General features: G+C 37.0%; 2 protein-coding genes across 3 annotated transcripts; one reads left to right on the forward strand and one right to left on the reverse strand.

Moving 5' to 3' along the window:
- Positions 1–3712: 3712 nt before the first annotated feature.
- Positions 3713–31291, reverse strand: Tfpi2 (tissue factor pathway inhibitor 2). 2 transcript variants are annotated; one of them, XM_048436780.3, is made up of 6 exons: positions 31096–31291; positions 30705–30887; positions 28378–28557; positions 26554–26724; positions 26079–26189; positions 3713–7736 (listed from the first exon to the last, which is right to left on the reverse strand). In XM_048436780.3, exons 1-6 carry the CDS (start codon positions 31181–31183, stop codon positions 7621–7623), a joined length of 849 nt encoding a protein of 282 aa, XP_048292737.2. In that variant the 5' UTR covers positions 31184–31291; the 3' UTR covers positions 3713–7620. The 2 variants fall into 2 exon arrangements, with proteins under 2 accessions (XP_048292737.2, XP_085539744.1); XM_085683618.2 differs by lacking the exon at positions 3713–7736 and adding an exon at positions 10746–10811.
- A 32873-nt stretch (positions 31292–64164) lies between these two features.
- Positions 64165–66800, forward strand: Gngt1 (G protein subunit gamma transducin 1). The gene is made up of 2 exons (XM_048437238.2): positions 64165–64278; positions 66672–66800. Exons 1-2 carry the CDS (start codon positions 64183–64185, stop codon positions 66798–66800), a joined length of 225 nt encoding a protein of 74 aa, XP_048293195.1. The 5' UTR covers positions 64165–64182.
- Positions 66801–72089: the final 5289 nt, after the last annotated feature.

Consider the following 72089-nt stretch of genomic DNA (forward strand, 5'->3'; position numbering starts at 1 on the left):
CCTGGTCTCTGTCATTTTTAATAGATTTGAAAACTATTTGGTCTGTAATCAGATATACTTTATTTATCCTTCTGAGCTCTCTGGTAGTATTAATGGCTAGGGCAATTGTAATGTCAATTTAATAGCAAAAGGTATCCAGATTCTTCCACAAAGTTATAGCCAACTTGCTAGCTAGGACTCAAAGGACATCTGCTATCTGCTCTTTTTTAAATTTTAGGTTCTGTTCCTAGTTTAAACTTATCTCAATAGGCTTCCACTTGGCTGACAGATACATCTAAGCATCAGTTGCTGACTACAACCTGCTCTGAATGGTGGTGAGTCCTGAACTTTCTGAAAGCTGATGTGAACCAGTCCAGTTGATATGAATGCTCTCAGTCCCTTCAATAAAGTCTGATGAGTGCCCCATTGCCTGAATTCTCCCCTTACCTTTGGCTAGCCTTTCAACTTGCTTGGGCCCAGATAATAAATGCCCCAATGTCAGTTTGAAGTAGCTGTGGAAAGGAACACGTCTTCCTATGCCTCTGGCCCAACAGAGGTTGAAAGGCTGAGACAAAGGGAAACTCCTTGCACGGGGGACAAGATAACTACCTATAGTACCTGTTGATATAATTGAGAGTTGTCAATTAATGTATTTATTAGTTTACATAGTTCCATACCTCCTTAAAACCAGGGGCAAGCAGAACCCAAGATTGGGTTCTGTCATCGGTGCTGTGAAGGGGGAAATGTAGGAGCCATGATAAGCCAAATATAAACGGATCATCCAAAGGAAGTTATTAACTTCCAACCATTACCACCTCCAGAGGAAAACTTAGCCATCCATAAATTTAAGAGGCCTGAGTCTCAGTAGTTTACCCTGAAGCATTACCTGGTTGCAGAAAGAACCACAACCTGAAATTACCTGAGCACCACCCAAGAACAGACCATCCAAAGAAAATGCCTAAGGTTCCAACTGCTGTAGATAGGACCACCTGCCAGCGCATGCTCACCAGGACACCCCTAGAAAAATGTCAGCCAATCAGGGGTCCTGAACCGGTGAAACCCCTCACTCCCACCTATACTACTATAAAACCCTATTCTAACTGAGCTCAGGGCTTTTCGTTTATTTCAATATGTTGGGCATGCGGAAAGACTGAGTTTACAAACTTGCATAAAATAAAGGCTCTTTGTTTTTACATACGGGACTCGGTCTCCTTGTTGGCTTTGGGGACTTTGTGGATTTGGTCACAACAATAAGCACCACAGTTACTGACGTTTTTACATAGTTTCCATCTTCTTCTTGCCCACTATGCCCTAAAGTATTTCTCTTTCCTTCATAATTTTTGTTCTCAAATCAGATAAAAAGCTGAAAATAGAGAAATAATTTTCTTCTTCCGGGAGATAATAATTTCCGAGAGAGAGAGAGAGAGAGAGAGAGAGAGAGAGAGAGAGAGAGAGAGAGAGAGAGAAGAAAGGAAGGAAGGAAGGAAGGAAGGAAGGAAGGAAGGAAGGAAAGAGAGATAAAAGACCACTATTCCTATTCCCAGGATATGTGGTGCTAATCAAGTACAGAAATTATGTTTTCATATTAAACATGAGGTTTCAAAGCAAACAACTGGCCAGTTTTTAAGGACGAGGAACTAATTAAATGAGAGATGTACTTGAAAGTAAAGAGCAGAGGTAGCAAGTGGCTTGTTTACGTGCTGCAGCCCATTCTTCTTACTCTCAGAGAGAAACAGTTGGCTGGCACCCACATCTCTTGCTCTGGAGATTATTATCCAGAGAGTAAGCCATCTTATTTTCCTCTGCTTTGCCAAATAAATATAATCAGAATTTTATGTGACCATAGAAAGAATTTGAGAATTAGACATTTTTCAAGGATCCTCAAAATAAAAAAAATACTAAGAAGAAAACAAAATAAGTTTCCATCACTTCAAATTTGCTATCTCTTCAAATTAAGTAATAGACAAATGATTGACTTGTAGTAGGTCAGGTGATAAATATCTCAGGTGTTAAATATTTTTCCAGTTTTACTTTTTAAAAAAGTTAAAATTAAGGTATTAGGTGCATTTCAAAGAAAAGGTTAGCATAATACTAAAGGACGAATTAATTTCATGATGTCTCATAATTTTCGAATATATCAAAGACTTCTTATGGACTCATTCAGAAAAATCCAAGGTTATTATTAAGCATAATAGCTCATCATCATATGTCTCTCCAAATTCTATAACATTTCCAAATGTACATATTTTTCTAGCTGTTAAAAGCTTGATTGTTTTAGCAACTGAAAACATATACCTATGGCATATTAGCTTTGAAGAAAAATAGTTTCTCCTTTTACATTTCTTTCTTCCTAGTCAAATTAAATCAGCAGCTGAAATTAATTAAACTAGATCAAAATATTTAGCTATTAACCAAGTAATAAAAGAAGAAAAATTAGTACAAATAATGATGGCACTATAATTGCCTAGGAAAACATTTTAAAGATTACTAATAAATATGGATTTTTTTAATTAATAGAAAATTGCTAATTTGAAATGAGTGGATATGCTGTGGCACTGCTCTGGTGACATGGTTTGTAGGACAGGGACATCATTTAATAACTGCACTCCTTGCCTGTTCTGAAGCTATGTCCTCTGGCTGTGATGTCTAACAGTTTGGACCAACACATTCTGTCCTCTGTTATATAATATCTATTTAGATATTACCTCTCTCATTCAGCATATACATATGTATTTAGCTTAGCTTATTTGATATGCAGATGTGCTATAAGGAAATCATGCAGCCAGTAGCCTTTAAGTTAACCACCCACTGGGGTGTGGCCTCTTATACTATATATGCCAGTGTAAAGCATGCATCTGGCCTCTTTTTCCAGCTGCGGGATATGGTTTCTATTCTCTGTTCCAGCAGAAGATACTGATTTGTGAGTTTACCCCTAAATAAATAACCACCTATTATTCTCAATTCTGAGCTAGTATGGGATTTCTGTTAAGCGTCCATATTCATAAGGCGCCCACGTGGTTTCGGACTCTACGCCTACCAGGGGGACAGTTTAAAAGCCTAGCCGGTCCACAGCCCAGACAGTCTCCCAACCCTGACCACTTGGCTTGCTTTTACCTATGTGTTTTTTTGTAGAACCCCTGCCACAGCAGCGCTTACTGCATAGGGCAGCTTGGAAATTTCCCAAGAGCATGCACGACTACAGGATTCCCCGGTGCGGTTCCCTGGCAGGGTTCCTTCCCACGTGGTGACTTGTGCAGCTTCCGGTTTCTGCTCCCTGCCCATGAGTTCTGGGTTTCTTGCTCTGTGTATGGAATTGATTTAATTGCTTTAATTTGTCAAGCAAAGCATATTTCTAAGTATTTAATCAGTACTAAGGCAGAAAGTTAAAGCGCTCAGGACCGTTCCTGTCACCACCGTGACTCTGCAACCACAATATCTGCTGGAAAATAAAGACTACATTTTACCAGATCACATAACAGGTAAATAAATCAATATGGCAGATTTATATTAATATGGCAGATTATATTAATATTGAAACTTTTTTTGCTAATACTCTGGATTGTATTATGCTAAGCTTATATGATTATGGTGATACTTCATTTTATTGAGTAATGGGGTCATTTTTTATATTCTTTCATTAAGAAAGAATATGGCACTTGTAGGAATGATACAATTTTTACAGATTAATAATGAACAGCTAGTTGGCAGGATTAATACCATCAAAAATCCAAAATAGATTACATAATGCTTTATTAACCTTGAATTTGCTTCATGCTAATAAGAAAGGGACAACAATAGCAGAGAGACATTGGATAATAGAAAGTCTTCTGAATTAAATCAGCCAGTTTATTTCAAGGATGTGCTGACTTCACAATAGAAGCCAGGAGATATACTGCATTGGGGAAAGGGTTTTGATTTTGATTCCACAAGAGAAGAATAACTATGTATACCATCACAGGTGGTAAGGAAAGCACATAGGGTGGGAGCAGGGTTCTGTTCTTGTCTTTGCAGGAAAATACACATCTTCAAAAATTCAAGAGATCCTGGATGTTTGGATGCTGACAGAAGGAAAAATAACTATGCAGTTAGGATCATCAAGAAAAAGGAATATGACTTGCAAGGACAGGTGATACACACAAACACCCCCCCCCCCACACACACACACATATGAATATATAGAAAGAGTTGGACACTGACTCTGTCCCTCTCTGAATCCAAGCATTGTTAAAACAAAAATTCAGAGTTTCTTTCTCATGTCAGGAGTCATGATATGGGACAGAAAGAATAAAGAATTTAGAAAAAGATTTATTTTTCTTCATACCTATTTTTATCTTTATCATACCTTTCATTGAATATATATATTCTGTATAAATAATGTTTAAGTTTTTCACAATTAACAATGAATTTTGCTGCAGTAATCTTTGATGTTTTCAGGACGAAGATGGGGCCCCACAACAGCAACTCCACTTGGTTGATATGGCATCATGATGGTGATAGCTCTACTACAAAATCTGTGTTGGGTACCAGCTGCTCAAGATGGTTCCAACTTGGTTAGCTGAAGTGGTGCACTTTTTTTTATTTTACAACATTCTGGCCAGATCTCCAAATAGCAACCTAAGAATAACTCTACCAAATACTCAGAGACTATTTGCAAGTATACCAGACAGTAACCTTTGAACTTAACCATCATTTTACTTTCACGGGATCCCATAGAAAGAACATCACCCCAATGACAGCTGGAAGTAATTCTAGAAGACAATGTCCACTTTCCCAACAAAGTTTGTCCTCAGGATTAGGGACATCATTTAGGGGTTGATTATAATTAATATAGGGCTGGGAGTTTGGAGGGAAATTTTGTAGTTTCAGAAATCTCTTTGATAAATAAGAAAAATTGGATGGGATAATAGATTAGCGTGAGCTTACGCACACTAATAATAATAGTGAGTAACAGAGAGAGTACTTGTGAGCTATTATTTATAGGCAATTTATATTGGTAATAAGAACAAATATATTTAATAATTATCCTATTACAATGAGTTTAAGTCTAGTATAATTAATAACTTGGCCAAATCGTAAGAGGAAAGTAACAACTATCTAGTCTTCAACCCCATCAAAGATCCAAGAAGGGAAACAATATTACTTGAGAAGGGGAAATGCAATCAAGCAACTTCCAAAATGTGCAACAAATAACTGAGACAACTGGCTACCTGGCAATCACCCAAAATCTCATTTGCAACGTTGAAGCAACCAACTTTGGCTAAGGTCTAGAGTAACTGACAGACCATTTTTCAGGGGGAGGAAATTTTTCACAACTGTCTTACCCTATCTTGGCAAGATTTGAGAGTTCTGCTTATCCATTTCCGGATACCATATACCTTGTTAGTGACTGAAGTATGGGCAGTTTTTTGCATAAGACCACTTTTGCCAAGAAGAAAACAAGTTCCGAGTGGACTGTCTTCAGTGCTTAAAATTCTCTCGGGAATACATTGGTGATACCAGGAGCAATCATGTTACAAAAATGTTTTAAGCACAGGTAGAAGCATGCATGTATATAGAACTCTCTTATTTAAACAAAAGGGGGAAGTGCTGTAGGAAATCATACAGACACTAGCCTTTAAGTTAACCGCCCATTGTGGTGTGGCCTCTTAAACTATATATGCCAATGTAAAGCATGTATCTGTCCTCTTTTTCCAGCTGCAGAATTCAGTTTTTGTTCTCCATTCCAGCAAAGGATTCTGATTTGTGAGTCTACCCCTAAACATATAACTGTCTATTATTCTCAATTCTGAGCTAGAATGGGATTTCTTTTAAGTGTCCATCTTCATATATGTACCATGCACTGTATTTGTGTATATATGTGTGTATTTGTAACTATTCTCTTCAAATTGAAACAACTTCTGGATGGAGGAGGCATGAGTGTTAAGATTCAGAAAGTAACAGAATCTGGTTAGTTTCCCATATCTCAGCTTGACTGACAAGATAGTCACTCCCTAAGGTTACCCTAGTAGTAGTGCTTGCTGAGAATAAGGGTCTTTGAGCAGCTGAGTTACCTTCAAGCCATTCAAGGAGCTGGAGGAATGCAGCTTTTATGAGTTTTACCAATGCAGAGGTGGCCTTCATGCTAGTAAGGCTGCTTTGAAGTCATCTACATTCCTGTAAGTAGCTTCTCACCCATACTCCTGTAAGTTACCCCCAATAAACTCATTCACCAAGATGAGCTTGTTTTGAACTCTTTAGTCTACTGTCAGAAGGATGAATGTTTGCTTCTATCTCACCAGAAAATTCATACAACAGGCAAGAAGAACATGATAGGAAAATCTGGAAACCTCAGGTACATTGTGGAAATGGAAGAAAGGCATAAAGATATAAACTTCATGGTTCCGTTAAATGTTGGCAGAGTGTAAGGGCAATATTGTAACTAAGCAAACTAGGAGAGTGTCTGTTCAGAGTGACATCTGCAGCTTTACACAGGAAGGAAGATTTCACACTAGGTCAAAGAAATCTGAAACAATTGACTTCATTGAAAGGAAATGCTAGAGAAAATAATAATGTTGAGAATAATTATTTGCTGTTCTCTGGGATTTTCCTTTACCTTCTTTATCTCGTCAAAGATCAGAAAAATCAAGACCAAATAGATGTCACTAAACAAAAATTATTGGTTCATTTTTCATGACACCAACAGAACCTATTGTCCCTATTAGTGGAGCCTTTCTTAAAACCTGGTTTCATTTAAACAACGTCTTACGCATACTTCTAGTGATAATGGGTGCTGCTGTTAAGGAGGGTTTACATTCTACACTTTTCACCCACTGTATCCCTTGGGAAGGCCCTGCACCTTTGACTCACTCAGCAAAATTTATGTTTTTTGTGCTAGTAAGTTATTTCCTGCAACTTCAATGACTCAGCAAAATCTTCTATATTTGATTGTTCAAGACATTATCAAGTCACTCCCTAGTACCTATAAGTTTTGCTATACAGAAAATCTCTTAGAACACAAGTCTTTAGGAAGAAGTGATGGGAAAATATTGGATAGAGTAGAAAATTTAGGGAAAAGAGAATTATTTGTTATTTAAAATTTGTATTGATAAACCAATATCAACAGCTTGATAACTCAGCTCTAAAGAAGAGATGATTGATGTCTATTTGTGTTTAAGATATTTGGCAATTATATACTTGTTTGTCAAGAGAGAGGGGGAATTTTGACTAAATTTTCAACTCAGGCACTTGTTTCTAAGAAATCATGGACTAAAACAATTTAAATTCCTTTAAAGCCAATGGAATGTTATGTTTGATAAAGAAAATGTGCTAACTGAACATTTAGTCAGTCTTATTCCACAAATTCACATACAGAAACAAAATAACATAGGGGTGTATATGAAAAGATACACCATAGTGTTCTGAAAGGTCATAAATTATGGAGACCTAAATACAAAATGTTTATTATCTCAGTCTCCTTCTTGTTCTAAGGTTGTTACCTTAGTAGCAACTAAGGTAAGGAGATATCAGAATAAAGACATTATTAGCACTGTCAGTAAAAGCAGCTGTCTTTACACAAAAATTAGCCTTTCATTATACATAAAGGATAATAGAAGATTCACTGACCAAGAATTGATTATTCAGTGCTGTGTATTAAGCCCATACTCAAGAATAACCATTTGCTCCAGGCTTGACTTTGAAGGGGAGCTGGTGGTAGTGGTTTCCTGTGCTGTGGATCAGTTGCTGCTGCTGGGTGAAGATGAACTGAGAGCTTTGGCGACCTGGAGAATGACAACATGACAACAAAAAATAATTTTAAAAACATGGTTCCCAACACTGGGACTGGGCTGTAAGTGCAACCTGGCAGGAGGGAGTTCCTGTGTTTCAATAGCCTACCTGTGGAAAAGTAGGCCCTGTGTCAGCTCAATGAGACTCCTGGCCAGCAAGGGGCACTGATCCTCTAGCAGAAGATCCATCAGAGGGGTGAGTTTGCTCCTGACCCGTGGCAGTAGCCTGGCAAGGAGGAGCTCAGACATTCCCTGACCGCATTGACTCCCTGGTCACTCTGCAGGGGCTAAGCCCTCTCGCCTCCTATCCCATCCCAGCTTTCACCCAGGAACCCCTTCCTTTATTCCTCCCTTCCTCCTGGGGTCATAAAATCCCCCAGCTCAGCAGCCTTGCATGCTGGGACTGGGCTGTAAGTACAACCCAGCAGGAGGGAATTCCTGTGTTTCAATAGCATGCCTGCAGAAAGGTAGGCCTACTGTCAGTGAGGTCCTTGGCCAACAAGGAAACCTGACCCGGTACCAGAAGATTCATTAGAGAGCATTTGAAGGAAGTGATGGGCAGACGCCAAGGCAGGAATTTCTCCAACAATCTGAAAAACAACATGAAAACACCAGATCCCAGCAACTCTACAACAGAAGGACTTGAACACCCTAAGCCTGAAGAAGTGGAAAAAAGTACCATTATGAAAGCAATAGAGTCCCTTAAACAGGATATGAATAACTCCCTTAAAGAAATGGATGAGAAAAAGTTTGAAGAAATGAGTAATGAAATGGAAGAGAAGTATAACAAAAACTTTGAAGAAATGAGTAAATCTGTAAATCATACCCTGGGAAACCAAGAAAAAACAATCAAACAGGTAATGTAAACAGTTCAAGAATTGAAAACTGAAATAGAGACAATGAAGAAAACACAAACCAAGGGCTGACTGGATACGGAAAATCTAGGTAAATGAACAGAGACTACAGAAACAAGCATAACCAATAGAATACAAGAGAGAGAAGAACAAATCTCAGATTCTGAAGTAGCCATAGAGAAAATAAATACTCTGATCAATGAAAACAGCAAATCCAACAAATCCTCATCACAAAACATTCAAGAAATCTGGGACATAATAAAAAGACCAAACCTAAGAATAATAGAAGTAGAAAAAGGAGAAGAATTGTGGATCAAAGGCCCAGAGAATATATTCAACAAAATTATAGAAGAAAACCTTCCCAACCTAAAGAACAATATTCCTATTAAGGTTCAAGAAGCATACAGAACAACAAATAGACTGGATCAAAAAAAAAATCCCCTCACCATATAATAACCAAAACACAAAACGTACAGATTAAAGAAAGAATATTAAGAGCTACAAAGGAAAAATGTCAAGTAACTTATAAAGGTAAACCTTTCAGGCTTACACCGGACTTAACTATGGAAACCATGAAAGCCAGAAGGTCCTGGACAGAGGTACTGCAGAAACTAAGAGACCATGGATGCAAGCCCAGACTACTATACCCAGCCAAGCTATCATTCACTATCAATGGAGATAACAAAATATTCCAGGATAAAAACAAATTTAAACAATACGTAGCCCCAAATCCAGCTTTACAGAAAGTAATAGAAGGAAAATCGCAACCCAAGGAATCTAACATTGCCAATACTGCCTACAATAACTCAGACATTTAGCGACCCTTCACAAGAACAACTCAAAGAAGGGAAATACACAAACTCTACTACCCCCCACAAAAAATAACCGGAGTCAACAACCACTGGTCATTAATATCACTTAATATTAATTGACTCAACTCACCTATAAAAAGGCACAGACTAAGAGATTGGATATGAAAACAGGATCCAGCATTCTGCTGTTTACAAGAAACACACCTCAACCACAAAGAATCAGAGTAAAGGGTTGAGAAAAGGTTTTTCAAGCAAACGGACCTAAGAAACAAGTGGGTGTGGCCATTCTAATTTCCAACAAAATTGACTTCAAACCAAAATCAATCAGAAGAGATGGAGATGGACATTTCATACTCATAACAGGAACAATTCATCAGGAGGAAGTCTCAGTCCTGAATATCTATGCCCCTAATATAAAAGCACCCACTTATATAAAATAAAAACTTTTAGAACTCAAGGCAGTCATCAAACCACACACACTAATAGTAGGAGACTTCAACACACATCTCTCACTAATGGACAGGTCAATCAGATAGAAACCCAACAGAGAAATAAGAGAATTAATAGAGGTAATGAATCAGATGGACTTAACAGATATCTATAGAACATTCCACCCAAATAGGAAAGAATATACCTTCTTCTCTGCAGCTCATGGAACCTTCTCGAAAATTGATCTGCAAAATATACAAAGAACTCAAGAAACTAGACACTAAAACTCTAATTAATCCAATTTAAAAATGGGGTACTGAACTGAACAGAGAGTTCTCAACAGAAGAACTTCGAATGGCCAAAAGACACTTAAGGTCATGTTCAACCTCCTTAGCCATCAGGGAAATGCAAATCAAAACAACTTTGAGATACCATCTTACACCTGTCAGAATAGCTAAACTCAAAAACACCAATGATAGCCTATTCTTGAGAGGATGTGGAGTGACGGGAACACTCATCCATTGTTGGTGGGAAAGCAAACTTGTGCAGCCACTGTGGAAATCAGTGTGGCGGTTTCTCAGAAAACTGGGAGTCAACCTCCCTCAGGACTCAGCAATTCCACTCTTGGGAATATACGCAAGAGATGCCCTAACATACTACAAAAGCATTTGTTCAACTATGTTCATAGCAGCACTATCTGTAATAGCCAGAACCTGGAAACAACCTAGGTGCCCTTCAATAGTAGAATGGTTTAAAAAGGTGTGGAACATATGCACATTAGAGTTTTACTCAGTGGTAAAACAAAAACAATGACATCTTGAATTTTGCATGCAAATGGATGGACATAGAAAACGCTTTATTGAGTGAGGTAACCCAGACCCAAAAAGAGGAATATGGTATGTACTTACTCATAAGTGGATTCTAGCCATAAATAAAGGACATTGAGCCTAGAGAAGCTGAATAAGAAGGTGAACCTGAAAAAAATCATATAGTTATCCTCCTGGATATTGGAAGTAGACAAGATTGCCAGGCAAAACTTGGGTGCATGGCGGGGGGTATAAGGGGAGATGGGGAGAGAGAAGGGAGAAGGGGAGGATGGGGGATAACTTCGGGGAATCGGATGGGGGGGAGGGAGGAAGGATGAATATGGGAGCAGGGAAGTATATATCTCAACTAAGGGAGCCATTTTAGGTTTTGCAAGAGACTTGATTCTTTAGGGGTTCCCAGGCCCAAGGAGAGGTCCCCAGATTGTTCCCTGGGCAGCAGAGAAGAGGGTGTCTGAACTGGCCTTGGCCCATAACCATACTGATGAATATTTTGCATATCACCATAGAACCTTCATCTGGCGATGGATGGAGATTGAGACAGAGACCCACATTGGAGCACTGGACTGAGCACCCAAGGTCCAAATGAGGAGCAGAAACGGGGAGAACGTGAACAAGGAAATCAGGACTGCGAGGGGTGCGTTCACCCACTTATACAATGAGAGCTCACCAAGGCCAGCTGAACTGGAACTGAACGAGCATGTGATCAAACCGGATTCTCTGAATGAGGCTGACATGGGGGCTGTCTGAGAAGCCATTGATAATGGCACTGGGACTTATTTCGTCTGCATGTCCTGGCTTTTTGGGATCCTTGTTTGTTTGGATGCTCACCTTCCTAGACCTGGAGGGAGAGGGGAGGAACTTGAACTTCCCACAGGGCAGGAAACCCTGACTGCTCTTAGGACTGGAGAGGAAGGCGGAGAGGGAGTGAGGAGAGTGGGAGGGTATTGGAAGGAGGGGAGGAAGTGGAAATTTTTATAAATTAATAAAAAAATAAAATAAAATAAAGAATAACCATTTGCTAGACAGAAGTAACTTTATGGAAGCCAAATTTTGCCTGTCCGTTTTAGCCACTTAATTTTTAATACATTTACTTATTTACTTTTTAATTTATTTTGTGTGTGCATGTAGAAGTAGGAAGACAGTGGAAGATTTGGCTCTTTTCTTCTATCATGTGGGCTTCAGGAATCAGACTTGGATCCTCATGTTTGCAGTAGGTGTGTATACCTTCTTTGCCCTTTTTGCTTTTTTGAGTACACACTCCCAATTAGATCACCTACTACTACTACTACTAGAGTTGCAAGGGTGAAAATCAATGTCAAGAATGTGCAAAAAAAAAGCAGACAGTAATTAACATGTCTGAAATGTATAGGAAATGATTCAGTTTAACTTTGGAATATTTCTTCTTGCTTCTCCTTATTTTTCCATATCATTCAATCTTTTGCCCAGGTCCTTACTCCTCATCAAGTTCCCATGGGAAGATTTAAAACTGTTTGTTCTAACTGAAATAATGTTATCCTAAACATCAGGACATTGCACTGGCTCCATAGTGTGGACTGAATCCATAAAAACAGAGATAGAAAGCTGCCAACATGGAGAAGACAGGTAACTAGGCAAATCCTATTCCTCGATGAGATCTTCCAAGACTGGGCTGGCTTTTAAGCATACTTCTTTCTTCTCAATTCAAGTTCATAGTCATCTATAGGTATCATTGACACTGACTTTAACATGAACTATTCAAGGGCAAAAGTTTTGAGATTAGCATGTTGATTGATGGAAAAAATTATGGTAGTGGGGTAAAGCTGGCGTCAATCAGAGCAATCCTGTAGCTATCAACTATAACTCTTGTCAAAATGAATAGCACTAATTTGGCTTTTCTTCCAATGTTATTTAGCCTTACAGAATTGAGAGAAAAATTGTATGAGATGTGAAGTATGGAAAATAAAGGGAGAAAACCAAATAGGAGAGAGGAACAAAGAGAAAAAATGTCTCAAACCCACACAACTGAACCATGTTTGCATAGGAAAAATTGCAGGAAGCCATATATATAATCTTTTAGAATTATCAAAGAAGTCAGCAGAGAGTTTAACTGTTGTCTTTTACAGGAAATAGAGAGGGATGCGGAAGTCAGCTAAGGCATCTGTAGCTGTAACAAAGCCTGACACTCTTCAGAGAATACAAACTGCAGAGTCTATTCCCTATCATGCACAGGCTAATTCTAGAAAGATGCATGGTCCCGAGGGTTGGTGCAGACTGTAAAACTAGAACTCTGTGATCAGCTAAAGGGATTGAATAGTGGAGTAAATCCTTTGCAAAATAGTTTTCTAAAATGTTAAACATATAACCACCCTCTTCTATGTGTTTATAAAAATGTGTGTGTACATACAGAATTTTCACTCTAGTGTCCTTTGCAATTTGAGTTAATATAATTCCCAAACTAGAAGTCTCACAGATATATAACTGAACAGATGGACAATTGTGGGAGTGATGCATATAATAAAAAGAAGAAATATAAAGGTACAGAGCAGCTGTAATCCACCGCGTTGGAGAAGTGGAGACAAAGAACCCCTGTGGATCACTGTCAGCCATTCTAGCCTAAGGGATGAGCTGAAGTTCAGTGAGAGATCCTGCCTCTAAAACAAGGTGGAGAGTTACAGAGGGAAACAACCGATGCTAAAATATTCATAATAAAAATTTAAATTTCATTTTGGGAACATTTATTAATAAATCCATACGAAGGACAATTTTAAAAGAAAAGAGAATGAACACGGATATTTATTTGGAGTACAGAAGACAGAAAACTCCAGGGCAGAAAATTTGACCCTTTATGTGATGAGTTTTCTGGAATACCATTTGCCAAAACCCTATGAAGAAAAAATGACCATAATTCTCAAGAAAATATATAGTAAATTGTCTTTCCATCAATGAGCATACACAAGTTTCTTAATTTTTATTTAGAAAGAAAAATTACAGAAGAAAGAAAATCTGGTAAATTAGACTTAATGTGAGACTACTCATTACAAGACACTATGTGGAAATGGACAGTCCCACAACGGGCTGGGGAAGAAGCCTGAACTTTATGTGTAAACAATGAACTTACATCCAGAAGACACAACAGTTACTTCAACTCAGCAATAGAAAGGAAACAATACAAACAGTGGAGTTCAGGAAAAATCTCAGAAAGGAATGTATTGAAGAGATCTAAACACATGGACAACTTCTCAGGAATGTGGAATGTGGGCTAAAAGGCTAGTGGAACCTCACTGCCAGGATGGCCTACATACTGGCCAATGACTTAAGTGGTGGCACAAAATATGAAGCAAATGGATTTTAGTGAAAGAAACATAGTTTCCGTTTCAGCAAGCATTGAACAGTTAAACTAAACTAGAAGGGAACACAACGGATAATGGATGCCTCTGTTGAAGGATGCAGGGATGTGTGTGGAAATAAAGAAACAGTTTTTGATGAGAGGAATATTTGTTTTTATCTTGATGATTGTATGAATTACATAGCTTTATAGATGGTGTGCATTTTGTTGTATGAAAATTTTACCTAAAAATGCTCAAAACACTCTCGGAGTTATGAAGGAGTGAAGGAAAGAGGATAAGAGAAGCTAACAGAGGATAAATGCCATCAAGCACACTATGCTTGTATATGAAAATGTACCAAAAAATTCAATTACTTTGTACAATTAATATATGCTAATAAAAATCCTAAACCCAAAGAAAGAAATGAGAAAATTCTAGATCAGGTCTTACTTTGTGAGATAGTAACTATGCATCTATAGGATGAATTAAGCCAGTCACTGTGGGTATTTGTACCTTTGATGAAATATGTGATAAGTATGTACTCTTACCTTGAGAGTACTGCCTCAATTTGGATATCAGTGAAAATTAAGTCATATAACCAACATTATTAACACAATTCTATGTACTGTCATACAAAAGACAATAATTTTGTAGACGTGAATAGTTTAAAAATCATTTCATGAAATATTAGTAGAAAAAAATCTCACCAACATCTCTACACACATAATTGTCCCAGGCCTACTTTTTATTTCTAAATAATTTTTCTTATTGTTTTAATTGAGCTATACATTTTTCTCCACTCCTCTCCCTTCTTCCCCTTCTCTCCTTTTATCCTCTCCTGTGACCCCCACACTTCCAGTTTTCTCAGGAGATCTTGTATTAACATGAAAACAGTTCAGAACCCATTTAAGAGCAGAGCCACCTCTCAGTGTCCAGTTTGCTAGCAATTTGTCTCTGGGGCATTTCCCTGGTGAATTATTGGGAGAGTGGCTAACTTTATCTGTTGGATACTCGGCCTCTGCCTTCTCCAGCCATGTGGATGTGACAAACCTTTCTTCTGAGGTAGACCTGCTATGAGCAAGGGACACAGACATGTTCCTTGTGGTCCAGGGATGCTTCATAAGTTTGTTTCTGCCCTGATCTACTTTCTCTTCTGTTCTCTAGCAGTAAGGCTGGTGCCTTGCCTACAGCTGAGTGCTTATGGACCATGTACCGTCCAAAGAAAGCTTTGGATAAAGAGGAAAGCCTCACATAGTGTCAACCTTATGCAAATAGAGTACATCTTGCAGCTCTCCTTGGTTCAGACATTCCCTTGGGATAGATGCTTTGTTCTCTTACCCCTCCAAGGAAGACTTCCTATTAGATATTCGTCTGCTATGTGCTGAAATGCACTAGTCTGCTTAAACAATCAAAGGCCACTGAGGCCACTGGGTATTTGATGTCATCTGTGATGTTTATACCACCCAAGTAGTGCTTCAGGCATTAAAGAATATTCCTTCCCTGTATGAGACATAAGTCATTCCTTCCCCCAAGAATTGACTGGGAAAATTATTTCATGTATATCCTCACTTACATGCCTTTATTTGTTCATCTATCAAGTCCTAAGTCAGCATATCTTCAGTGATATCCTTGGTACATTTATTTCCAGAATACCACATTAAACAGGAAGACATTCACCCATTCCTGTAAATGTGCCAATGTCCACCGCCCCAGAGCATTGGCGAATACTATCACACTGCTATTACAGTAGAGCCCCAACTCTTCCTTACAATGCCCCTCGTCAATTCCCAGGCTTCTTAGGAGAACTGACTCCTAGGTTCTACCAAATTCAGGTTGCAGGAATGCTTTGCAAATGAGAGAATTAACTACCCCGTGATACCTGTGCCCACTGAGCCCACAATCTTCACTCTGAGCAAATGATACATGGTTGTGCTACCTCATTATTGGTGATACACATTTCACTTATCTACAAAATGTGTGTTACATGTGAGTACCTATGACTCAGTGCTGAGCAATACAAAACTCTCTAATTAGACTAGCATTACACAAGAAAATGGTTCTTTTTTTCTTACAGTGTTAGAAAAAATATGGAAATCATTCTGAAGAAAAAAAGTTGATTTCCTCCTAATAAATGTAGCTTTGCAATTTGTATAGAAAATCGCAGTATCTATTTGTAATCACCCACTATTCATTGTCTAGGAGAAACTTAAATATGAAAGGCAAAAAGCAATCCCATTTACATGCTAAGTTTTGTCTTTTGACTCCTATTCTGGTGCCCAATAGAATTATAACTGATGTCTCTCAACCAAGTATGAAGGGTTTGAACATAGCATTCACTGTTTCTGATTTCACTGGAAGAAGGAGTGTGTGTAGTGGCTGCTACATATTTCACAGGCAGTAAGAGCTGTCCATCCAAGCAGTGATGGAGAAAGGAGGACTCATCCTGACTCTGAAGTTGGTTATGTTTGGTATAGAAAGTCATATGCCTGCATTCTTTATACCGTTTAGTGAGAAACATTTCACTACAATGATAACATTTCAGATGCAAGTGTAAGCATTATGAAAATTGAATTAGTGGAATAGTATTTTTAACTTGATAAATAAATTCTAAAATTAATCTGAAGAATGAACATATTCAATTAGTTAAGAATTACCTTGACAGAGAAGTAAGAGGAACCATTTTAAGTCCTTGGAAAAGAAAGTTAAAAATAACTCTTGTTGGTAGTGTCCCCCCCCCACCTCGAGACAGGGTCTCTCTATGTAACAGTTCTGGCTATCTTGGACTTGCTCTGTAGACCAGGCTATCCTCAAACTCACAGAGTTCCACCTGCCTATGCCTCCTGAGTGCTGGGATTAAAGGTGTGCACCACCGCCAGGCTTTAGTAGTCTCCTTTTCAAGAAAGACAAACACCTGCACCCTGGTGATTAAACATTTGTTTCACTCCTTCAGCCTCATTGAAGAGAATTTAGAAATGTCCTGCTTTTAACTAACAAAATAATATATATATTTGGTTAGGCAAGCCTTGAATATTAATTCTAACAAATAACATTTACATACAAAATCTGAGTTATAAAATTATATTTCTCTAGATAGCAAATTATTACAAAAATATACATTGGTTTATAAATTGATTTAAAATGTAAACTATTTGAAATATGTTTAATTTCAGCACATAAAAATTAAACTGGTGATGTACCAGCATGTACTTACCTCTAATAAGCCCAAGAATTAAAGCACTAGAAATATATTCTTGAAATTAAAAATTATGTGTGAGCCACCTCTCTGGATAAAAAATGTAAAGTTATCCTAAAAGATTAACTTTAAAAACATTGTAGAATATGAATTTGCCGAGACAATTATAATGCTGTGATTTAGATGAAAATTTCCCTAGAGATGGTAAGAACAGACAGCAAACCTCTTCAGTATCAAACATGAAAAGAGCCTGCTAAGCAAATGATGTAGGATTAGTACAAGATTAACATCCATTTCAGACTCAGAGGGAGCAGCTGGACTCTGTTACAGCCTCCTCATCCAGGGTCATATCAATTTGTGCCTTTGCTAAAGAATCTATTAGCATCAAATGCTAGCTAAGCTAAGGTTATAAAATTCATGCAAAGGCTAAGGAGCTTGGGCTTTGAAGCAGTGTGAATATACATTTTCTATTCTGTATGCACTCAGAGGTATGAATATAAAAGTCAGATTGAGCTTAAAAAGCTAAAAAGAAAATTGATCTATGCACAGTCTTTAAAACTTTAAAGATCATTTTAATTTTAGCAAATTGTTTGAGACACCCATTTTCCCTAGGGTAGTAGTCAGTACATACATAAATAATAATTTCTTTATGTCCCTAACAGGTTATCAAAATCCATAATGAGAACTAATGAAACCACTTGTAACTTAAATTTGTATGAAAATTGAGAAAGGAAAAACTATAAACCTCAATTTACCTTTAATGGGAGAAAAAAAGTAAAGATTGTGTGAAAAAGGAGTTGTTGAAGCATACTCTTTTCAAGGGATGATGCTTTTACTGCAAAGTCTTCAGTCTGATGGATCAGAATGACAGCTGTTGGGGAACTTCATGGGGTGGGGAAGGATTTGAACACTCCAAGGTCAGACGCAGCAGCCGTGGGAAGGTGTTGCAGAGAATAGTAAGGTAACAACCTCGAAGAAGTAAACATTTTTTGGAGCCGTAGTAGTGAAGAGAAAGAAGGAAAAAAGTGGTGTAGAGTGAGGATCTCATACAGCAGATGACACACCAATTCCTAAAAGGGTCACTGTTCCTTAAAGACATTACTTCTATGTGCTGATAAAGAGAGTGAACTTGAACTAAGAAACCTAGTGAGTCAGTCCCAACAAAGGACCATTTGCTGTTCCTCCTCAAGAAACATCCAAAATACTTCAGAAAGAACAAAAAGTCACATATCCTCTAGTATAAAACTGCTCTTAAAAAAGAAAGTGAGGCACATTTTTTATTAATGAAAATACTTCTTTAAAGCTTATGAAAAAGTTAGTAAAAAATGTTAAAAGGATATTAACTTCATGAAGTTAATATCCTTTCTTGAGAATAACACTTGAGAAGTGGGTTTTTTTGAGGTACAAAGAAAATATCAATAAATGCTGCATAGAAATAATCTTTTCAAAAACTTTCATAGTTTAATAAGAAAAGAGCACGCAATTAAATAATGATTTTAGAAATTATCATTCACCCTGTATACACTTAATCATACTACTAGCAAATGCTAAATTAATAATATAAATGAAACATAAGCTTAGAATTATAAGCAAGAACCATACTCAAATAGGTTATCAGAAGGGCTATTATGCATTTTCCACAGTTTTAGTAATTATAAACCATATAATTATCTTTCATTGTTTACAGACTTTCACTGCTGTAAAGAATTGTACCTAATTTCTGTGTTGCATTTGTATCTTTGTACTTCACTGACTTTTAAATTCTAAGAAGATTTTCTGGTAACCTGTAGAGTTGTGTAAATATAAGCTCATGATATCTGAATACATGGCTGAGGCACTTCCTCTTTTCATTAGAACATCTTTGGAGTGAGCATACTAAAACTTCAGTAAACCACATACAAATAGAAAAGAGAGAAATTCTTTCTTTGTAACAGGTCATAGAGGAAAATCTGTCTGATTTTTTTCTTGTAATATGATATTTTCTGTGAGTTTACATGAATGATTTTATTATACTAAAAACATTTCCTTTGATAACTACTAGTTGAAAATTTGCATAATATCAGGCTATTGGTATTTACAAATACTCTTTGTGCATCTATTCAAATTACTGTCAGTTTATCATTCATTTAATCAATAAAATCTATCACTTTGGTTGATTATGCAGATGTACCCAAGGTTATAAACACAAGGAATATTTATTGCTACAGTTGATAAGTAAGTCAATAGTCATTCTTCTATAAAAGTCAGAGATGAAAGTGTGAAAACTATGGCTAATTTATATTAATGGCCGGCCATGTTACAAAAGTAGTTGTACATTGTGAATTCAGTGAGTGCAGTGTGAATGGAAGAGAGGTTAAAAAGTAGGGAGACTGTAGTAAAATTAATAAAAGCTCAGAGACAAATTCTGGGGTTCAGTCTGAAGACCAGAAAAGCAAAGCAGTCAGTCGTTGGCTCTTACCTCTACCTCAATCTGAAAATGGTGATCCTGCCTCCAGAAATCTTCAGAAAATGACTGAACCTAAAAGCTGTCTCCTCCCATCTTACATTTTTCTCTAGTGCTGTGATTAAAGGCATGAAGCACCTTCACCAAGTATCTATGGTTGACTAGTGTGGCTGCAGCTGGGATTAAAAGGGTGTACCACCACTACTTGGTCTGTATGGTTGATCAGTGGACTGCTTTACTCTCTGATCTTCAGGTAAGCTTTATTTATTAAAATACAAACGAAACATCACTACAAGGGAGTGCTCTAAATTTTTTTCAGTGTAAAATAGACTACTGCAACTGTGAGCTATCTTACATGAGTCTGTTGGTAACTACAAATGAAATGATATAGAAGTCTCACACACACACACACACACACACACACACACACACACCACAGGGATGAGAAACTGTAAGATAATAATATTACTAATTACATAATAAAAAGCTACATAAAAACAAACAACAAATAAAGTGAAAGGTATATATACTTAAAATTATGAAATATTGATAAACCAGATTGGAGCAGGCACAATTCAATAGAAAGAAACAAAAAGCCATCTTGTAAGTTGGGAGAAAATTAGTGTATATCCTATATCTGCTATGTGTTTTTATCTAAACCACATGGGAGAACATATAACTCAAATGAAAAACTGAAATAGGCAAAAACCTTGGGCAAATATTTCCCCAAAGAAGCTATGAAACAGTCAACAGTACAATGAAAAGATGCTCCAGATAGTTTTTCAAAGAGAACACAACAATCAAAACCATGAAACATCATCATATTCCCATCTCCTAGCTATTACCTAAACGTCCAGAAATGGCAAGTTCAAGGAAGGGGCAGAGAAAAGCAAACCTTAATGCACCTTGGAATGTTTGTTGGGGAAATGATTACAGAGAAGAGGATGAAGGCTCATGCAGGAGCTCCTGCTCACTGCAGCACTGTGCACAGCAGCCAAGGCACGGAAACAACACAAATGTCCATTAACTGGTGAGCGATGAAACTGGGAATATATGCCTGGCTGCCTGGCTGCCTGGCTGTCTGGCGGCCTGGCTGCCTATCTATCTATCTATCTATCTATCTATCTATCTATCTATCTATCTATCTATCTATCTATCTATCTATCTACCTATAAATCTATCTATCTATTTATCTATCTATCTATCCATCTTTCAGAAAACGGTGATGCTGCCATTTGTAACAGCATGGCTGGTCTTAGAGAGCGTAGTGAGGGAGAGACAGAAAGAAAAACACTCCATGATCACACTTACGTTGACAACTAGCACATACATACTGAAGAGTTCAAACAGTGATGAGCAGGGATAAAGGAGGGGTTGGAAAGATGTTAAGCAGAAAACACTAACTCATAGTTAAGTGGGATAAACCAACCTAGGAATCTAATACATAGCAAAATGACCACAGTTAGTAGCATTGTGCATTGAAAATTGGCTAAGAAAACTAACTGATTTGGGGAACTTGTGCCATGAAAAGTGATGACCATGGTAAGTAGATTACCAAATATAATTATTTAAGGATGGCTATAAATAAACATTATGTTGTACATCTTAAATTTACCCAGAAGCAAGTTTGACATCCATAATTATTTTAGAAACATCAATTACAACACAGATTTAAAAGACATTTTATCATAAGGAAGTGATTCATTTTTCTGATATCCATTATATTTGACATTTTTGAACAATTGTAGTTGGGAACAAACCAATGAAATTTATTAGCACACACTGACAAAGTCATGTAGTTCTTCACCTAGTGATTTGTGCCTCAAAAAATAAATATGCTTATTAATCACTTGGTGAACATCTGTATTGCTTCTTTTTTATCTTTAGTTCTTATTTTCTACAAACTATAAGGGGAATATGATAATGTCTTTGAAAGCTAAAGCAAACCTATTAATTTTGCATGAAAAACATATTTCTATTTTTTTAGATCTGTGTGCCATTTTATTTTTTATTGATTTTTATTGAGCTCTACATTTTTCTCTGCTCCCCTTCCTACCTCTCTCCTCTCCCCTTCAACCCTCCCCCAAGGTCCCCATGCTCCCAATTTACTCAGGAGATCTTGTATTTTTTCTACATGTTTCTATTTTTAAGCACATGATACGAAACTTTTACATATATGATTTCTGTAGATCAGGAGCATAAGAGCAGCCCTTTACAAATGGATCTAATTTTACCAGAAGAAACGACAGAACCAGAGAAGTATCTGGCATGGATTCACAGGGCTTTTTGCATGTTCATCCCAGTCAAGAAGTTTGTTCCAATGTCTCCCCTGAGTGCATCTGATTGTTCAATGTCTCTCCTGAGTGCATCTGATTGTTCAATCCCTCTCCTGAATGCATCTGATTGTTCTAGGATTTTGCCATCAACCCTGATATTGCCAAAGAAGACCTGGTGTTGGATGGTAACATGACATTCTCAAACTTCATAAAAAAATGTGAAACACTTTAAAAATTTGCATGTCATATTTCTTAATAGAACTGTTAGGAAAATAGTTCAATGCAGCACCAGTGTAACTAGGAATTTGCATGGCTAACCAAGTTCTTAGGATCAATGAGTAAGCCTGCTTGAAGAGGTCTAGAATTATTTTAACAATTCAAAGTAGAATAAGTTTATGAGATGTTTACATGAAGGGAGGATAACTCTTCAAAGACAAAATGTAGAGTTAAACACAAAAGAGTGTTTCTCAGTTTTTCCAAGTCTCCATTCTACTATTTCAGAGCTATTGTTTGCCATGTGCATCTTTATTGTCATCATCACATAACAGACATAACTAACTGTGAAGGACTGATGTTCATCCATATGTACATCTCAAACCTCCTATAATCATGCATAAATTTGGAGAACCACCTTCTATAAATTAAGCTCTGTGGCATGCTTTCAAATTTTCAAATAATATAATACTACTGAATTATGGTTGGAGGTGATGTTAGAATTGAGAAGAATTTGTGTCTAGGATACAGGAAGGTCTAGTTATAAGCAACACAATAATGATTTGGAGACTAGTGTAAAGATTCAGTAGGAAAATGGGGCTGGAGAGATGGCTTGTGGAAAATGTTCCTGCTGTGCTAGCATAAACCCATGTTAAAGCTGGAAGTAGTAGCATGTAGTGTGTGTGTGTGTGTTTGTGTGTGTGTGCAGAGACAGGTGGACCTCTAGAGCATATACAAATTGATGCACCTCAGTAAAAACTTCTCTCTCCAAAAGTAAGGTGGAGAGCGATCAAGAAAGAAGTGTGATGTCAACTTTTGTCCTGTGTACACACTTGCATACATACATATAAATACATAAATTTATATGTACAACACACACACTTTAATATATAGAAAAACATTACAGAGTTTTAAAAAAATGAATAGCCTGATCAGAATTTTTTTTTCTCTGAAAGTGCCTTGGCCCTAGTGTAGATAATTGGGTATGAGTGGGCCTCATCAGGAAGGTAATCAGGTTGTTTTGATTATCCTAGCATGTGAGAAGAATGGTCATAACAAACTTAAATACACATATTTGATAGATAATTGTTAGTGACTGAAGGGGAAAGAAATTACTCTGAATGATTCTGATTCTCATTTTTTTCTTACACCCATGTAGGCCAGCTTATCATAATACATAGTTACTCTTAAAGTAGAACTTGGCACATTTATATAGTTCCTCATTTTTATTTTTGAAAGAGAAACTTTAATAGAAGCACAAACTTGTAAAGATCTATTCTTGCCCTGTCACAAAGTTCGCCAGGCGAAAGAGGATCAAAAGACACCATACACGTGACTTTCTCTTAGATCTGCTCTCCACTGTCATCCTAGAGGTTTATTCCCAATTGCACCGTCTTGGGGATTTCTCCAGCCCAAGAGCAGACATGGAAAGGATAGTTCCTTACTGAATGCGATCTTTAGCTAATAGTCTACAAGCTTGGAGGCAAGGTGAATACTTGGAGCTAGCACAGCACAGAGAATTTTAAGCCCGATGTCGGTTTCCAGGGTTGTCGCAGTGTTTGTGATAAAGAAGATATAAATCATCAAATAAAAACTTTATGCTTTTTGCTTATGTGTGCCTCGGTTGTGTGTGTGTGTGTGTGTGTGTGTGTGTGTGTGTGTGTGTGTGTGTAACTGTATGTGCCCATTTGTACAGGTGTACATGCGCATGTGTTCTATACATGCAGTTTTTATACATTTATATGTTTTTATGTATTGAGGCCCTTATTTGGTTTGATGCTAATATTGTCTTCTTTTATATCAGTGTGAGCTACTTTTGATTCCTTCCTTGAAATTTAGAATAATATGACCCAGGCTTCTCTGAATAGTTCTTACATTAGAGTTATGTTTGGGGACTTTTCCTAAGAATGCCAATTCTTTTTTGGTAAAGTATGATATTAAGATAAAAAGATGTGAGGAACAAGTGTGCTTAGTGTTACTTGTCACTGCTCTAAGGAGCTTTAGTGGAAGCTGGGGAATAAGATGCATCTTGGAAAAACATGACATCTGTGTTCTTAATAATATTTCTAATTCAAACTTGGAGGCAGGTGGGGATGGGAACAGCAGGAAATAGGCAGGGGTGAAGGAAGGGATGAAGGGCGAGTGCAGGAAAAGACAAATGAACTTGCTGGGCACATGCAGAAGAATGTGGAATCTTCAAAAGTGATCCCAGAGAAGACATCTACAAGTGGGGAATACGGAGCCTGAACTGGCCATCTTCTATAACCCAGCAAGTCTTCTGGCAGTGGGACTTGGACACCAACTCAATCATAAGATCTTCAATCTACAATTTCTCCTGCTTTAAGATGTGCTGGGGCAATGATATCTTAGAGCTTGTGGGAGTGGCCAAATGCCTGAAACCCAAGCCACAAGAGGGAGCCAACCTCTGACACTGCCTGGATGAGCAAGTACCAGGCTGGATAGATGAATGCAATTATTCTAATGATTCTCAATCATATCATTCTGCTATACTTATAGAACCGGTGCCTAAGCCAATTATTACCAGAGAGTCATCCAGTAACTGATGGGATAATTAATCACAGTTGAAGAACTTTTCCTTACTTTCTCTGATTTCATTAGAATGTTTAAATCCTTAAATGGAATACTGCCACTTAAGGTCATGTACTGGTTCTGAAAGCCACCAAAACTAAAACTATATCTTGTTTGTACTTCTTTTACTGTTCAATAGTTCCTTGGCTACATTTTTTTCAGTGTTCAAAAAATGCCCAATTTCTTTCCTTTAACTTGTGTAAACTTACATAAAACACAGCATGTTCCAAAGTCAAAACTACAGAAGGATCATTTACATAAAACTTGTCTCCCATTCGTTAACTGTTTATTGCCTATGTCCTTTTCTAGGCTATCATTTTAAATGAGTCGACATCCTCCATGACATCTGAGAATGTCTGTGTTTGCTCTTGTTGCCTGGTCCCAGTTTCCTCACTGAATTTTGGGTCTGATTATACACACACAGAGACACTCTGCTCATGCCCCATGTATCACTTTACATATGGTTGGTTTCCAGTTTTCTGCGTTGGTCAATATTCTCAAGCACACCAGTGTTTCCAAAATAACTGTGATAGATTTTCAGGTAAGTGTCTTCTCAGTCAAAGACCAAATGTTCTTGTAATTTTGCTAAAGAATTACTTTTAAATGTTGAATTTTCTAAAAAGATATATTACATTTTTCTTAATTTTTCCTTTTACTAAAAAAGAAAAACACTATCTTCTTGTAATAACCACTTTTAAAAATAATTTATTTGTGAAATTCAAGTTACTAAATCATACATGTGTTTGGAAGACACATTTTACATGTACAAAAGATCTAGTAATGTCATTGTTTTCCAGAAAATTTTGTCTGAGGAAATAATACAACACATATTGTCAAAGAATGTCATCTATGGAAAATGTAGCTTGTCAGATATGAGAAAATAAAGAGACACAGAATTACATAAATTTATCCACATCTTAAATTCATCCAGTAATAATTATAACTTTGAAATAACTGCTCTTCCTAATTATACTGAAATCTGACAAGACAGGAATGGAAGGCAAGGTATAAGTGTAAGTGCTGGGATGATTGTGTAAAGTGTTCGAAAAACAGCAATTTGTCTCCTGAAGTCTAAAATACAACCTAAACTTTTAAGTTTGTAATTAAATGGTTTTACCATTCTTGTTGATGATCATATATGTTAAAATTGCACAATTTATATTGACTTATGCCATTTTAGTAACCACTGTCTTCTGAAATGAGGACTAACCCACCCCAAGAATTTGGATGATTCATGTTCACATTTATATTTGAGAACTGAAAGGATTCAGTCACTTAAATATTTGAACAGTAAATTAAAAATTTTAACTTAACATTTGAAGGCAGCTTGTTATGAATAAAAAACATAAGTAAAAAAGTGACATAACAGTAAAATCAGATGAATAAATTACTAACGATTTGTTTCCTCAAGTATAAGGGAATGCTTCAAACGCGGATTCCAACGTCTGGGCTTTGTTCTGATTCTGAAACCACTTTCTGTCTTCCTTTTCTTTGACTTCTTTGGGGCTAAAGACAACAAAATTGCAATTAACATCACAAGGTTTTAGTCTGAAACTCACTTTCAATCAAATTGTTCAGAATACTTATGACCTCACCTCATTTCATCTATCCTGGGTACAAGCACAGCTTAACTCATTAGGCGTTCGGGTGCCAATGATCTATATCTGAAACTGGGAGAGCATGCCTACTGTCTGCTACAGCGAGCCAGCATGTGCCTCTGACAAACCAAATCGGCACACAAGCACTGTCTTTGAAAGATTAGTCTAGACATGGCCATTTGGCACTAGTGAAATGGATATAGAAAATACAATCTTCCTTTTGAATTATTCATTCTTGTTGTGTAATGACTGAATATGAAGAGCTTTACTACCTTTAACACAAGCACGGTCACAATCATCCAGGTAATAAAAGTTATTTTCATTTCCACCACAGCCAGTGTAGGTGAAGGTCTCACAGGCTTTATTTCTTGAATTAAAATAATAGCGCGTCAAATTGGCAGAACACAGGCCTTCATCTTTTGGACTGGAGCAAAATGATGGAACTGTATGAAAAAGAAATTAAAAATGCTGTAATACCAAAGTAAGAGATGCTGATGGTCAGTGAAATAGCTGAAGAAAATCCCACACAGGCCTCATACTGAATCCAAGACACTGAACCATTTCAAAATGTGAGTCCAGGTTGTAAGGAAGGTTACCTCCTTCATTTTGATCATTTATTTTTTATTAAGTTAAAAATTTAATGTTCATATATATGCACTATGTTTACATCATGTCCTCTGCCAGTCAACGCCTCCCATATACATCCTTCTCAATTTCATAAGCAGCTAAAATAACCCCTTTTATAAAAGCCATGTTTTTTACCTTTTGTATGTAAAAAGAAAGTAAGTGTCCAACTCAACATGCTAAAAATGGGTTAAGTTCCAAAGGAAGGTATGTGGCATACCTTGACAAACTTTTTGGGCTGGTACTATCACTGGAACATTTACATACATTCAATATTTAATTCTGTATATTCAGCACAGTACAGCCACAGAGGCCTGCCACAGAACTTCAGGATTTAACATTTTAAGATCTGTATGTCCCTACTATATCTGGTGGAAACGGTTGAAGAGTTGGGGAAAAAGCAGGGCAGAAAACTGTGATATGATTTGCAATTATCAAAGCATATAAAAGCTCAAACAAAGTCTCAGCCCTATGTATTCCACAGTCTCGTACACAAAACCACTTCCATGCATTTCTGAAGTCTCAGCACTTATTGGTATATACTATGTTTTTTATCGATTACTTTCTTTGGTATAAAAATAGTTTACATCATGACATTTTTATTCTCATTGTGCTTAAATCCCACATTACATTTCCCATTTGTTATCACCAATGCTACTGACCCATTTACTTCTCCTATAGTGTCCCTGCTTCCTCGTTCATACATAGATATATACCAGAAAATATGAGAAAAAAAAGCATTATGTCCACTCTTGTTCTCCGCTCCCATCCATTAGATCCTTCCTCTATTTTTATGTAATACAGGATGAATATTCTTTATATGAAATGATTGGGAAGTGTTTCATATTCCAGGGTGTTTCAAATTTTGGAACATCTACATATGCAAAATGATATATATGTCTTGCCTATGTGGTGTTGAGATGCACTTCCAAACAGGAAGTTCATGTTTCACAATCTCCTTTAGTGCAGGATTTGAAGACAATTTAATGTGATGATAGTAGTGCCTGATTTTTGATTGCCCCTCATCAATTTAGGTCAAGCATAAGAATTTCCATTTGTGAAGCAAGGCCAATGCTCAAAACTTTCTGATTTTCAAGTTGTTCAAATTTTAGATTTTCTAATTAGAGATGTCCAATTGGAGTGTTCCAGAAACAAGAGAAAAAGTAGCAACATTTGTTAATGTCTTTGTGATGGTTGGTGCAGTCTTGAGAATTGTGTACATCATTAATCTAGTACCCACACATGGAAAAATAAGGACATTCTGCTTCCTTTGGGGCAGTAGTTGTGAATATCGACACAGTCTAGGTTTGATTTCTGAGAAACACATACAAGCACACATACATACATGACCAATATCACATGATTATGCAATCCCTGGCAAGTAAACCAAGTTAATTTTAGATCAAATTATTAATTTTCCCTTAAAATATTGATAAAAATCTTGAATAGAAACACACAATTAAAATACTCACTTTTACTTGGTTCACAGAATTTCTTACAAGCATTTTCATCGGGGAATATGTTCATACTTTTGCTACACAGATCAAGGCTAAGGGGTTCACATGTCATGGTGTTCAGATTGAAGAAGTATTCTACATAAGGCTTGTCACATGGGTACGTTTTGAGTTTTAACCGACAAATTGGAGGAACTTCTGGGGGAATGGAGAGGTAATAAAACATGTTACTCAAAGAAGTGTTCTGTAGCAGGCTTTCTTTTCCCCCACCAACCCCAAATAACAACACGGAGACTTCTTATTAATTATGAAAGCTTGGCCTTCAGTTTAGACTTCACTCAACTAGCTCTTATTACTTAAATTAACCCATTTATATTAACAGACATTCTGCCGTGTGGCATTTCATCTGGCTGGCGACCCCACTCTTCTTCCCAAAGTCCTTCCTGTCCCCAGAAGTCCCACCTGTACCTCCTGCCTACCCATTGACTGGTCAGCATTTTATTATACCAACAACAGCAGTGCACCTTCACACAGTGTATAAATATCCCACAATAGTCTTCCTTGGTAATTATCAAGGAAATAAGCAAGAGCTGTAAGGGGTTGGGGCAAGAAGAGTAGGCCCTTATTCACTGCTGATAAGAAAGTAAACTGGTATAGCCACTATGGTAGTCAGTGTGTTGGGGGGGATCCTCCAAATGTAGAAATAGAACTATTATCTGACCCAACTCTATTACACTCAAGCGTGTATCTAAAGAGCCCTGGGTGCACACACCATAGAAATATCTGAACATGCATGCTTATTGCTGTACTCTTTACAATAGCAGATATCTTAGCTGTCCAACAACAGACGACTCTTTAAGTAAATGTGGCTGAATGTACAATGGAATGTTTTCAGATGAAAATAGTAGTGGAAATGACATTTCCAGGGAAATGAGTGGAACTGAAGATCATCATGGAAAACAAACTCAGCCATGCTCAAAAAGGCCAACACCACATATGCAGGATCTAGATTGATGCTTATGTATAGTGAAAGTTGAAGGGCAGAAATGTGGGACAGGGAAGAAAGCTCCAAGCAGCGAGAGGGGAAAAAAGACTGTACAGGGTGCATGTGGTGTAAGAGATGAAGGCAAAATGACCAGAAAAAACAGAGCAGAGAATGAGAAACAGTGCTCAGGGTGCTGGGAGAAGGACATAAAGTACAATGGCATATATGTGTGAAGGAGCCTAAGAAAGTCCACTGTTTTGCATGCTAACCAAAGAAATTAGTAAGATTATAAAGAAAATCAAAGCAGCCTTCTAAGCAGTACTTTCAAAACTTTCTCATAACTTCCAAAACTACTGGGGTACAAGAATCTTATTTCATACTAGAATACTATATTCCAAAAAATATGTCCTTTCATCAGAAAGTACACTTCTAGACAGTGTATGAAGCCTGACTCAGCTGTGACATGGCTTTCAGCTTCAGTTGAAGACTGTTCTCTGATTGTTTCTGCATACAAATTCATTCAGTTCAATACACATTTTTTTCCTGACTAAGTTCATTGGTGGCCACAGCCCTATATCATCCTTAATCAATACAATTATAAAATGGCAAAGTAAAAGAAAACAAACTCTTGTGAAGTTTAGCTATCCCACTACATTAAGCCAAGAAACAAAATTAAAGTTATATTCCAAGAGAAATCCCTCCTCAAAAGTAAAAACCAATAAAAGTATCCCGTATCTCAGAGACCATTTTTTTTCTGGAAATAATGGTGGATATAGAAAGAGTAATGATGTCCTTCCCTTGCATTTTTGATGGTCTAAGATGAACTCATTCATCCTTCCCAAAGTTCACGTAGGCACTGCATTGCAATGAAATCTGACAGAGAGAGGAGCTTTGTTCGTGGTTGTAGATTTGGGGTTAAACTTTGGGAAAACTTAGAAACAATCATAAGGGAGATGGGCACAAAGTCTCACCCCTAACAAAGGAATTGATTTTGGGGCAAAATCAATTTTCTTTAAAATCATAGCCCCAGGTGGGGTGACCACTCTCCACATGTCCAAGAGTATACAGACAGCATAAACTCTACTCTGTAGGGCTTGGGGAAGTACAAAGTTGGGTGGGTAGGAAAGGGGGCATGGATCTGGAAGAAACGAGATGGAAATGATCAACACATATTTTCTGAAATTCTCAGAGAACTAATAACAAACGGGGTGGAGGTGGGAGGGAGCAGTCAGCGAAGTTTGCTTAGCACTTCGGAAACTTGAGGTTAAAAATCAATTGACTCAGCAAGACCTGGAAAATCTGTTGAGCTCTGACCGACTCTTGGTGCAGGCGCTAGCTGAGCCCAGTGCACCCCACTTACTCTCGATATTCCCGCAAGTGTGTTCACAGCTATCCCGACTGTGGAAATTGTTGGCATTGCCCAGGCAGCCCCCGTACTTGAATTTGCGGCACCTCTGCTGGTTCCTATTATAGTAGAACCTGGAGATGAGAGCCCGACAAGGTCCCCTCTCCAAAGGCAAAAGGCAGATCTCTAAGTTATTCCCTGTAATCGGAAGAAAAACAACAGGAGAGAAGGTCAAATTTTGTGCCTACCAAGGACTGGAAGGTCTGGAGTCAGAGCTCAGCAGAAGTTTCTACAGTAACTATGAAGGACTTCCCCTTGGCAGAGGCCCTGGGGACAGCCTAGCAAGAAAGCACGTCCCTGGGCGGTGGGTGAAAAGAGGTAAGAGGAATGGATCCTGGACAGATACCTTGGGTGGATGCTGAAGCGAGACCCCGAGCGGAAATCACCAGGAGCAGCGGCAGAAGCCACAGTCCCAGGGGCATAGCAGGGTCCATAATGCAGGGTGGAGCTGCTGCTCCCCGGACAGCGTGCAGGGAAGAGAGTGCTAATTACTTGCTCACAGGAGAGCGGCCTTTAAGCAGGCAGACGTCCCTGGACCCTCAACGGGGCGGAGCTCAAAAATGTAGCTGAATCACGTCTGCAACAGTGTCCCAACCCGCCCCCGCGCGCATTGTGTCCTAAGAGGAATTTCCCGGGAGTTGAAAAGTTGAGCCTAACTTCCAAACTTTTGCCTGCAGTCAGAGAGGGAAAACCCGAGGAACACGTGTGTGTCAATAATGAGAAACTGGCTAGCCAGAAGGAAGTGACCCATACCGAGAATTGCTCAATACACCAATTTGCACCATTACTGCAAAGAAACCTCAATCCTTACTGTACCACCTCCTAAATGTTGAGGTCAGAAGCCTGGGCCACTGGACCTGTATTATTGTTCCTGGTTCTTCTCAACTACTTCTTTGTAATGTATGTGTGTATTCACAGTTTCTAGCTCATGCCAATGAACGAAGTTGCTTTGTGAGGAGATGTGCTTTTCTCTTCTTGCATAGAGAAGGATTAGACACTGTCACATCATTTTCTAAGATGATAATTACACTGTTTAACACACTGACTGAGGTTGAAGTTTTGGCCAGCACCTTACAACATATCCCTATTCAGCACAGCTAAGAAGATACATTGTTCTTTCTATATATTAGACTATGCCCAAAGTTTTTATACAACAACAAAAATCAACAATGAAAATTTATACAAGATTAATAGGGAGAGTTGAGGAAAACTTTTGAAGGACTGACTCTTTTGATAAATGTGTCTTCCCCCCTTTCTCTTGTTTTCTCTGACATTATCTAATAAATTTCTGATTTTTCTGACGATACTAGGAGGTATTTAAAGAAAATCTCTTTCAAGTTTCTTGAAAATTCTGAAAAGTACAGCATGGTGATTCCCATTAGGTCAATTCTCTGGGATATTTAACACATAAGTTGTCCTGTTTTCAGATGCCTTGATATCGAAGGGTGGAGTTACATTCCCAAGAAGACTAGCCTGGACTGAGTGCTGTGGGTGTTACTAGATAACAACGATTAAGAACAATTGTCAGAGCTCGCAAGGTAAATGCTTAACCACCAGCTGATTGGAGAAAAATTGAAAGAATGAAAGTGGGGGTTGTTGGCTCACTTATTGATTTACGTGTGGTGATATCTTCAAGGTGGACAATCTCAAGCCACCACTGACTCTTCCCAGAGTGAAGAGCTGGGCAGAGGTGGACGTGATGCGTGAGCCAGTGTGAGCCAGCTCAATGCACGTACAAATCACTGAGACAGGCAGCAGATACTGGGAGACAATCAACATGTTCCCACATTCTTGGGAGACTGGGTTAGTCCCTCCTAGTGCATTCCACATACTATCAGAAAAAGGGAATTTTAGCAAATATTTTCCTAGGGTCATGTTTAGAAGGGAAGTTATCTTCAAATTTTATTCTCATTCCAAATTCAATGAAATACATCTCCAAACTGGACTACAATGAACTTCAAAGGCAGAACTGAATGAGAGTTTTGCTTCAGTCCTGGTGGCTGCCATTTCTTTTCCATAGTCTCTGCTAATGGGTGGGCTTGGGCCAACTATTGCTGGTCTAAAAATTGAGCCTTTTAAATTGGGTCAGCAATTTTGTTCTCTTGGGAAGTTGGTTGCTGTGTTGGGGGGAAACACTTGGAAATTGGAGATCTGGATTTTATTTCTTCTTCTTTGAAACTTCCTGAGCCTCAGTTACTTTTTCAATAAGGTACAGTGCTGTGTCAAGATGTGTGATGCAGGTCAGATGGAAAGCACAGAGGTGGCCAGAGTCATGCTGGATGGCACAGAGCCATCTGCATCCCACTTGGTCAGGTTGCCCTCAACAGCCTTGGCGCACTATTTTAACATGATGTTAGCCTGGGTCAGGACATGCAATAGGGAATGGCCTTGTGGGGTGGAAAGTTACGATTACTTCCCATCAGCTCTCTCCATGGGTTGAGCTCAGAGGGCACCTCTCTGCATAGGAGACACGAGGATTAGACATCACTTTGCAATGATCTAAGGGGGTGAGCTTCTCAACCAAGAAATGGTAGTATAATCAGGCAGCACACTCAGAGTAACTGGCTGAGGGTGGAATTGGGACTTAAGAGGCCTCTTTTTTTTCCCCCTGAGGTATAACAACCTCAGAGACAGGGTGGAAACACTTGGGGCATGTTAGTTTCTTTCCCCTTTTATTTGCTATATAGGGTGCATCCTGAAAGGCAGCTCTGACCATTAAGGAACAAAAGTGGAACAAGAAGGACAGTTACAAGTTTGAGATTGTCAAGCCAGGTTATCATGGCAGAATTTACCCCTTATAACTGAAGAACACAAGAGTGTGAGTGTTTTATAACCATGAGAGAAATGCTTCCAATGTTATTGGGAATTTAAATGTCTGAGGGCAACTCTGACTTTCCAGAACTAAGACATTGAGACGTGTGGGAGGGGAAGTGACTTCCACAGCCATATGGAATGCCACGTCCTAGTCATTAAAGCAGCATCTAGGTCAAAAGGTATCCACAAGCCTGAGGAAAACTGTTCCTTTATCTAAAGTCAACAGGAAGAGGAAGGCTGTGAGGGAACTGGTGAACCGTCTTCCTGATTGACTCATTTTTCCTATAGCAAGTGACAGTATGGTGGCTGTAGATAAACGGACACTCAGAATAGCTTAGAATCCTGTAAAGTATGAGTCACAGGGTTCTTAAGATTTTAATACCACAAAAATCTTGAAGTATGTTGTTTTCACAGAGGTATAAACTGAGATCTAGAATCCTACAGTACCTGGTCATGTTTCTAAATTATGGTTGTCTGTAGAAGTGAGATTAAACCTGAACATGTTTGAGTCCTAGCCCTGTATTCTTTCCAACCTCCAGGCTCAGGCTTGGTAGAGAACATTAAATACTGAGATTAAATACAAAAGCTATGGTGACTCCTGAGCTCTTCTAGTAATATAAGATACTTGTTCCAGATTCCTCTCACATCAGCCTTGGCCATAACAAAAAAATCTGAATGAAATCTGGATTATATTAACATCTGCAGTTTTCAGTCCTTCTGCACAATATCCTGTCCTCTAACAGCCTTTATAGTTGCCTGAGAACTTACAGAAAAAACTGAGGCAACTGATCTGTCTTTGTTAGACAAAATGTCTAGGTCACTAGTGAATGACTGGAATTAGTTGAACTATGTGACTTGGGCAATGTGTTGTAACATCATTTTAAGGAGCTAATGTGATGTTGATTTAAGAAGCAGAGAGGTCTTTCTACTGTCAGTGAACTGCCCAAGGAAGGTTTGAAGCAAATCTAGCAAGCAGTAAGGAGGAGTTTACAGATCTGCTGAGGAAGACAGATAATCTCTGAGAGGTGGGAGTCAGGAAGGCTTTGTTAAATACAGTCCCATCAAATACATATTGCCCTAGTGAGTCAGGCCAGATGGAATATAGTTTCTCTAATGCACCCTCTGTGATACAGCAAGTACATTGGAGAATATAATGAATCTTGGATCCAGTAAAAATGATGTACACTCTCTCTGACTAATGTTTATCATTCCTGCTTTTTTCCAGAGCAAGAGATAAATGAAGAATATAACGTGTCTCCAGTTGTGGTCACTCTCACAATCACTGAATAAAAATAATGTGGTTAAGTGTTGAGAATGTATCCAGCCTTGTCCTAGTTATTTGAAATAAGGAAGTAGAAGCACTTTAGAGAGTGTATTACACATCAAACCAGTTCAGTAAAGTACTCTCAACAAAAATTTAAGAATATTAATATATTTCATATTTGCTCATCAGCAAGTTGATTTTGTTAGTCATTTGGGGTGCTTTACCTAATATATATTATGAAATGTCTTGAAGATTTGACTCAAATATAAACCCAAAATTAATTTTTTCATATATAATTTATATACATATCCAGAAAGTAATTTTGAGTGTGTTTTTACTTTAATCTGGTGTATGTGTGTGTGAGGTGTGTGTGTGCATGTGTGTGTGTGTGTGTGTGTGTTGAGAGAGAGAGAGAGAGAGAGAGAGAGAAATATAATTTTACTTAGTTGAAATTACATAAAAAGAGGTTTCAAAACTGAGTTTAAGTTATGCCAACTTTTACTTTTTGGAGAGAGAAAATGAACATATTAATTAAAAAAAAGCTGTCAAACAAGTACGGATTGTAGATTCAATTAAGGAAGTCCATGAGAGAGCCCTGGATAAAGGATAACAAGTATTTATCTGGGAAAAGCCTCACAACAAGGGTAGAGAGCCGTGGTCCTCTCTGGACACTGGGAGCTATGAACAGAAGTCCCACCATCTCGAGAGAGTGGCACGCTTTCTATCTGCACTTATCAGTCCACATGTAGTACCCTAGACCATGTCCCAATGGACCGGTACCTAAAAGGCAATTGTCTGAATCAATTCCCGCAACACCTCTGACTTTTGTCTAAATAAGAGGGTTTTAAACCTATATAAAACTATGTAGAGTAAGAACAAATATCAAGTGTTGTTCAGGAGAAAGAAAAAGTGAAAATATACACAAAAATAGAACTACAACCAACATGGCAAGAAAAACATGCTAACTGTCCAGTAAGGTAATGGGCAAATAACAGATTATTTTAATAGTTGTTCTATCCTGAAAAGTCTTATACTAAAAATGTCTTAGCTAAGTTATGAGAGGAAAGTAGCTATGACCAACAAGTCTTTAACTCTATCAAAGACCTGGTAAGGAAATTAATATTAACCAAGTAAGCAGGAAGTGCAAGCAAGTGACTTCCAAAAGGTGCAAGAAATGACAGAGACAGCTGGCCACCTGAACAATCACCCGAAGTCTCTTTTGCAATGTTGGGACAACCAGCTTTGGCTAAGGCCTAGAATATCAGACAGATCATTTTCAGAAGCAGGAAAATATGACAAAAGGGACAAATATGAAAATGAAACATCAAGAATAATAAGACAGATGATCCAACAATGAGGAAGAAGATTTTAATATAAACATATATTAACTAAAAAGTTAGAAAATATGTTGATGGAAATGTAGTATTGTGTGGCCTTAGCTCTTTTGGGTGTCATATGTCTGAGTCATCTCTTAAATGTTGTTGAAATATGTGTAGAGGGGTTAAGTATGGAATTTTCCATACTGGTGGAATCCAATCACAGCTCAGAAAATTTCATATTTGGGACTATTTTGCATTTGGGGCTTTAGGATTAGGGATGCTCAATCTGTAGGACATGTACTCACAGCTACAGTTCAGTTCAGTACCAGAATAACTCTAACTTAGATTTGTCTTTTACCCAAACATGAAGTTCACCATTCATTTGAGAGCAAACAGATAGCAATACAGTAAACACACTGCCATAATGCTCCAGAGGAACATCTGCCCAAACTGATAATCAGATTAGAGGATCGAAAGAGCTAATCACTAAAGTCCTCATTTTCAGGGTTATATTTAGCACAAAGCAACAGACCTTGACCTTTCAAATGTAGACTCTTTCTCTAGCAAAAATATTGTCACTTCTCTAATTTGGACAAAGTCTGTGTTGGTTATGTATTACTTAGAAATTCTGTGTGCCCTCTAAACATGTTCTTGTTTTAGCTTTATGTGGACAAGGCTTTCTATCTTAAATTATACAAAAGAGATAATCCACCATCTGTGTGAGAGGAAAACAGTAGGCGAAACCTGAAATACGCAGCTTCCAGGTGCTAATACACCTCTCTGATGATTTATTAGGCAAGGAAGAAACTGAGTGGAAAGAACTTCTGCATTACAAAGAGTTAAGTACAGTGGTTTGTACTGAATGTACTGCAGCAGCACAGAAGAATGAGATGGCCCTGCTGTCCAAAGAAATCTCCTAATTGAGGTAGCTTCCTTCCCTTACGAAGGAAGAACTATCTGCCTTCCTCCCCACATCCATGTTAGCAGGTTGATTGTTGCTTTCCTTGTATAGCTCATGCTACCTCAGGTAAGAACAGACCTATTTATTTTCCAATACCAAATGGTCAGCCCTGAGAACATACATAAAAGTAACAATACATAAACCAAACAGGTTGCCTTTTTGTATTTAGGAATATATATGTGTATACACATATTTATGCAATTATTAATAAAAATTAATAAAAAAGATCATGAAGAGTGAGAGAAGGGTTATATGGGAGGTTCTGGAAGGAAGAAAAGGAAGTAGAGAATTCTGTAATTATATCATAGTCTCAAACATACTTTTTTTAAAAAAAAATAGAGAATAACTACTCTGGTCAAGTTAGAGTTCAACTCTTTGACTATTGTTTGAGATCCTTTTCCCCTCAAGCCCTTTCAAAGGCTTTTTCTCCAATTCCAACAAAAACCAGCTCTATGCTTCTTATGCGTGCTAACCAGACTAGAAGTTCATCTATTACTCCATGCCCTACTTGATCTCGGTTTCACTGCTCCTATTTTCAGCCAAACTTGCTAAAAGTGTTCCTGGTTCCATCTTCCTCCACTTCCTCATCTACTGTTTTCCCCTCTGCATTCTCTTCCAAATAAAATTCCAGATTATGGAGAGAAGAAATAGGAATTGACTTATCAAAGACAACAAGTATATTGTCACCTTTTACAGGACTTCTTGGTAAATGTAATATCCCAAGCAGTTGTAACAAATATCACCCCAGGCTACATTTATGTTTCTATTTTGTCTGACTTTTCACCACCACTTGGCAACTGTTAATCCTTCTTCATATTTGAAATGCTATTCCTAGTCTTCCTGTCATGTTCTTCTGCCCTTCCCCTATTTAGTTACCTCCTACTACACAGTGGATCTATCCTTCTCCTCTGACTAAGCAGCAAAGGTTGTGATAACCCAACACTTAGCAAAGAGAACTATTAGCTTCTATAAACTTTGCACATATGCACAAATATGCATGTCGACATCAATAAATAACTAGGAATAGTTTGATCCATCGTTGGAGTCATTCACATTACCTACTTCACATCTCCACTTAGCTGCCCAGTAGGCATCTTAAACAGTATATTCCTAAACTGAGGTTTTATTCATGTATATTCATATATTTTATGTATGTATATTCATTAATGTATCTCCATTAAAAATAAAAGATAAATCACATTTCTATAAAGCTTCTTAAGGTGCGCTCTCCAAGTATGTTCCCATATGGCTTTTCAAACGGTTTTGAGTGTATCTTTTCCCTCACTATGCTCCCTTCTCTACTCTATCCTCACATCCCTTTCCATGTCTACCCACTTATGTTAATTACCTCATTACTTCTTATCATTTTCCTTTCTTTGAAGATCTCCGAGTCAATTACAAGGAAGGGGTAGCCCTTACTTGCTAGCCAACATCTGTGGATTTTCAAAATTCAAGGAAACAACATTTCCAACACACAATAGGGAAGATGCACATATGAACTCAGAGACTGTGACAGTGTGTACAAGACTTGCACAGGCTCAAGGTAGACAATATTCCAGTAGGAGAGCTAGGCATAGCATCCTACCTCTAGCCAAGACGCTGTTTGAAAGCTAGAGCTGCTGGGATAGGGAGACTTTGGTTTTCTTCGGTGGAGTGACACTGAGTATTTAAACCACATGGAGGGCAGGCCCTATGCTCAGTCGTTGGCCAACACAAATCTAACATCTCTGTCTGTCTGTCTGTCTGTCTGTGTGTGTGTGTGTGTGTTTGTGTGTGTATATGTGAGTGTGTATGTGTGTGTGTGTGTGTGTGTGTGTGCAGCTGTTTTTGTTTTGAAGAGAAAGAATATGAAGGTGGGAGACTAGAGAGTGGTCAGTATTTGTGAGAAACTGAGAAGGGGAAAGAATATGATCAGAATATATTGTATAAAACTCTCAATGAATAAATAAAGAACTTAAAAAAGACAACAATAGTACTTCTGGTAGTCCTACCTCAGACTCTCACTTGGATTTGCTAGTGACTTTTATAGACAACTGCATTCCTCATGTTTTATTTGTTTTTGAGACAGGGTTTCTCTGTGTAACAGCTCTGATTGTCTTGGAACTTGCTCTATAGACCAGATTGCCCTCAAACTCACATAGATTTGCCTGCCTCTGCTTGCTGACTGCTACTCAGGCTACATTAGTTTACTGATGATGTGTTAAAATATCTGATCAGCCATCTTAAGGATGGAAGAGAGGAAGGATACAGAAAGCAGAGAGAGATGAATGTTGGTGCTCAGCTTACTCTTTCCTTTAGTTTAGGACCCCACCCTATTGAATGCTGCTGCCCTCATTCAAGGTGGCTCTCCATCCTCACTTAAATCCTTCCAGATTCTCTGCCATAGGCACACTTAAAGATATATTTCCAAAGAGATTCTGAATCCAGAGCAAGTTGACAATGACAATTGACCTCATACATGATAAGCAGCAATGTAGTTCAAATCTTTCAGCTCTTTAGAGACTGCTGTATTAGTATCTCATCTAAGCTGTTTCCCCGCTCAATCCCGGAGAGTCTGTGTTTAATGCATCAGACCATGTCACAAGGTGCCACTACTTCAAAATAAAGCTAAAGCCTTTAGTGGTTTCACATTTTATTCTTTATCATACTTTGTAAGGCCCAACGTGATCTAACTTGTCCATTACTAATCTAAGCCCATCACATGGTTTTCAATTGATCTGTATTCAAGTAACAAATTGTTTTTTATTTTTCCAGTTTTGTAACTCAGAGGGCTTTGTGCAAGCTGTTTCCTTTTGCCTCAATAAAATGATCATCACTTGACTTTCACCTCTGTGCCGCCTCCTCAAGCTGCCAGCACAGTCAGGTAGGAAAGATGACCTTCTGTGATCGCCTTAACAACAAGCACTCACATGTGTACTTGACCTTAGTAATTACTGAGCTAATACTTGGTGGGAAGGAGGAGTACTAGTACTCTATATTTGTATCAGCTTAGAAATGAAATTGGGCATCACGTTTTCTGGTCAGGTTATTTTTGGATCACCAAATAATGACATGGAGATTTATTAATTATCAAAGTTTAGCCTTTAGCTTAGGCTTGTCCCCAACTAGCTCTTAAAACTCAAATTAGCCTGTCTCATTGGCGTACTGCTGGAGTAATCTAATCACCTTTCTTCTTCTTTGAGTTCTCTCCCTGCCTGGAAGTCTGTCTATAATGCATGCCTAGCCATTCATTCCACTTTTTATTACACCAATTACAGGAACACATACATCTTCATACAGTGTACAAATATCCTACAACAGGAGTGGACACACAAATACCCCTTTTGCGTGTTAGTATTTGGAAGATCAGGAAGATGGTAAACAACAAACTTATCTAATAGGGTCTCATTTTTCCCTTGAAAAAACAGACTCACTTTCATACTCATTTCATCTCATCACCCTACTAAAGGGAACTCATGGTTTCATCTTTTATTTTCTTCTCTTTAGTTTGGGTGTTCTCATCCCTTCTCACAGTTTGCTTTCTTTTCTGACAATGTATACTAAAACCAACAACTCACAGACATTACAGACTTAGTATGCCCTTTTCATTGTGTTCTTGATCTCAAAGTTCGTGATATCAAAAATTTCTTCTTCCTCTTGGTCAGGCCCAAATCCTCAGATTTATCTGGACTTTTTTCTGTTTCATTTTCATTTAGCATCCAACCTACCAACATATCCCATTGAATCAATTTTTAAAATGTACTTAGAATCCCTCCTCCTGCCCTCACCTCTGCTCCTTTCTGGGTTCAGGCATCATTCTCTTTCACCTCAGTCACTGTACTTGTTTTCCTGCCTTTGCTCTTGAACCTATAGTCTAGATTGTACATAGATACTAGAAGTACCTTGCTAAAATATGACAGATAATGGTACCCTGATAGTGAAAATCTTCCCATGCTCCCCAATTTACTCCAAGTATAACAAGCCTTTACTTGGAGTAAAGTAAAGCCTAAAAGATCTAAATATCTATTGACCCATATACTACTCTCCCTTATATTCACTGGGCTCCACATAGTCACTTTCTTTATACTTTCTTTGGCTTGTTCTGGAGTGATCTTCTTTTAGATACACATATTGGTTCAAAAGTGCAACTCTTACCTAAGAACAAGAGATAGCATATTCTGAAGAGAAGTATGAATGGCCATGGCCTGGGAACACAGATTCAGGTCCATTTGTCAAATCCATTTTCCAATGTGACATCAGTTTCATGAAGTGTTTACATTAACAGAACCAAAGTCATCAATTAAGGCATGTTTCCAGTGCATTGGTGGACACATCAGATAGGTGGAAACAATCTCAACTTTCACAAGGATCAGACCCAGAGATGGGAAAGGATGACAGCAAAGGGAGCTAAAGATTGTCCAGCATAATCATCATAACTGCAGACCTGCAACACCCAACCTCTCCTGTCACTGACGTTCTAATGCGTCACTGATCCTTGCAGAGAGTTCAGTGGAACATGTGGGTTTTTCAGAACTCTGGCTTGCAGTTCTCCATATTGGTCAAGCATCACATTTTGTGCATGCAGGGTCAGCATGTTAACTGTCCCTGTTATTAGGTCATAAGGCTGAGTAGTCGGCAGCAAAGCAGACTTTAGGAGAAAAGGAGAACCAGTAAAGACCTTAAAGAAGAAAATCCTGATCAAATAAAAATCTCTAAGTCACTATTGTCTAGGTTTAGTTTGCCTTAGCTTGTTCTTTCGTAGTTATCACAACATGAGACCCATACTGTCTGGCTTAAAAACGTAAGATTAATTGATGGGGAAAAGAGATAATATATCCAATCAAATTATATTGTTTTAAAACTTACTATATATTCACCCTATATTTATCATTATTTCTTTATTATAACTTTGTTCAGTTTAGTCTATAGTGGGAGTGCTTAAATGCATTAGCTGTATCTTAGGATTTTTATTCCAGTCTGATATTATATCTACTATTTCTTATGAAGTGGTTATTTCTACATTTAAGAAAGATTTGTCTTTGATATCCAGATTGTTTTATAATTGTTACTTGTGGATACTAAATTCATTTACAACATTTGTGTTATACCAGACTTTTGATTTGAGAAAGTAAATGGAAAACCACAGAAAAATTAAAATGACAATATAGTTAAAAATTAACAAGTTTTTATATAATAAATATAATTAATAAAAGTGATATAAACAAGAGAGTAAACCTATTAAAAATCAGAATTTTATAAATCTTATAGACATAATTGCATTTTATTCTTTTAATTCTTAGTAGAAAGAAAAATGAGACTCTAGAAGTTATCATAGTATTGCCTGCTTTCTTTTTTTATTAGTAAGATATGAACATTGCTTAATTAATTTTTAAAATTATCATCAATTGAACTATAGGACATTTTACATACTCATTTAATCAAGAAACACTAACTTTCATGATGTCGAACATTCTGGAATGTTGTTAGTATTAGAAATTGGTATCTTGGCTGGAGAGATGGCTCAGCTGTGTGCTAAAGAGCAATGCTCTTCCAGAGGAGATGAATACCTATCCATCTGAAGTATATCTCTGTGCATCTAGAAAATCTAACTAACATGACCACAATCTTGATGATTCTTTATTAACCTATATTTCTTAATTATTGAAATATATCTTTATATATCTAGAAAACCTAACTAAAATGACTACAAGCTTGACTATTATAGGTGACTATTTATCAACCTATATTTCCTAATTATATATTACATTTTTAAATGAGCTACACAAACACAATACCTCAATCAAGAGCAGAAATATACATATAACAAGTTTAACATTAAATTTGTATCAATAAACCAAGATCTATACCAAAGCAAATTATTTATATCTATATCATATCCCCCTTTAAATGTAAACAAACATTAATAGGCAATATTTGGGAATATGGACATAGTTTTATCCATACTTCTTCCTGCTGTTTGGAGGTGATGTAAATCCGGTTTTTCATGGTGTATCTTGTGTGCTAGGTTCATCTCAGCAGTTGCATGAAGTAATTTTTGGGGGGTGTTCTTGGCAACCTTTTAGGGGGTCTTGGTCTATCAAACCACATGGTCAGGAAGGATTCTACAGGTTCTTATCCTCTGTGGAAACAAAAGAAAAACCTCTTTTCCAAAGTACCATATTCTTAGACCCAAATTCTGAAGGCAAGATAGCCTTGTACTATACATGCTAATTTAGCTTAGCAGCCCATGCAATGAAATGTCTTTCTGTACTCTGTTCTTTCACAGTCAAAACACTCAAAGAAAGCAAATAATATACATAATCCAGACTCTGTGAATTTTCCATCTTTACATGGCTTATTTTTCTTTTTGTACTCTGTCTCTTTAAAGACATATATATAAACCATTTACTTCTTTTTATAACTCTTTATACTCCTTTTCTTCTCTCTCCCAAGCGTACACACATTTATCCAACACTGTGACCCATTTAGAGGTCTTCTTTTAAAATCTGGATTTGTCTTTATTGCATATCTATAATTATTTTCTTACCAGAAGCTCTTCTTAAAATGCTAAGCACTTCTTAAAACTTAAGTTGTGCCATTATTATGATACATACAGTACTACCTGCTTGCCTGCCAAGTGTAAAATTTAAATGGTGCCATTACTACGATGTATATGGTACAGACTGCTCACTCAGTCGTGAGAAACATGCACAGTGCCCTATCTCTAGGCACACAGATGGTCCATGCCTCCATTAAGCAAGCTGCAGCAATCTGCTCACAAACCCTACTCAAATGTTCCGTCTCTTGAAAGAGCCAGAGGTTGCACTGGCAGTATAGCCCAGAAAGCTGGCATTTTAAAATGACCATAACTTTTATCTTGCTATGGCTGAATGAGGAAAATCTGTCTTAAAGGAGCTATGGCACACTGCCAGCAAACAGCAAGAAGCTGTGTTAAACTCTATATTTTTTTTAGAATTCCTTTCAAAGACCTTTCAGGTTTTAGGTGAATTTAGTTGGCCATGTGGGTGCCTATTTGTTGAAAGGGAGGCTGCTTGTTGGTTCCTAGTAGCCCAGCTAGCTTAAACCTACCAGAAACTGGAGAAACAGTTGTGAAGCACATAGGGCTGGAGAAGTTTTCTTAAAGTCAATGGGGATAACTTGTCATTTCACTTTTGTTGCTCTCCCATCTCCTACCAGTTCCTTCAATTGGACAAACTTTGCTGGAAGTCTGCTTTCAGTGAGAATATCAGATTTTGGCAAAAGAGGGGCTTTCTCATAAGTATCCAAACTTTTGACATTTCTATATGATGCTATGGTCTATAAACATGTGGGGCCACATCCGTCACTATTGGGAACACATTTGGCCTGTGGGCTGCAGGTCATACTTGCCCACTTGCATGATTGACAGAATTCTCTGAAGATCAGAGAGTTCAAAAGGCCCACTGTTACAGATCAGGCTGTAAACACACACCTTTATTCCCAGTAGCTACACTAGTTTGTCATAGGAACAGGATGGTACCGGCTTTTAATCCCAGTGGTGCACACTTTTAATCCCAGCCCTTTTTTCGGTAAAACAGTCACATCTTGCTTGCTCTGGCCTGGCTAACTCAGTCAGTAGAGCATGAGACTCTTAATCTTAGGGTTGTGAGTTCGGGCCCCACATTGGGCACCAATTTGTTGGAGGAAGGGCCGCTTGTTTGTCCTGGCTACCCAGAACTAAAATAATCACACAGAAACTGTATTAATTAAATCACTGCATGGCCCATTAGCTCTAACTTCTTATTGGCTAACTCTTGCATATTAATTTAACTTATTTCCATTAATCTGTGTATCGCCAAGAGGCTGTGGCTTACTCGGTAAAATTTTCAGCATCTGCCTCCAGAGGCTCTATGGCGTCTCTCTCCACCTTCCTTCTCCCAGCATTCTGTCCAGTTTTCTCTGCCTACCTAAGTTCTACCCAAACTACCAAGGCAGTTTATTTATTCATTAACCAATAAAAGCAACACATAGACAGAAGCAACACATAGACAGAAGGAGCTCCCACACTACCTCCCTCCACCCTTCCCTCCACTCCTCACAGATCTACATGCTGCTACATGCTGCTTTTCAAATTCTTTTCAGAAAAGTACAGGATTTTCAGGGATATTAAATGAACATGCATAACAACTTACAATGAGTAGGCACAAATTCTCACATCAGGCAGGTTCAGATGAAGGAACTCAGTAGAAGGCAAAAGTTCCTAAGAGCATGCAAAAAAAAAAAAAAACACCCCACTACCACTGTTAGGAGTCCCAAAAGAAAAACAACCAAAAAAAATACTTACTCTAATTCTTCACCTATCCACCTACTCCAACCTGCCTTCCTTACACACCCAACATTGAGCTGCTTCCTTACCTTGTCCCATTGAGTCTGTTTGAATTGCTTTATTGGTATTAAGACTGGTCTCATCCCTAGAGTATGGTCACCCAAAGAGACCAAATCATTAAAGAAAACTGGCCTTCCTTCTCAGCAGCTATTAAATGCCTTAGCTTTGCAGTTACTGGAAAGACTTTCTACCTTCCTCATCCATGTTGGGATTTTTTTTTAAGTAAATTTTATTAAATTATAAAAGTTTCCATTTCCGCCCCCCTCCCAACACCCTCCCACTCCCCCCACTCCCCCTCCTCCTCCCTCTTCGTCCCCCAGGGCAGTCAGGGTTTCCTGCCCTGTGGGAAGTTCCAGTTCCTTCCCCCTCCCTCCAGGTCCAGGAAGGTGAGTGTCCAAACAGACTGGATCCCCAAAATCCATTATATGTAGAGGAAACTGTCTAGCTTGAGTTAGCCCACTTCTTAGGCATGCTGTCACAATCACCTTGAGTTCATTTATGCAACTCCTGCTCTGCCTAAAAAAAAAACCTGTTTCCTCCATATTTTTAATATCAGAAGAAATATGGTAGTTCAATTGGTTAGACCCAGTTAACTTTTGTTGTTGTTGTTGTTAGGAAAATGCATTTTGTCCAAGAATTTTGATTTAAAATACAATTATACCCCACACAGAGAATTTGGGAAAAGGAGTTAAAATAAAATTTTGTTAAAAAATATATTTTTCTATGTGCTGGTGGTGCACGCAGGTGGATCTCTGTGAGTTGAAGGCCAGGCTTTTCTATAAAAATTTGTTCCAGGAGAGCTAGCACTGTTACATAAAGAAACCCTGTCTTTAAAAAAACAAAAATATACATTTTAAAATTGAAATTATATCATTAATAATATTTTTTCTTTGTTCTACAAAATCAGTGAAAACACAAGAGCCTTTTGAACCATGAACACTAGAACTTAACATAGAGGTTCTGGCAAGCAAGCAGTTATAACAAAAACATGATTAATGAGAATACATTATTATTCCTATTTCAAATTTTTTTTAACCAGAGTTAGTATTACTTTTATCATAGGAATGTGTTATTTGAAATACTAAATATATTAAACATTAGAAAACATACATAATTATAAATGGATTCAAGAAGCACTAACTGTGAGGAAAACATTGATTGTCACGAGCTCGTGGTGTTACTCAGTGACTTTAAAGTTGATAGTATGTGCTCTCAGAAGCTGTCACACATTTGAAAGACTCTGTAACAAATTTTGAATTTTTGTGTCCTATTTTAATGCTTTTTGCAATGCGTGTTGATTTAATGTAGATGGCCCATATAATTTTTACCTAATTTCTAAAAGGATGCAATAAAATTATTTTATGGAGAGCTGATGGATATCTTTTTAGTTGGGTAGATTATAGAAGAAATCCAAAGCTTTAACTAATCTTGAGACTGTGTTGTTGTTGTTATTTATCTAATTGGACAAATTTTGTAAATAATTTTAAATAATTGTCCAACATTAAAATGAATTTCACAACAGCAAGATAATTTGACAAGAATATTCCCCAAATAATTCTTTTAGATAGAACTTACCCTCATGCTGAGGCAGTAGCTATCCAGTAATGAAGCCTTTGCTCAAGGTAAAACATATAAAATATATAAAAATAAAATCTTTTTATAAAATTGCAACTTTATTTTATTTGTTGATGCTGTTGTTTCCCCTGGGAGGGTAAGGATAAAATGAATTCCTTGTTTTCTAAGCCATATTTTAATATTATGTGCACATATTATGTCTGTGTGTAGCTAGGTACACAGGAGTGTGGTGTACAAAGTCTTTCTGTGTGTGTTGTTTTTATTGGTTAATGAATAAAGAAAGTGCCTTGGCCTGTTGATAGGGCAGGACTTAGGTAGGCAGCTAAAACTAAATGGCATGCTGGGAGAAAGGAGGAAGAGTCAGGAGAAGCCATGGAATCTCTGCCTGAGACAGACGACAGTTAGAATCTTTGCCAGGAAGCCACTGCCTCATGGCGATATACAAATTGATATAAGAGTTAGCCAATAAGAAGCTAGAGCTAATGGGCCAAGCAATGTTTTAATTAATACAATTTCTGTGTAATTATTTTGGTCCTGGGTGGCTGGGACAAACAAGCCAACAAATTGGTGCTCCAATGTGTGCTAGCTAAATCCACCTAAAACCTGAGAAAGCTTGAAAAGGAATTCTAGACAAAAAGAAAAAAATACAGTTTAACACAGTTTCTTACTGTTTGCTGGCAGCATGCCACAAGTCCTTTAAGAGAGATTTTCCTGTTTCAGCCGTAGCAGAAAAAAAAAGCTGTGGCTGTTTTAAAATGCTAGCTTTCTGGGCCATGCTGCCAGCATGACCTCTGGCTCTTTCAGGAGACCGTTTGAATGGGATTTGTGAGCAGACTGCTGCAGCTGGCAATGTGGACCAGCTGTGTGCCTGGAAGTCCGGCAGTGTGCTTGGCACAGAGGCACAAGTGGCTCCACCATGTTGGACAGGGTGGGACAAGCAGGTGGTACCTTATTTGACCTAGTAATGTTGCAGCTTAGATTCTTAAGCACTTTACATTTTAAAAACACAAAGCAAAAGTAGTTCTGGACAGCAAAGAATTACACATAATGCAATAAGAACAGATTCAGACATAAAAGAATGCTAAATGTGTGATAGTGTTGGATAAATGTATGTAGGCTTGGAAGAGAAAAGAAAAAGAATATTGAAAGTCATAAAATAAAGCTAGTGCTTTTAAAAAAGGGCAAAGTCTTTATAGAGACAGAGAGTAGACAGTCATAGATTAAAAAGAGTAGAAAATAATATAAGCCACATAAAAATGGAAAATTCACAGAGTGTCTGGATTATGTATATTACTGTGTTTCTTTAATTCTTTTGACTGTGAAGGAACTAAGAACAGAGAGACATTTTATTTTATGGGCTGCTAAGCTAAACCAGCATGTATATTATAAAGGTGTTATAACTTTCAAATTTGGGTCTAAGGATATGTTGCTATGGAAAAAGAGGTTCCTCTCTTGTTTTCACAGAAGATGAAAACTTGTGGAATTTTTCCAGACCAATGTGGTTTGATAGAACACATCCCCCCTGAAAGGTTGCCGTGACCACTCTCAAAAAATTACTTCTCTCAACTGCTGACTGAGATAAACTTATCACACAGAATACACCATAAAAGACCTAATTAACAGTGTCCCCAAACATAAGTAAACAGTATAGACAAATCTATGCCCATATTCCCAAATATTATTTTAATATTTATTAACATTTATTAATAATAATAAATAAATAAATAATAATAAATTTATTTTAATTTATTAACAATATTAACAAATATTGTTATAAATGTTTGTTTATTTTTAAAGGAGAATATAATATAGATATGAATAATTTGCTTTGGTATAGATCTTGGTTTAATGATACAAATTTAAGGTAAATTTTGTTATACTACATGTATATATTTCTTCCCTTGATTAAAGTATTGTGTTTGTGTAGTTCATTGAAAAATGTAATGTATAATTAAGAAATATAAGTTAATAGATACTCATCTATAATAGTCAAGTTTGTAGTCATGTTAGTTAGAGTTTCTAGATGAATAAAGATATATTTCAGTTAGATAGGTATTCTTCAAATCTTTCAGGGACCTTTAGAATATGGCATTTAAAATGTTTAAGAACTTAAGACTTTTCATAATGGTGAGAATATATCCAGCCTTGTCCTAGTTATTGGAAATAAGGAAGTAGAAACACTTTAGAGAGTGTATAGCACAACAAACCAGTTCAGTAAAGTACTCTCAACAAAAATTTAAGAATATTAATATATTTAATATTTGCTCATCAGCAAATGACTGGAAAACTGCCAATATAGGCAGATCTGTCTTTGAAATTTCCTGCTTCATGAAAAAGTCTGCTGGATATTATGGGCCTGTAGGCTGAAGATGGTCCCAACAGTACACAAGAACTTTCGGGGACTGAGCAGCCAATGAGATGTCTCTGTCCATTCTAAAGTTTTGGAAGTTTCTTACAATGTACTTCCTGTTTACTTAGGTAATATTATATCCTTCTGGAGTCTTTGATGGAGTTGAAGAATAGATAGATAGATAGTTATAGTGATAGTTTCCCTTAGTTATGATAAAAGATAAAGTAAATAGAAATATTGTAACTGGAATTCTTGCTTGATACCTGTTTTGTTATATGTAGTTTTGTTATGTTAAAGTTAAAGCCTTCCTTTTTGTTTAAACAGAAAAAGGGAAATGGTACGAGAGGTCCTTCTGTCTATGTATTGCTTTCATTATTAATGAGTAAAGAAACTGTCTTGGCCTGTTGATAGGGCAGAACCTAGGTACGTGGCACAAACCAAATGGCATGCTGGGAGAAAGGAGGGAGAGTCAGGAGACGCCATGGATCCTCTTCCTGAGATAGAAGCTGGTTAGAATCTTTGCTGGTAATCCACTGCCACATGGCAATGTACAAATTAATAGAAATGTGTTAAATTAATATAAAAGTTAGCCAATAAAAAGTTAGAGCTAATGGGTCAAGGAGCGTTTTAATTAATACAATTTCTATGTGATTATTTTGGTTCTGGGCAGCCAGGACAAACAAGTGGCTCTCCTCCAACATGAGTGCAATTGGAGGCTACAGCTATCAGATCACCCTGAAGCTGGCTAGGGGCCTTGTAGTGGGTGTTGAGCATGTAACTCAGATCCTCTGCAGAAGTCATACATGTTTTTAGCTATGGGGCCATTGATCCATGCCCTGCCCTGATTGTTTTTCTGTAAACATTACTAAGAATGGATTAATTCTCAAGAAGAACTGATTATTGTAAACAGAGACTTGGGCACTAGTTTTTTCCTCTGGATATTTAAATTTGATGCAAAAAATTTAATAGCCTTGAATTGCAAGCAATTTAATTGTAACCATATTCCCTCCCTTAAAGTTTAATTTTTATAATGTTTTTACAACATACTTTACTCTTAAGTTGAATTTATTTTCATAATGGAATAATCTTTACCTTACTCAATAAGTCCTTTCTCATCTAAAAATATTTTTCTTTCCTTAACCTTTTAAAAGTATATCTTACACACAAAACTCTTATATCTTTTTATTTAATGACTTCATTTTGTAATATTGTTATTATTTTTGCAAAATTTAGATACAATGTACTTTTTAAGATAGGGTAATTAATTTTAAGATAAGATCATCCTGAAAATCCAGGAACTGGTATCTAAAACACAGAAAGCATATATATATATATATATACATATATATATGTATGTATGTATGTATGTATTCATATCTTAGACATTTAACATTTATAAATTGCAGGCTTATAATATAAATATGTTATTAGTTTTGTATATTTGTGTATTGTTTGTGTTTTAATAAAGTTTGCCTGAAGATCAGAGGGCAAAGTAGTCACACCAGTCAATCATACAGGCCATGGAGTGTTGAGAGACACTTTTAATCCCAGGATCAGGGGACAGAGGCAAATGGATCTCTGTGAGTTCCAGGTTACTCTGGGATACACTAGATCCAGAAACAGATCCAGGTGCTGGTGGTTCACACCTTTGATCCAAGTGTTTGGGAGTCACACTTTTAATCCCAGCATCAGGGAGGTGGAGGCAGGAGTGATATAGCCAGGTGGAAAGAGGAATATAAAGGCGAAGAGACTGTAACTCGGTGTAGTGTGGAGTATAAGGATTAATGAAGACAGGATCTCACCCTTTTGGTCTGATGATTTGGTCAAGGTAAAAGTTCTCTCTAGTAGTTGGCTGCTTTACTTTTCTGACCTTCAAATTAAACCCCAATATCTGCCTTTGGGTTTTTATAATTTTGGGGGTTTTTTTATAATTCATGTTGCAATTTTGTGGGTTATTAAATGAACTATTACCTGTCACATATTTAAGCTATTGAGCAGGTACTATGGGTTTTTAAATGAACTAATATTTTTCACATGTTTAAGCTATAGAGCATGAACTGTGAATTTGCTTTTGTCTTAGCATTCACCTTTCATTTGAACTCATGAAACATTCAAAACAGAATAAAGTTAGACATTTCTGACTACATCACTTGTAACAGGAGATGACAGAAATTATCTACTGGGGAAGGCTCCATCCTAAAGCAGGATAAGTATATTAAAAACAAGAAAGAGACCATCCCTCAAGCAGTAGGGACAATTTAGATGAACTTGTAGAATCGGAACCAGGACAAGATGAGGCATCTCTGCAAGGCTGTCTTTCCCTTTTAAGGCCTTTTGTTGTTTGTTTTTAATTTAAAATTTAAAAACTCATGAGAAAGTACCTGGACCTTCAGACAATTTCATTTTTTTCTCCAATGTGGTCCATTGATTAACTACCCTTTCTTTCTTATGTCTGTCTTCACACAATACAATCTCTTTCATTCGCATATTGAGCCAGTCAAACAGTGCATTAGCCTGCTAAAGTGGGGACTTCTTCTCTTAAAATACCAGTTAAACCATGAAGGAAAAGTAATTTGGCTTTGATTTAGCAAATCTGACTTTACCTGAGCACTTACTAACTAATTTCTTAACACATAAACAAAATAAAAGTCTAAGCATGTGTAGACACAGTTCTTCATACAGGTAGATTTTAAAACCCATCACTTTGTGTTTCCTTTTCGTTTAAGTTTATCAGCTTAAACTTGGAGTACTGGTTTGATTGTTGTTATGATAACACCAAATAATTACTAACCCAAACAAAATGCTTTCTTAGAACAGGGCAGATAATGAGCATTTCTAAAAAACAGAAAGCATAGCTTGATACTTACATCTAAAAGTTATAGTCTAACATGATAATTAATAAGGCTTAAGAATCAAGTAGTTGTTCAACAAAAGCATAATGTCAATCTAGTTAAACCCACTAAGGCAATGTCTTTTCTTTATCTGGGAGCTGAGTAGCAGATAGCAGGTGTCTTTAATTAGGAAAGATGGAAATATCTTCCTCAATGTGACTTTGAGCCAATGCTTTAAAAATTATTTTTAATTTATGGTGATGTTAAATTTTATTTCCCATGTTTTCTGATACATCACAAATTAAAAAGAGAAAAAATAAAAGAAAAAGATTTCAGAATAGACATCATCAACCAACCCAGTGCCAGTCAGGAATATAATTCCCTTCCTATATTTGGAAATATTAGCCTGGTTTAGGCAACCCCCAGTATTTGGTCACTGCAAAAGCTGAGGGCCAATTTTCCCTGTGAGCATCCCTAAGGCCCCCTTGGACCTGAAATGATTCCTCCCCATGAAAAGCTAGGGAACTTATGTTGAAATCTTGACCCAACTGAGACATTAAAGCCCACCTAGTGTAAAGTTTGAAGATTTAGATAACACATTTAAAAACTTATCATTAAAAAACTTTCATATAGAGAGATCACATGGAGTTTAAATTCATTTATCTGACCTTAAAAAAAGGAGAGGTCTCTTCCTCCAACATTGCCTAGTGAATTAAGAAGAGTAGCATCTCACAAGAAGGAAGGCTGACCATTCCTCTAACAGACGGGACAGCTGTGAAAGACCCTCTCCATTGAGACTGCAAAGTTTTGACAGAAAAGATCGGCTTTCCTTGGGCGGCTATTTTTACAGAAGGTAGAGGAGATTGCAGAAAAGAAAGGAAGCAAAACACATTTAAGATTTTAAGTTAAAATCTGGTTTCAACACAGAAAAAAAAGATAAAGAAAAAAATTCAAAATCGGGCAGGTAGAAATGTGTTTATTCAAAACACAATGAATAAAATTCAAGTATTAATAATATATTTTCTATAGAGAGCTTTAAGTTGAGAGAGAGTATAGAAAGAGTGGCTTTTAATGTGTTCTGGATGCAAAATGTGCTCATTTTACAAGTAGTTATCCCACTGTGTCTTAGCCTGTTATCTTGCAGACAAGAGACTGGCATAGGACATCTGAAGGGGCAGCCCTATAATGATGTCCCTGGAAAACCATGTATTAGTTCATTGGACCCACAGATAGGAAATAGTGGAGTCTAGGGTACGTTTACCTTCAACAACCATGACAATTCACACAAGTTAAATGGAGTTCAGGTGAGAAAAAACAGAAGCAGAGGAACCTGAGGTAAGTCATGGTTTGTAGGACACATCAGCCAAATGGCAATCTGTCAAACTCACTGACAATGTATTAAGATGGATGTAAGCAACCAAAAGTGCTAAAGGGACAGAGTAGCTCCACATTGTCATCCTTACTAACCCAAGGAGTTTTTTTGTTTGTTTGTTTTTTGTTTATAGGAACCTCTATTAAGATTAAACCAAGAGTTTTAGCTTTGACACTGGAAAAATTTTAGGGCTAAAATTGCAACAAATATGTCTTAATAATCTTTTCTATTTGGTTTCTTGAGACGGGGTCTCTCTGTGTAACAGCCCTGGCTGTTATATAACTTGCTTTGTGGACCAGGATAGTCTCAAACCACAGAAATGTGCCTGCCTCTTATAAATATGTTTAAATATAGGCTTAAACATCAGGTTAAGAGAAAGTTACAAGGAAAAGGGAAGTCATACCGAAATGTGGTGATGGGATCTCTAAGGAAAGTAACTTTTACAGTGGGAATTCTTAATGTAGAGTCATATTGCTCTCTTTTCATTTTTGATTTTTATCCTAAAACAGACCATGCTAATGTCTTTATTTGATATTGGGATTTGTTCTGTTAGAAAATGAGCAATGGAAAAAAGAAAGCATCTTCAACAAATGGTGCTGGCATAACTAGATGTCAACATGTAGAAGAATGAAAATAGATCCATAGCTGTTGCCATGGACAAAACTCAAGTTCAAATGGATTAAAGATAAATCTGACCACACTGATCCCAATAGAAGAGAAAGGGGAAAGTAGCCTTCAATGCATGGGCACAGGAGACCGCTTTCTAAATATAACTCCAGTAGCACAGACACTGAGCAACAATAAAGAAATAGGACCTCCTGAAACTGAGAAGCTTCTGTAAAGCAAAAGACATGATCAATTAGATAAAATGGCAGCCTATTGAATAGGAAAAGATCTTCACCAACCCCACATCAGACAAAGGACTGATCTCCAAAATATGTGAAGAAGTCAAGAAATTAGACATTAAAATTCTAAATAACCCAATTAAAAAATGGGGTGTTGAAGTAAACAGAGAATTCTCAACAGAAAAATTCCAAATGGCTAAAAGACACTTAAGGAAATCCTCAACATCCTTAGCTGTCAGGGAAATGCAAATCAAAACAACTCTGAGATAACATAAGATATGGCTAAGATCAAAAACACCAATGATAGCTTATGCTGGAGAGGATGTGGAGTAAGGGAAAACTCATCTATTGCTGGTGGGAATGCAAACTTGTACAATCACTTTGGAGATCAGTATGGTAGTTTCTCAGAAAATTGGAAATCAACCTAACTCAGAATCCAGCAATAACGTTCTTGAGCATATACCCAAAAGATGCTCAATCATATTACAAAAACATTGTTCAACTATGTTAATAGCAGCATTATTTAAAAATATTAAAATAGCCAGAACCTGGAAACAACCTAGATGCCCCTCAACTGAAGAATGGATAAAGAAAATGTGACACATTTACACATTAGAGTACTATTCAGTGGTAAAAAACAATGATATCTTGAATTATGCATGCAAATGGATGGAATTAGAAAACACTATCCTGAGTGAGGTAACCCAGACCCAAAACAATCAATATGGTATGTACTCATTCATAAGTGGATACTAGCTATAAACAAAGGACATTGAGCTTATAGTTCACGATTCTAGAGAAACTAAATAATAAGATGAACCCAAATAAAAGCATGTATATAGATCCACTTGGAAATTGGAAACAGACAAGATCACCTGACAAAATTGGGAGCATGACCCCAATTTTGGGGAGAGAAGGGAGGGGAGAAGGAGAGGGTTGAGAAGAACTTGAGGGAATGAGCTAGTCGAGATGGAGGAAGGACAGAGATGAGAGCAAGGAAAGGGAGATCTTAATTGAGGAAGCCATTATAGGGTCAGCAGAAACCTGACTCTAGGGAAATTCTCAGGAATCCACAAGGATGACCCCACCCTCTGACTAAGACCCTAAGCAATAGAGGAGAGGGGGCCCAATCTTATCTTGCCCTGTAGTCAGACTGATGAATTTCTTAAATATCACCATAGAACCTTCATCCAGCAACTGATGGAAACAAAGGAAGAAACCCACATTGGAGCACTAGACTGAGCTCCCAGAGTCCAGTTGAAGGGTGGGAGGAGTGAGAATATAAGCAAAGAGGTCAAGACCATTGGTGGGGGACAATTCTGTGTTCTGTCAATTAAGTTTTAAATAAATGTTGAGTGGCCAGTAACCAGACAGGAAGTAGAGGCAGGAAAATGAGAACAGGTGTATTCTTGGAAGAAGGAAGCTCCCTCCACCGTCCTGCCCAGAAGAAGCAGGATGTGACCTGCCCTGCTGAAAAAGGTACTGAGCCATGTGGCTAACATAGATAAGAATAATTGGTTAATGTAAGCTACAAGAGCTAATAAGAAGCCTGAGTTAATGGGCCAATCAGTTTATAACTTATGTAGACCTCTGTGTGATTTTCTTTGGGACTTGCCGACTGTGGGAACTGGGCAGGACAGAAACTTCAATAAGCTCAGCCCTCATGTTACAGACCTTGATCAGTTCACCCACTGTAACATTTTACCTGAGCTAATGGGAGCTCACCAACTCCAGCCAGACTGGGAAGGGACAAGCATAGGACCAAACTAGTCCCTCTGAATGTGGCTGACAGTTGCATGGCTGGAGCAGAATGAGAGGCCACTGGCAGTGGCACCAGCATTTATTCCTATGCATGTACTGGCTTTTTGGGATCCTATTCTCTTTGGATGGATACCTTGTTCAGCCTAGATACAGTAGGGAGCACCTTGGACCTTCCACAAAACATTGTGCTTTACCCTCTCTGAGGATTGTATGGGGGTGAGGTGGAAGTGTGTGTGGAGGGAATAGGAGGAGGGGAAGAAGTGGGTACTTTGGTATTTTTTTTTAAAAATCTAATAAAATTTTTTAAAAATGAAGAAAGAAGAATGTTCAGAGAAAGAAAATGTAGGGGTTTATTTAGAATTTGTCTATAGTTTTGACATAACGTCTAAATGTTAACTTTTAACTTTATAACATTTTAAGCTTAGATGTAGTTCTTAAAGTGCCTACTAATTTTTGTAAATTATAGATGTCATCATCTTTGATAATTTTGAATTTTAATTAGAATATTTGTCCTTGTAAGGGTTTCTTTAATTTTATTGTCTAATACTTTTAATTAAGCACACAAAGGTTACCAATTTAGAAATTGTAGATGTCCACCATTGAGGTAAATGTAAAGTTATTTTAATTAGACTTTTCTTTTAGATAACACATACTGGATGAATTAGTATACTTTTCACATATGAAACCATTTGGGATACTAAATGTGGCTGCAGAGTAGGAAATGGATGTTAGCAACCTAATAAACTGAAGGTCAGGAACCATGTCTCTAGAGGTCTGAAAGCCAACAAAAAACAAATCCAAAATCACTGGAAGCCAGCATGTTTTTAAAGCTAACAAATGAAATAGGCATTTAAAACCAGATACTTTAAAAACAAATCAAACTTGAAAAATCATCTAAGAAACAGAACCCTAAATAACCACCTCAAAATAAATAATAAATGAACTTTACACCAAGCCAGGGGAAGGCCAAGTTCCAAAAAGGACCAAAATTAACCCAAATAAATACTTATAGTTTCACAAAAACGTTAGGGTAACAAAACAAAAAGTCACCAATCAAGACACTTCTCGAGTGTTTGTGACAGCAACAAGTAGGCAGATTGCAACTAAGCAGAGAAATAAACCTCTAGGACACATTTTGAATGGTTGCCCAATAACTGTCAAACTTTTATTGGTGAAAGACAGTGGTCTGTCAAGTTAACCCATTGCAAAACTCTTCATCTGTGAGTCACAATTGTGTTAGGTCAAACACAGAGGTGAACAAGGGTATCAATTAATGTGACTAAAGATAACCCTCGGCAGAGTATAATTAGGCTCTGGATCTACAACCTTCCTGCTCCTCAACTGTCATTAAATTGTCAGTGAGTCAACAGCTGTGCAGAAGCTTTAGTCAAGGCATTTTCCCCCCAGAACTTTCTTTCCACCTGCTGGCTTCCTATCTCCTGTCCCTCAGGTCATCCCAAAGATCACATCTCCGACCACACTTAATAACTGAACCGTTTCTGTAGGCAGAGGCTGCTTGTTTGCTTCCTGGCTGCCCAGATCCAAAATAATCTCACAAAACTTTATTAATTAAAACACTGCTTGGCCTATTAGCTTAGGTATATTCCTGGCTAACTCTTACATAATAAATTAAGCCATTTCTATTAATCTGTGTATCACCACATGGTTTTGGCTTACCAGGTAAAGTTCCAGCATACATCTTCTTTGGCAGCTACATGGTGTCTCTGACTCTGCCTTTCTCTCTCTCCATCTCTGTTCAAATTTCCTGCCTGGCTTTACTCTGCTAAGCCATTGGCCAAAAACAGCTTCTTTATTAACCAATGGCAATAAAACATATTCACAGCATACAGAGAGGAATCCCACAACACATTTCTGACTCTTCCTCTTATTTCTTTCCTGGTTTATTTGTTATTTGTTAAATGTGTATTATTCACTTTTTAATATTTTTATCAATGTATCTTGCTAGAACATAAGTCTCTAGGAGGTTTTCTTTAGTCTGATTTACACTGAAGGTTTTAGAATTATATCCCACAAATAAATTTGTATTTATTACTGGACAAATAAATAAAATGTTAGCTGTTAATGTTTCATAGCCTTAAATAGAGTGTTGTGATAGAAAATAATATAGAAATGTTTGTGTACTTATGATCTCAAGTTTATTGATCATAATATTATAATTAATTATTGAAAAACTGTATCAGACTGAATGTTTATAAAGTAAGTAATAGAGTATTTGAAATAGTTCCAATTCAAATAACTTATTAACTCTCCATGTAAAACAAAGGGTTTTTAATCCAGCACTTAAATAATTTCTCCCCCTTTAATTCTTTGTAACCTAAATAGTTTACTTATTTGGCATTCTTGCTTAAAACACACTTGTGTCTAATTTATGGAAACAAGCAAAAAATAATCAACCTATGACCCTTACATTAGCTCACATTAATTCTCGGAGAAACTCAATAGAATCTCTAACAGGCATTAGTGGAAATTTATTTCACATTTGCATAGCTTTATCCTCCCAAAATATTTTTAAAGAAATGTCTTTAAAACCTCCCTAACATATGGTATAGGTAAGGAAACACTGGCCAGCCTTGCTCCCATTGTGAAATGTGTCTACTTTTTTTCAATGCATTTCATCATTGCAAACCAGTTTTTGAGAATTCTCAATGTAGTGATATATGCATTAAGTATTTTAATAGAAATTGCATCACCATCTGCTGTGCTTAACTCCTATTTCCTGTTGTTTCACTTCTCTATTAGTACCCTTTAGACAGATGCTTTAATTGTTGGCCATATTTGGCTAGCAAAAGCTTAGCTTGGTATTTAGGGACAAAAATGTCAAGGTAATTTGTGCTTCCTTCTCTCTTCTGAAATCTATGATCATTAGTTTTTCTCTGACTTACAGTCTTTTTTATATGAGAATTATTTCATAATGACCCATTTAAAGTCATCAATATAGTTCTGGTTGTATTTATGGAAGGGAAAAATATTAGCCAATTATAGGGAAAGGAGATAGATGTACTGGGTGGTTTTGTGTGTCAACATGACACAAGCTAAAGTTATCAGAGAAAGGAGTCTGAGCTGAGAAAATGGTCTCCATGGCCTCTGCATCAGCTCCTATGCCCAGGTTCCAGTTCTGCTTGAGTTCCTGTCCTGACTTCCTTCAGTGATGAATAGCAAAGCTGAAGTGTAAACCAAATAAACCCTTTTCTCCTCAACTTGCCTTTTGGTCATAGTATTTCATCACAGCAACAGAAACACTAAGACAGTTTTTTTTTTCAGTTAAAACAAACAAACAAAAAACTTTATTGAGATGTGATGTCGTGATGTGTGACTCACGTGTTTCCAATGTGAGTATCTAATATCTAATGTGCAAAATCACTGAAGACATGGTGCTGTGTATAATTCTCATGACTATAATGAGATATAATTTTCTAAGAAAGCAGAACATTATTATACCATGGTCTTTTTTTGCTTGAAAGTATTTATTATTGTAAAATTTAATGTATATAATAATCATAACATGTATTTTTTATTTAATTGTAAATGAAATCATACTCAAGATTGAAATAACCATAAATATGTTTTGCCTATGTATATGTTTGCCATTTTGTTAACAGTCTGTCTGGAAGTGGGTCTTGAGACCCTGTTAGAAAAACTGATGAAACTCATAATAGACAATTTGACTAGTTTCAAAAAAAAATCTTTCCCCTAGAGGGCATGATTTCTGTCACTGAGAACCAGTCTCCACAGATGGTGGAACCCTTGAATTCCCCCCACCCCCTTGCTTGTTTCTGCTTTGCCTTTGCATCTTGCATCCTCCGATGGCACATAATGGAAGAAGAGGAAAAACAACAAGCGTTTTCTCAGCTGGGGTGTGGGCCTCCATCTCCATAAGTTGGAGCCATTACCTTATCTTTTTTTGTTTGTTTGTTTGTTTTTAATTTTTCCATTCAAAAATTTACACTTCCTCCCCTCCTCCCATTCCCCTCCTGTTCCCCCACTCTCCCTCCTCCCTCCCTCTCCCTGCTTTCCTGTGGGAGGTCCAAGGCCCTCCCCGATACATCCAGGCCTAGGAAGCTGTGCATCCAAATAGACTAGGGTCCCAAAAGGCCAGTACAAGCAGTAGAAACAAGACCCAATGACTTCTCATTTAGCCCCCATTGTCAGCCACATTCAGAGAGTCCAGTTTGATTGCATGCTCGTTCAGTCCCGGTCCAGCTGGATTTTGTCAGCTCCCATTAGATAAGACACACTGTCTCAGTGGGTGGACCAACCCTTCGTGGTCCTGACTTCCTTCTTCTGCCCTTCAACTGGATCTTGGGAGCTCAGTCCTTGCGCTGATGAGGGTCTCTGTCACTTTCTCCATCCGTCGCCGGACGAAGATTCTATGGTGATAATCGAGATTGGGCTCTGTGAGAGGTGCCATAACCTGCAAGTTTAGAATATGAGGGACAAAGAAGGATTTAGTGCTATTTGTTATCAATTTTCAACTAAACTTTTAGGTAATTCTTGAATATAAATAAACAACTTGTGCATTTATATTGATTTGGAAAAAGTGTAGGAGTAGAATCCACCCCAGAGCAGAGGACAAACGTAAATATTGAAAGCTCACATTTTCAGCCTATCATTATATGATTATGGACATTTGAATCTAAATAAGTATTGTGTCATTGGAAGATGGTCAGAGAATAAAGTAGAAGAAACTGTATCTATCTATCATCTATCTATCTATCTATCTATCTATCTATCTATCTATCTTAAAAAATAAAGAATATATAATTAAAGAATGTATGTATATATATTATTATTTATTTACTATTATTTTTATTATATTATTATATATACACATATATTCTTTAATTTTTTTACTACATTTATTTATTTGAAGGTGGGTGGGTGTAAGCATATGTATGGAGATTTACATCCAAGTGACTGAAAACACTTCCAACTTTAGAAGGTTGTCCATCTAAGTGACAAGTGCCTTTATCCACTGAACCATCTGGCCCGCTGTGTCTGGATCCCTGAAACCTTTAGCTTCTATGTAACTCTGAACATTTGAAAGTCCATCCCCATGCATGTAAGCTCTTTCTTGTGTAACTCAGTGTCCTTGAGGAGGTTGAAGTTGTGATCCCCACATTATGTATGGAAGTCTCTGAGGTTTTTAAATTTGAAAGCTTTCTAAATTTTTCTAAGGCTGTTCTCTAAAATCAAAATATTTTCATCTTAGACATATAATAAATCTGTGCTAAAATGGTGTCAGATAATTGACATGCTTTTTGATCATAGGTCAATGTAACATGGGGCAGTGATTTTATCAGCACATTTGATTTCATTCTAGCAAACAATAAGCAGATTAATGGGACGTGGTCAGAATTAAACTTTGACGGATGCCAGCAGCAGAGCCCAGATGCTGCTTCTAGGTCAAGGGTAAGCACGCATGGGGAATCTCTAATTGAGTGAGAAAAATAGGAAGGGCAGAATTTAGTCAAAATAAGTCTATCATCACCCTGATGTTTCAGGAACTCTGGAAACTTTTTGGTTACAACCAAGATTTCAGTCAGCACAAGGGTGTTGTGTTCTTATGGTACCATATTCTGTAGCTATCTGATATAGCGTCAAGAATATAATCTTCTAGGTTGTATTCTACGACCAGGGAAAGTGATTTTGACAGCTAAGAACTATGTTGGGCCAAAGGTCTGTCCATAATAGTCAATACATGCATCTATTGGTGAATGAGTACCTCAACCTAAGAAAGGAGATCTGAATGGGACAAGAGGAGTATGTACGTGATATTAAAGGAGAAAAATTATGTGCACATTTTATTTAAGAGTATGTATAGAGCTCTCTAGCAGATGTGAATGCCACATAATAAAGTACAGTCTAAAAATTTGGAGGTGCATGACTAACATGTAGCGAAGGCTTATTCTACTATACAAGCTATTACATACTCCTCATCTGTATTTCCAGGTAAAATAAATCATAGGTTTAGTAATTGGTCAAAACTATACAATTAGCAAGTTGGTTATTTGCTTTAGTGATACACTAGAACTTCATGGAACAGAGAAAATCAATTGGTAGATCTACCCTAGATCCACTAAGTCAAAATTCTTTTCAAATTTATTTTAATTAAGGGTGGCCTATCTTGTGTAAGCCTTAATAGTTATCTGTTGGCAGACCATTAATTCTTTCCTAGCTGTTTAGACACAAAATAATCACACAGAAACGATATTATTTACAATACTGTTTGGCCAATAGCTTAAGTGTATTTCTGGCTAATTCTTGTATCTTAAATTAACCCATTTCTATTAATCTATGTATCGTCATGTGGCTGTGGCTTACTGGGTAAAGTTCCGTCCCCAGCATCTGTCTCCACTGGGCAGCTACATGGCTTCTCCTTGACTCTGCCTACTCTCTCATCCTCTATCTACTTGGAACTCCCACCTTGCCCTATTCTGCTAAGCCACTGGCCAAAACAGCTTTATTCATCAACCAATAAAAGCAAAACATAGATAGAGGGACTTTCCACACCAAACTGTGATAGTAATGCATACTGAAGTGCTTCTTAGACATACCGTAGCATTTACTGCTGACATGGGGAAAGTTGTGCAACCAGCAGTGTCAGCAGGTAAAACGCATGGAAGTGTCTGAGGGTTCACAGACACTGTAAAGAGTGAGAGGGAGATGACAATAAAATTGAGCACGGTCTTTCACTTGCCAAATGAACATCTGACAGAATTGACTCTTTATTGTTGCATAATGTTTTTAAAGAGCAGCACGAGAAAACAAACCCCACGGACTCAGGTAGCATCATTAGTTCCTTTGTTCTATCTCTGTGTTGCATATGCAGAAAATTTTCACTAAAATGTGCATAAATTACATCTTACTCAGAGAAGGACACAATCTTGTGAAACTAGGAAGCACATAATATTTCCCTAAGTGTTTTGGGATAGAAAATACCACATAAATACAAGGAAATATGTTAGTTGTTGTGATGCTACTTAGCAGTGTTTTCCTGTAGATGTACAAAGTTATAGTGTCTAAAATACTATGTAATCTGAATATGTCCACATTTCATGAAGATATTTTCACATGGGGATTGAAATATAGATGCAAAGGAGAGAAACAGAGGACAGACACAATGCCATTTGAGCTTTATAATCCATTTTAAAAGTAATTTTATGGCCATAGCCACAATCACCAAACCGACTTCTCCATTATCCATGAGTCTAAATAGGAGAAAGTCTGCTAGAAAAGTCAATTCTTCTCACCCAAATTACATGGTAGATCGAAATCAATATGCTTCCTCTAACAGGTTTTAACTACTCAAAAACAGTCGTTCAATGTGCTGCAGCAATCACCTATAAATCCCAGGTATTGTTGAAAGTTACTTCCAAATTGTATAATAGCTTATTTCTGAATAAGTTCATTTGCTATATCTGTTTCATTGGTTCACATTTCAATCCATTCTCTATGGTAAATTTATATTGATACTTTTTATAAATAGTTCTCTTTTAATACCAGATTAAATACTCCAGCAATCTGAGGATTAAGGTGTAGTCCTCTAAATGACCTCTAACTAAACTAAAGGCATTACTTGGTGGGCAGTTTTGACACTAGAGATGAGAGTTAAAAACTACAAGTTCAACTGTGCAAGAGGCTGGAAGAAAGGAGGGGCTTTAAGTGTAAGTACTTTATATAATATGTCAACTGAACAGATCACTCCCCTCAAATGTACTGGCAGGTGTTGGAAGACAAACGCTTAACCTTAATCATATTAGGGATGATTATAAAGTCTTAAAATCCCAAGCCTAGCCTGCAGCAAGAACAGTGTTCAGAGTGTGTGCTCATGAGAAGCTGGTTACGATAGACAATTTAAAAGAAAGCCAACAACAGCTTCCCTGGTAAGTACAAAGCAGAGGGATGGGCTCCCTGTGGGTGATTTGTGCCTAGTTCAAATGTGTGTGCCAACATTGCACCCTTATAACAGACAGAATATGCCAGTGATCAACATTGAGGACCTGACAGAAAAGGACAAATTGAAGATGGAAGTAGACCAGCTCAAGAAAGAAGTGACGCTGGAAAGAATGATGGTAAGTGGGTATTCTCCCTCACACCCTGGGGGGGACCACGTGAAAAAGCATCAAGTCTTCCTGTTGTGTTTTGTACATACTGGAACAGTTCAATGTACTTACAATTAAGATGTTTGTGACAAACACAATCAGAGATAAAGAATGTAAGAATTGAATTTATTTAGAGAGTTATACTCTAAGTCAAGGTGTGGGAAAACTATTGTCCCTCGCCCAAGTGCAGTCCTTTGCCTGTTTTTGTATAACCACTTAGCTAAGAAATTTTTTGTACTTTTACAAAAAGGCCAGGAAAAAAATAGGGTAGATTATGAGACAGAGACTGTATTTTATCCATGCATTCAAATGGAAAAAGGTAGTGTGGCATTTGGTTCTATTTCTTTGAGTTCATGGATTTCTCTTCATTTTATGCAGTAATTTTATGTTGGTGATGTATTTTAAAGTATGGCCTCATCCTCTCCAGCCCTGTTCTGATAGTAGCAAATAAGTATGCTCCATTCTTTCTTTGCAAATAAAGATGATTTCAGCCAAAAGAACTCACTGGTTTCTCCTAAAAGCATCTGATAGCTCTTGAGAATAGTGACCCAGAGGCTCTGAATTAAATAAAGTAGAAAGGAAAAAGGAACAGGAAGCTTTCACCAAACCTTGACTGAATGTCCAGAAGCATAGATATGTGCTTTGGGTAGCTTAATTTACAAAAGTCAATTTAGCAAAAACTCCTCCATAAGTGATAACAACATATATCAAATACATGGAATATATGTGAAAAAGTATATATTCTTGTCATGTACAGTTCAATTCTTATTCCTAAGCAAATAAATTTAAGATATTTATTCTTTTATAATTGCCTCCAACTGTCCATTACTATTTCCATACAGGCAAAGCCTGTTTTTGGAATAAAGATAAGAAGCACAATAGAACACACAGAAGACAGGCTAAATAAGGCTTATCTTATTCACAAGATCCTGAGCATTCTTTGGTCAACAATTTGGTTGTTTTGGGGTTTATTAATCAGCTGGAAGTTTTTATTTGGGTTTAACATGACATATACTACCACCCACCTTTCCACACTACTCCTAATTTTTTGCTTTCGGAAGTTTAAATACCGATATTATATTATGAAGCTCACTATCTTTCCTGTCCTCTCGTTTTCCTCTCCTATGTCCTCTGGTATAGATTCTTTCTTTTTTTGCTCTATGTTTACACACACAGACACACTTCCCACTAACACATTTGCTATTTTAGTCTATCCTGGCTGCTGTAAGAGAATAGCACAGATTGCATGCTTCACCCCAATGGCAAATCATTTTGCTGCTATTTTCTAGTCTTTAAACTGTGCTGGTTCAAAGTCAGAGCCTGTTCCCTCATTTCTAGGTAGTGTCATTTCAGTGTGTCCTTACCTGTTGAAAAAGGTGAAGGAGTGTGCTGGTGCATCTTTCATCATGGTGTTAATCCTGATTATGAGGAATCCTCAGGATGAAAGTAGCCTTCAATGCTACTTCATCTCCATGTATTATATTTATATATGTATATGATACATACGTGTGTATATATATATATGCCTATGGCATAAAATTTTATTGAAGAAGCATTAAATCATTTACATAACTGCACTTTCAAAAATATAGTACATCTACACTACTGTCATAAAAAGCACCAATTGACAATAAAACAAATTGAGGCTAAAAGTCATGAATAATTTGAACTCATTTGAATACATGCCTGTGCATTATATAGATAAAACACGTATATAGTTATATATAAAGTTACTTATATAGATAAAGCACTGAAGACTGGTAGTTTTTAAATTGTAACTACAAAGGTATGAATAAACGAGGAGTAATTTTATAAATAAACTACGATTGAGTTCAGCACACTTTTGTTTATTGAGTGACAGCTAAGTGCAGGCTCAGTTCTAGATGCCTGGAATATACTGAAAGCACGTGCTGTACACTGGAATGAAGACTCACTGTAGTTGAATTTAAAGTTGCATGTGTACACTTTCAACAATCCAACACTGATAAGCTGTAGATTTAGCAACTGTACATTCTCTTTCATCTTTACACTATACTTTTAGGAAGAGGAAGAAGACTTTGGTGCAATTCCTCACTTGTATTTCCAGGTGGACTTTGATCCCTGGGTCCTCCCTGTCTTAACAACACAGGGTCCAGGAGGGACCAGTAACAGGAGGGTCAGTTTCTATCATCTGGAGACAATGGGTAGGAAAGCATGGGGATGATTTGCTTTCTGTCCTGAAAAGTGTATGTGTGCTGGCAGATGAAATCATTCTTTTTTTAAAAGATGCAATACAGAAATGTATTGTAATAAAATAAACAGTTCTGGAGTCTGTAGAATTCTGTTTTAAAACAATTGAGTTACCTCTCTCCCCTTCCTCTTAGGTTTCCAAATGTTGTGAAGAAGTAAGGGATTATATTGAAGAAAGATCTGGAGAGGATCCTCTCGTGAAGGGGGTTCCAGAGGACAAAAATCCCTTCAAGGAGCTCAAAGGAGGATGTGTGATTTCATAGGTGGTCGGGGATTTTCTTAGAATATTTAAAATTTTAATGATCATACAAATTCCTATATAATTAAATTTGCATATGTTGTTCAAATTTATAAACTTTAAATTTTAATAAAAATGAAGATGTAATTATATATTTATATATTCATGTTTTTGAAGTATTTGGCATAAGGTCTAACACATAATTAACAGTAAATATCGATGAATCCTTCTTTAGAAACAGTGTATTCTGAGTTGCCTGAATGATTTTATGTTTCGTTCCTTTCCTGTCAATATTAATCATATTCTATCTAGATCTTTATAATTCAGCATATATTATTCTCAACATTACACTTGCTTATAGCATTAGGAAGTCTTACTTTGAAACACAAATAATCTATTTTGGCAAGAAACAATTCATAAATATTTTTTATTATTGAAACTTTATTGTTTGTTTCTCTTTCTCCCTCACTTAATCAATAGGAGTATTGTTAACACAACCCCATCTACATCTGTTCTGACTGTCAATAATGGTGTGACTTTTTTCCAGAGTGTTAGCTGTCAACTGGATTAAATTCATTCTATGGTCAGAGAACACAGCGAATTTAGCCAGTAACAGAATAGGAAGTTATGAGCACACAGTTAGGCGAATGGGAACTCTGTGCCACTCTGCTGTGGGACCAGCTTTGGTTGTCTCATCCATTTTTCAAAAGCACCTTTTCTCCTCTAAGAATATGAAGATAATACAGGTTCTGGTTCCTAAGTTCATGGAGTTGAAATCATGTGATTAAAACACTCAGCTTATAATGTCTGACACATGGTGAGACCCAATAACTGTTTGCTAGGAAATATAACTGGAAAATGAATTACAAAACAAAAACAGAAAAAAACCCACCAAACAAAAATCATATCAAAATTTTCTAAGTTACAAGCCATTCCATCTCCACAGCATGGTGAAGGCAAAGCACAGGAAAAAAGTGATGCTGCCATCTTGTCTCTGCTTCTCTGGGAAATGACAAGTGTCATTAACCAAGCCAGACTATTTTGTTATCATTGTTTCCTTATTGTTGTATCACATGGACAGTGAATTTTGAATGCTTCACTCATCAGAATCCTCCAATGCAAAGCAATAGCCATCATTTTGGAGACAGAATGTGAACTGTCTACTATTGGTTCTGGCAGACATTCTGAAGTCAGTGTGGTGCTCTCCAACTAGATCATAGGAAATACTCAACACATATCTTTTGCTCTTCATCCAACCCATTTTCTGCCAAACAAGGAAAACAGAACAGATACTGAGGAGTAAACAGGCAGATGTCTTGGGTTAGGACTTTGAATTACCTGCTGAAGACATCAACATCCTCTCTTGCAGGTCTTCATTTATGATACCTTATGTCATAAGACTCCAGGGTAAATTACACAATGCCATCAATTTTTTTTCTGAGGAGAAATTACATTTCTGTAAACAGAGTTTCTATCCCACCCAGTCCAGCAGCCATTCAATCCCCAAAAAACACACAGAAGCTTATATTAATTATACACTGTTGATCTATTAACTAAGGCTTATGATTAACTAGTTCTTACAATTTAAATTAACCCATAATTCTTATCTATGGTTAGCCACATGGCTTGGTACCTTATTCAGTGAGGCATTCTCATATTGATTACTCTGCATCTAGTTGATGACTACAGACTGAGCCTTTCAGTTCCCCAGAATTATTCTAGTCTGATGGTCCTGCCTATACTGCCTGCCTGGCTACTGGCCAATCAGCATTTTATTAAACCAATACAAGTGACAAATCTTTACAGGGTACAAGAGCATTATTCTACAGCACTTCCCCATTTTTCTTTTAATGACTCTCAGCATCTGGCATGGGTCCACATAGGAACTAAAAAAGGTATAAAAAAAATTTAAAAAAGAGAGTTTCTAGCCCCACAAAACATGAGCCAAACACAGATAGGCTCTGTTTGCTGGTAGCCAGCAGATGTGAGTCTCCTTTAAGAAATGGCTACTTGGTTTATGTTTCTGGCACTGAAGACTCTTTTGAGAGGTCCTGGTACAGTGCACTTGAATGAGGATTGTGGGCAGCATGCTGCAAGTTACTTGGTGGGCCAACTGCTCCCCAGATTTGGGGTGGTAAACATGGCTCCCAGAGCTGGCAGTAAATGAACTTCTGCCATATTAGAAAATCAAGGATGTTAGAACCAACAGGTAAAACAACTCTGATCCTAGTCATGCCTACTTAAGAGTTTAAAACAGGGATCAACGAAGGATTATAAATTTGCAATAAAGACAGATCAGACAAAAATAAACCTCTGAAAGGGTCATGGTGTGTTTTTAAAAATGTACATAAGATTGAGCAAGAAAGAAAATGGCTACAGACAGTTACTGAAAGAAATAGCTTTAAAAAATAAAGCAAAGTCTTCAAAGAGACAGGAAAAGTAATTTAAAAGAATACAAACGGTCATAGATTAAAGGAGTAAAGATAATGTAAAGATGATAACTAAAAATAATAGATTAAAAAAGTAAAGAAGCCATATAAAGATGGAATATACTTAGAAAGTCTGGATTAAGTATATTATTGTGTTTTCTTCAGATTATTTTTGGCTGCTAATGAATTAACTGCTGAAAAATATTTGATTCTCAGAGCTACTAAGATAAATCAACATATATATGGTTATGTTACTTTGGAAAAGAGGTTCTGCTTTTGTTTTCACAGAGGATGAGAACCTATGGATTCTCTCCAGGCAAATATGGTTTGTTGGAACAAGACCCTTCCTTCTGAATGAACTTCATGAACCCTTAAACTACTTTGCCCAACAAACAGTAGGAAGCAGTTTAGAAAAGAAATGCCCAAATTCTCTAAATAATTGTTTATAAATATTTGTTTTCATTTAAAAAGGGATGTGATATAGAAATGAACACTTTACTTTGGTATGGACTTTGGTTTATTGATACAAATTTAGGGTCAATTTCATTACATATGTATTTCTACTCTTGTTTAAGATACTATGCTTGTACAGTTCATTTAAAAATGTAATGTATAATTAAAAATTGGTGATTAATAGATAGTCATTTATAATAGTCAAACTTGTAGTCATGTTAGTTAGGTTTCGATGTATGCAGAAATATATTTCAGTTAGATAGATAATCCTCAACACCTCAAAGACTTACAAATTATGGCATTTAAAATGTTTTAAGAACTTAGACTTTTCTTGGTAGTGAGACATGTTTGCTTCTGGCACCAACTACTTCAGAGAGGTTGATGGGCATTGAAGAAACTTGTTATGAAGTTTGCCGTCAATGTGACAAGGCTGGCCATTTGAGCAAGAAACTGCTTTTGCCTGGACTGCTTGATGATATGCTGTATTAACTGGACATGCAGGACCCACAGAAAAATTACTGCTGAACTTGCCTAAAGAAAGTGAGATAGCCCTTCAGGGTTCCTGTTTCATGAAAGAGTCTGCCAGACATTCTGAAGGACACAGAAAAAAGTGACTGGCAAACTGCCAATTTAGGCAAAACAGTTTTTCAAATTTCCTGCTTCATGAAAAAGTCTGCCAGATACTATGAATCTGCAGGCTGAAGCTTGATGCCACAACATTACAGAACTTTGGGTGACTATCCAGACAATAAGATATCTCCATCAATTCTAGTTTTAGAAGTTACTTACAATGTACTTCCTGTTTACTTAGGTAATATTATATCCTTCTGGAGTCTTTGATGGAGTTGAAGACAGATAGTTATAGTTTTCCTTAGCTATGATAAAAATAAAAATAAATATGAAATTTTAGACTCACAAAGATTAAAATAGATAAATATTTTCTTTAATTTTGCCAGATACAAATAAATTAAATATTGTTAAGTATAATCCTTGCTTGATACCTCTTTATTTATATGCAATTTTACTATGTTAATGTTAAAACCTTCCTTTTTATTTAGATAGTAAAGGGGGGGGATAATGTAGGATTCTTCTCTGAATGCTGTGAATGTTTTATTACCATTTGTTAATAAAGAAGATGCTTTGGCTTATGGCAGGGCAGAATATAGCAAGGTAGGAAATCCAAGCAGAGACACAGGAGGAAAAAAGGCAGAGTAAAGCAGATACTATGTAGCTGCTGTAGGAGAAAGACACCAGAACTTTACTGGTAAATCACAGCCTAGTGGCAGTTCATAGATTATAGGTTAATTTAAGATGTAAGAGCTAGTTAGAAATACGCCCAAACAATTGGTCAAATATTGTTGTAATTCATATAGTTTCTGTGTGATTCTTCAGGTTGGGTAACTGTGTGACGAGTAGGGAGTTTCCATTTGCATTTTTTTTCCTATTTAGAAGGACAAAAACCCATCCCACCAATCCCCACCTTTTCATATACTTTCCTCAGTCTCTGTTTCTCCATCATATTATTTTGTGGAATTATTTATTGAGTTGAATTCTGTCTCTTGTTTTCTACCTACGAGTTAGTGTTTATTTAACAAAGTGTTCCATATTTTCTGTTCTTTCTAATTAAATGCAAAATCTTTGTTATGATATTTGATAATATGCAAAACATACTCTAAATTGTCACATGTGGTTTCTATCCTGCAACTTTATATAGATTTTGAAGTCTATAAAACCCCTGCTCTTATATTGTATTAGAAATTTTGGATAAACAACTCCAAGTCTTTGAAATGTATAAAGCAAACGAGGAGTGATCTTTATTTGGGTATTTATGTTCCCTTAGTTCAGAAATAGACACATGGAAGGCTTAATAAAATGCATCATTGTGATGTCTGTAGAGTTCCTGTAAAGATAACAAATAGCTAATAAGCTGCCTTGATCTTCCCAGTGAAATTTGGTCACATTGGTCCCCACATCTCAAATACCTCTCCACCCCATTTTAGACCTTTGAAAACTGTTTTTTTCTGAGACAATTTCTTTTACTCCATCAAGATTATTTTTATGTACCTCTGAAGTCATCTAATATTTTTTACTTTTCTCCACATAATTTGTAATCTTAATTTTAATGCTATATCATAATTTCAGCCAGCCTCTTAATCTTTAAAACTGCACAACCTAATAATAAGTTTTTTCTAGAATTAAACTGACATCATTAATATTTAATCTAATTAAGAACAGGAAACTACAGTACTTGTCAAGTGTTTAAATTAGATAAGGCAGAACCCTTACAGCAGGCAGATAAATTCATTTTTGATTAAAAATACATATTGTGGGATGAATTTTGAGTAGGCAAGAAATCAAAGGGAAGGACTGCAGAGAAAGATATCCAGAAGGAAGGAAATGAAGCCATGACTATTCCCCCAGACTGCAGAGCT

The sequence above is a fragment of the Myodes glareolus genome, chromosome 25 (assembly GCF_982192425.1).
Source record: "Myodes glareolus chromosome 25, mMyoGla1.1, whole genome shotgun sequence".
Taxonomy (NCBI): domain Eukaryota; kingdom Metazoa; phylum Chordata; class Mammalia; order Rodentia; family Cricetidae; genus Myodes; species Myodes glareolus.

Excerpts from the sequence above, each read along its gene's own strand:
- Gngt1 (XM_048437238.2), top strand. The coding sequence starts at position 64,183 with ATGCCAGTGATCAACATTGAGGACCTGACAGAAAAGGACAAATTGAAG. Across the intron at positions 64,279-66,671 it reads TGACGCTGGAAAGAATGATG|GTTTCCAAATGTTGTGAAGA; the intron begins GTAAGTGGGTAT and ends CCTTCCTCTTAG.
- Tfpi2 (XM_048436780.3), bottom strand. The coding sequence starts at position 31,183 with ATGGACCCTGCTATGCCCCTGGGACTGTGGCTTCTGCCGCTGCTCCTG. Across the intron at positions 26,725-28,377 it reads ATTCTGTGAACCAAGTAAAA|TTCCATCATTTTGCTCCAGT; the intron begins GTGAGTATTTTA and ends TTTTTCATACAG. Across the intron at positions 7,737-26,078 it reads TATACTTGAGGAAACAAATC|GTCGCCAAAGCTCTCAGTTC; the intron begins GTTAGTAATTTA and ends GTCATTCTCCAG.